Source organism: Narcine bancroftii, chromosome 1, assembly GCF_036971445.1.
Source record: "Narcine bancroftii isolate sNarBan1 chromosome 1, sNarBan1.hap1, whole genome shotgun sequence".
NCBI lineage: Eukaryota > Metazoa > Chordata > Chondrichthyes > Torpediniformes > Narcinidae > Narcine > Narcine bancroftii.
This window is the reverse complement of record NC_091469.1, coordinates 402,574,438-402,639,583: the sequence shown is the minus strand read 5'-3', so window position 1 is coordinate 402,639,583 and position 65,146 is coordinate 402,574,438. Positions and strand designations below refer to the sequence as shown.

At 41.1% G+C, this 65,146-nt stretch overlaps 1 protein-coding gene and 1 long non-coding RNA gene across 4 annotated transcripts in view; one reads left to right on the top strand and one right to left on the bottom strand.

Moving 5' to 3' along the window:
- LOC138751489 (aryl hydrocarbon receptor-like) overlaps positions 1-34,290 on the bottom strand; it is a 238,356-nt gene extending 204,066 nt beyond the window's left edge. Inside the window, exon 1 of one of the 2 annotated variants that reach the window (XM_069913792.1) lies at positions 33,540-34,290. In XM_069913792.1, the coding sequence (XP_069769893.1) occupies positions 33,540-33,595 (56 nt within the window). In that variant the 5' untranslated portion in view covers positions 33,596-34,290. Of the gene's footprint in view, positions 1-30,203; positions 30,289-33,539 lie in introns of those variants that run through there. The other variant, XM_069913793.1, reaches the window with a different exon arrangement.
- Positions 34,291-36,767: 2,477 nt separating this feature from the next.
- On the top strand, positions 36,768-64,862 carry LOC138753188 (uncharacterized). 2 transcript variants are annotated; one of them, XR_011351027.1, is made up of 4 exons: positions 36,768-36,900; positions 37,902-38,037; positions 56,638-56,733; positions 59,224-59,336. It is a non-coding gene; the product is annotated as an uncharacterized lncRNA (long non-coding RNA). The 2 variants fall into 2 exon arrangements; XR_011351028.1 differs by lacking the exons at positions 56,638-56,733; positions 59,224-59,336 and adding an exon at positions 64,600-64,862.
- Positions 64,863-65,146: the final 284 nt, after the last annotated feature.

Here is a 65,146-nt window from a genome sequence, read left to right as displayed (position 1 = left end):
TGTATATAGACACATGTATATAGACACATGTATATAGACACATGTATATAGACACATGTATATAGACACATGTATATAGACACATGTATATAGACACATGTATATAGACACATGTATATAGACACATGTATATAGACACATGTATATAGACACATGTATATAGACACATGTATATAGACACATGTATATAGACACATGTATATAGACACATGTATATAGACACATGTATATAGACACATGTATATAGACACATGTATATAGACACATGTATATAGACACATGTATATAGACACATGTATATAGACACATGTATATAGACACATGTATATAGACACATGTATATAGACACATGTATATAGACACATGTATATAGACACATGTATATAGACACATGTATATAGACACATGTATATAGACACATGTATATAGACACATGTATATAGACACATGTATATAGACACATGTATATAGACACATGTATATAGACACATGTATATAGACACATGTATATAGACACATGTATATAGACACATGTATATAGACACATGTATATAGACACATGTATATAGACACATGTATATAGACACATGTATATAGACACATGTATATAGACACATGTATATAGACACATGTATATAGACACATGTATATAGACACATGTATATAGACACATGTATATAGACACATGTATATAGACACATGTATATAGACACATGTATATAGACACATGTATATAGACACATGTATATAGACACATGTATATAGACACATGTATATAGACACATGTATATAGACACATGTATATAGACACATGTATATAGACACATGTATATAGACACATGTATATAGACACATGTATATAGACACATGTATATAGACACATGTATATAGACACATGTATATAGACACATGTATATAGACACATGTATATAGACACATGTATATAGACACATGTATATAGACACATGTATATAGACACATGTATATAGACACATGTATATAGACACATGTATATAGACACATGTATATAGACACATGTATATAGACACATGTATATAGACACATGTATATAGACACATGTATATAGACACATGTATATAGACACATGTATATAGACACATGTATATAGACACATGTATATAGACACATGTATATAGACACATGTATATAGACACATGTATATAGACACATGTATATAGACACATGTATATAGACACATGTATATAGACACATGTATATAGACACATGTATATAGACACATGTATATAGACACATGTATATAGACACATGTATATAGACACATGTATATAGACACATGTATATAGACACATGTATATAGACACATGTATATAGACACATGTATATAGACACATGTATATAGACACATGTATATAGACACATGTATATAGACACATGTATATAGACACATGTATATAGACACATGTATATAGACACATGTATATAGACACATGTATATAGACACATGTATATAGACACATGTATATAGACACATGTATATAGACACATGTATATAGACACATGTATATAGACACATGTATATAGACACATGTATATAGACACATGTATATAGACACATGTATATAGACACATGTATATAGACACATGTATATAGACACATGTATATAGACACATGTATATAGACACATGTATATAGACACATGTATATAGACACATGTATATAGACACATGTATATAGACACATGTATATAGACACATGTATATAGACACATGTATATAGACACATGTATATAGACACATGTATATAGACACATGTATATAGACACATGTATATAGACACATGTATATAGACACATGTATATAGACACATGTATATAGACACATGTATATAGACACATGTATATAGACACATGTATATAGACACATGTATATAGACACATGTATATAGACACATGTATATAGACACATGTATATAGACACATGTATATAGACACATGTATATAGACACATGTATATAGACACATGTATATAGACACATGTATATAGACACATGTATATAGACACATGTATATAGACACATGTATATAGACACATGTATATAGACACATGTATATAGACACATGTATATAGACACATGTATATAGACACATGTATATAGACACATGTATATAGACACATGTATATAGACACATGTATATAGACACATGTATATAGACACATGTATATAGACACATGTATATAGACACATGTATATAGACACATGTATATAGACACATGTATATAGACACATGTATATAGACACATGTATATAGACACATGTATATAGACACATGTATATAGACACATGTATATAGACACATGTATATAGACACATGTATATAGACACATGTATATAGACACATGTATATAGACACATGTATATAGACACATGTATATAGACACATGTATATAGACACATGTATATAGACACATGTATATAGACACATGTATATAGACACATGTATATAGACACATGTATATAGACACATGTATATAGACACATGTATATAGACACATGTATATAGACACATGTATATAGACACATGTATATAGACACATGTATATAGACACATGTATATAGACACATGTATATAGACACATGTATATAGACACATGTATATAGACACATGTATATAGACACATGTATATAGACACATGTATATAGACACATGTATATAGACACATGTATATAGACACATGTATATAGACACATGTATATAGACACATGTATATAGACACATGTATATAGACACATGTATATAGACACATGTATATAGACACATGTATATAGACACATGTATATAGACACATGTATATAGACACATGTATATAGACACATGTATATAGACACATGTATATAGACACATGTATATAGACACATGTATATAGACACATGTATATAGACACATGTATATAGACACATGTATATAGACACATGTATATAGACACATGTATATAGACACATGTATATAGACACATGTATATAGACACATGTATATAGACACATGTATATAGACACATGTATATAGACACATGTATATAGACACATGTATATAGACACATGTATATAGACACATGTATATAGACACATGTATATAGACACATGTATATAGACACATGTATATAGACACATGTATATAGACACATGTATATAGACACATGTATATAGACACATGTATATAGACACATGTATATAGACACATGTATATAGACACATGTATATAGACACATGTATATAGACACATGTATATATACACATGTATATATACACATGTATATATACACATGTATATATACACATGTATATATACACATGTATATATACACATGTATATATACACATGTATATATACACATGTATATATTCACATGTATATATACACATGTATATATATATAGACACATGTATTCTTTTCTTTGGCTTGGCTTCGCGGACGAAGATTTATGGAGGGGGTAAAAAGTCCACGTCAGCTGCAGGCTCGTTTGTGGCTGACCAGTCCGATGCGGGACAGGCAGACACGATTGCAGCGGTTGCAAGGGAAAATTGGTTGGTTGGGGTTGGGTGTTGGGTTTTTCCTCCTTTGCCTTTTGTCAGTGAGGTGGGCTCTGCGGTCTTCTTCAAAGGAGGCTGCTGCCCGCCAAACTGTGAGGCGCCAAGATGCACGGTTTGAGGCGTTATCAGCCCACTGGCGGTGGTCAATGTGGCAGGAACCAAGAGATTTCTTTAGGCAGTCCTTGTACCTTTTCTTTGGTGCACCTCTGTCACGGTGGCCAGTGGAGAGCTCGCCATATAATACGATCTTGGGAAGGCGATGGTCCTCCATTCTGGAGACGTGACCCAACCAGCGCAGCTGGATCTTCAGCAGCGTGGACTCGATGCTGTCGACCTCTGCCATCTCGAGTACCTCGACGTTAGGGGTGTGAGCGCTCCAATGGATGTTGAGGATGGAGCGGAGACAACGCTGGTGGAAGCGTTCTAGGAGCCGTAGGTGGTGCCGGTAGAGGACCCATGATTTGGAGCCGAACAGGAGTGTGGGTATGACAACGGCTCTGGATACGCTTATCTTTGTGAGGTTTTTCAGTTGGTTGTTTTTCCAGACTCTTTTGTGTAGTCTTCCAAAGGCGCTATTTGCCTTGGCGAGTCTGTTGTCTATCTCATTGTCGATCCTTGCATCTGATGAAATGGTGCAGCCGAGATAGGTAAACTGGTTGACCGTTTTGAGTTTTGTGTGCCCGATGGAGATGTGGGGGGGCTGGTAGTCATGGTGGGGAGCTGGCTGATGGAGGACCTCAGTTTTCTTCAGGCTGACTTCCAGGCCAAACATTTTGGCAGTTTCCGCAAAGCAGGACGTCAAGCGCTGAAGAGCTGGCTCTGAATGGGCAACTAAAGCGGCATCATCTGCAAAGAGTAGTTCACGGACAAGTTTCTCTTGTGTCTTGGTGTGAGCTTGCAGGCGCCTCAGATTGAAGAGACTGCCATCCGTGCGGTACCGGATGTAAACAGCGTCTTCATTGTTGGTCTCAGCACGGACATTGGCGACTTCAGGGGTTTCTACGAGGCTCTAAAGGCTGTGTACGGACCCTCACCCCAAGTCCAAAGCCCGCTGCGCAGCTCAGACGGCAAAGTCCTCCTCAGCGACAAGATCTCCATCCTCAACCGATGGTCAGAACACTTCCAATCTCTTTTTAGTACCAACCGCTCAGTCCAAGATCCCGCCCTGCTCCAGCTCCCTCAACAGCCCCTAAGGCTAGAGCTGGATGAGGTTCCCACCCTGGATGAGACATATAAGGCAATCGAACAACTGAAAAGTGGCAAAGCAGCACGTATGGATGGAATCCCCCCAGAAGTCTGGAAGGATGGCGGCAAAACTCTGCATGCCAAACTGCATGAGTTTTTCAAGCTTTGTTGGGACCAAGGTAAACTGCCTCAGGATCTTCGTGATGCCACCATCATCACCCTGTACAAAAACAAAGGCGAGAAATCAGACTGCTCAAACTACAGGGGAATCACGTTGCTCTCCATTGCAGGCAAAATCTTCGCTAGGATTCTACTAAATAGAATAATATCTAGTGTCGCCGAGAATATTCTCCCAGAATCACAGTGCGGCTTTCGCGCAAACAGAGGAACCACTGACATGGTCTTTGCCCTCAGACAGCTCCAAGAAAAGTGCAGAGAACAAAACAAAGGACTCTACATCACCTTTGTTGACCTCACCAAAGCCTTCGACACCGTGAGCAGGAAAGGGCTTTGGCAAATACTAGAGCGCATCGGATGTCCCCCAAAGTTCCTCAACATGATTATCCAACTGCACGAAAACCAACAAGGTCGGGTCAGATACAGCAATGAGCTCTCTGAACCCTTCTTCATTAACAATGGCGTGAAGCAAGGCTGTGTTCTCGCACCAACCCTCTTTTCAATCTTCTTCAGCATGATGCTGAACCAAGCCATGAAAAACACATGTATATATACACAAGTATATATATATATATATATAGACACATGTATATATACACAAGTATATATATATATATATAGACACATGTATATATACACAAGTATATATATATATATATAGACACATGTATATATACACAAGTATATATATATATATATAGACACATGTATATATACACAAGTATATATATATATATAGACACATGTATATATACACAAGTATATATATATATAGACACATGTATATATACACAAGTATATATATATATAGACACATGTATATATACACAAGTATATATATATATAGACACATGTATATATACACAAGTATATATATATATAGACACATGTATATATACACAAGTATATATATATATATATAGACACATGTATATATACACAAGTATATATATATAGACACATGTATATATACACAAGTATATATATATATAGACACATGTATATATACACAAGTATATATATATATAGACACATGTATATATACACAAGTATATATACACAAGTATATATATATATATATACACACAAGTATATATATATATATATATATATATATATATATATACACACACACACATGTGTATATTGTTAGGTCTGCTTTGTTCATGAATGAGTGAGACAAACACCAGACTGAGTCGAAATCAGGGTTCTTTGTTCTTTATTACCGGATTGTAACACTTGCGACTAACAATGTTAGTCGGAGAATGCATTCTGCCGTTATCAGCAAAATGGTGATTTTTTATACCCTTGGATACATGCTTAGAACATCATCATATCATTATTTGTCCAATGACTAAAACTGTTGCTATCCTTTCCCTGCTAGCTTCCTGCCTCTCAATCCATCAATGTCTCTCTTATCTTGTAAGTACAAGGATGCATTCACATCTTGTTACAGCCCTGTACAGGGTAACTCCTTACACATTCCCATCTCATGATGTTTTACCTTACAATATATATATATATACACACATGTATATATACACATGTATATACATATATATATATACACACATGTATATATACACATGTATATACATATATATATATACACACACATGTATATATACACATGTATATATATATATATATATATATATATACACATTCATATACACACATATATATATTTTTTCTTTGGCTTGGCTTCACGGACGAAGATTTATGGAGGGGTATGTCCACATCTGCTGCAGGCTCGTTGGTGACTGACAAGTCTGATGCGGGACAGGCAGGCACGGTTGCAGCAGATGCAAGGGAAAATTGGTTGGTTAGGGTTGGGTGTTGGGTTTTCCCTCCTTTGTCTTTTGACAGTGAGGTGGGCTCTGCGGTCTTCTTCAAAGGAGGTTGCTGCCCGCCGAACTATGAGGCGCCAAGATGCACGGTTGAAGGCGATATCAGCCCACTGGCGGTGGTCAATGTGGCAGGCACCAAGAGATTTCTTTAAGCAGTTCTTGTGCCTTGTGTGGGGGGGGGCGCGCGGGGGGGGCGGCGCGCGGGGGGCGTGTGTGTGTGTGTGTGTGTGTGTGTGTGTGTGTGTGTGTGTGTGTGTGTGTGTGTGTGTGTGTGTGTGTGTGTGTGTGTGTGTGTGTGTGTGTGTGTGTGTGTGTGTGTGTGTGTGTGTGTGTGTGTGTGTGTGTGTGTGTGTGTATATAAAGAAATTATACTGGGGAATAATAAAATTTTGGGAAAGGAAACAAGTTTTCTTTATTTGCCATCATGGAAGCAACAGATCAAGAGAGATTGAAGCACTGAAATAAATTAGTCTTTGTTAAAAATAAATATTGGAGAAACTAAGGGACATAAGATCAACAAGCCCCCATGATCCAATAAATGGAATACAAAGATATCAAAAGATAATAACTATAGACATAGCATGTGTATTATCTTCCAAATTTGATTATAACACTTAATTCTCCACAGATTAGAAAGATTCAAAAGAAAAAGAGAGATACCAAAATAGGCAACTACACACAAATTACTAGCATGGAACCATAGTGCATTATGAAGGATACAGGGCACTTATGCCAATTGGATTGAATGTGGATTTATGATTGGGAAATCAGATTTGACAAATTTGTTAGAAAAAGTGGGAAGTCAATGGATATAAAAGTTTTAAAAAAAATACTGGAGAAACTCAGCAGGTCAAACAGTGTGCTTTATATAGCAAAGATAAAAATACAAAAATACTTGATGAAGGGCTCAAGCCCAAAATGTCAGTTCTGTATTTTTATCTTTGCTATATAAAGGGCACTGATTGACCTGCTGAGTTTCTCCAGCTTTGTGTTTTTACTTCAACCACAGTGTCTGCAGACTTTCATGTTTTACTTTAAGTCAGTAGATGTGGTGCATTTTGAATTCTGAAGGTCTTTGTCAGGAAGCCACATGAGGCTATTAAACAAAGTTATAGAGCACCAAATTGGAGGCAATGCACAAACAAGAATTGCAGACTGGGTAATAGACAGATGACGAATGAACAGGCCATTTTCAAGTTGGGAAGCTGTGACTTTAGGCTATTGAGGTTTGTCCTGGACTCCAAAAGCCCACAAGGTATTTCAATGATTTTGGCGAGGGATGCAATATTAGATAACTAAGTTTCCTGGAGAAATAAAGCTGGGTAGACATTTATGTTGTAAGAATAAAGCAGAAAGGTTCAGCAAACCATCTTGACAAATGGAACATAATTTGCAAATAACAACCAAAAAAGCATAATTTCAGCAAAATGGACAGAGACTGAAAAGTATTGGTGTTCAGAATTCTCCTTCAATTATTTTGGGCTCTGGTGCAATAGAACCAGGAACATGGTACTGAGACAGATTGTTTTTTTGGGAGATAAATTGGGGCAGGTTTTTTTTTTAAGAGTAGGTCACATACAAACACTTTAAAACAGATCTTATTTAAAATACTGAAGCTCTGCTCATGCTAGACAGGCTGGCTCCAAGAGCCTTTGCAAAAGCTTTGGAGAGTGCCCAAGAGACTTCACAAAAGGATTGTTGTTTACAAAAAGAACTCAGAGCCTCAGACTGTCTGGAATGGAACTTGCTGTTCTAAGAGCATCTTGTGGTTTATCAAGCAGAGAGAGAAAAAGATAATTCAGTTCTGCAGTGCTACAGTCAGCAGCAACAGTTTGGACAGGAACAGTACAAGCTGGACAGCTTGTGGAAACCCCATTTGGAAGATGGGTTGTGAGTGCTTAGTTCACTTGAAACAAGTGAAACAAAAAAGAATTCTGTGGTGACCTGAAAGAAAACCCTGATGGGGCAAGTTTCTTTGGCAAGATACTGAAGTGGCTGGTCACAAGGAATCAGTTGTGGGTGTCCAGTGAACAACAAATCTCTCTCTGAAAACCGACAAGAACCTTCCTGAGCGGTAACCATTTACCTTTCAAGCACCAAAGCCTGGTGGAATTCACAAATATTAAATGCTGTGCACAGTATAAAAATCGCCTGAAACCAGTGAACTTGGAGGAATGAGAAATGAGATTAAATTGTGAATCAAAGAACTTTTCTGAACTTACACACACATAACATACAAGTGTACTTTGAATTAGAAGAGGGTTAAGTTAGGTTAAGTAAGACAATAGTGATAAGTTAAAGTTTGATCCTGTTTTCATGTTTAAAGATAATTAAAAGCAGCTTTTGTTTAAGTAACCATTTATATTGGTGAATATCTATTGCTGCTGGGTTTTGGAGCCCTCTGGACTTTTAACAGTATGTAGATCAGGTCGCCCCAGCTGAGAAATAATATACAAATATTGCAACACAAGTCCACTATATTTATTCCTGGTTTAAGAGGAAAAAAAGAGGAAGAGCAGTCCTCCGAGGAGAGATTAAACAGTCTAGAATTTAGAGCAATGACAGACAAACTCACTACCATCTCCAATCTAAAGATTTAACAGGGTAGATGGAGAGATTATGCTAGGACGCCCTAAACAGAACGACCCCACTGTCGCGAGGAGTGGATGTTTCTGGTTTTAGGGACTTGAGCCAGCAATAAATTATTCTAGTCACGGGTGTGAGATGGCTCGCAAGAGTTCCCTGGAGACCAAGGGCATCATAAATACTACAAATAGTTCTTTAATTGGAAATAAAAGGGTTCATTCTTTGGATTTTGGAAACACTGGTGTTTGCCGTTTCTCTTTGGGTCCAATGAGGTGGAAGCTTGTATTCCATACAACATGTACACTGCACGAATATTCAGCACATTTGCAACAGATTATGTTTCTCTTCCCAGTGTCCAAATCTAATCGTAACCCAAGAGTCACAGACTCCAATTAACATTTTGGGTCATTCAGAACAGAGATATAGCGTTTAAGAAGCTTCTAGAGAGACACATGGATATGTATCATATGCAAACAGCAGAGATTTAGTTTAATTTGGGATCACATTTGGCACAGGCCCTGCTTGCTGTACTGCTCTATATTCTATACAAGGAAATCCCTTGTACATCTTTATAGCATGGTTAGTATAGCAGTTAGAGCAATGCCGTTACAGTGCTAGGGACTGGTGTTTGAATCCAGCACTGTATGGGGTTTATATGTTCTCATATCTGTGTGGGTTTCTTCTGGGTGCTCCAGTTTCCTCTTGCCATTCAAAACATTCTAGGAGCTGTAGGTCAATTGGGTGTAATTGGGCAGCACGGGCTTGTGGGCCGAAAGGGCCCGTTACCCTGCTATTTGTCTCAATTTAATATTTAAATCTATGCACAAGAGGGCTGTGGAGACACAGTGGTTCAATACACTCAAGCTAGAGACCAACAGATTTTTGGATGTGAATGGAATTCAGAGATTAGAGGTTTCCACAGGAAAATAGTGCAGAGATAAAAAAAAATATAGCCATAATCTTAATGGCAGAGCAACTTTCATTAACCAAGAAACCAAATATTTTTTAATATCTTGTTCTTGTGCTCCAAATTGGATAAATGGATTACAAACATTATTCCATTTGCCAAAAGAAAATTGACAACCATTGTAAAACAAACAGGCATCTATAATCACCTCTGCAAAAAAGCCACTACCAATTAGAAAAAAACTAGAATAGAAACTAAATTATCCAACAGAAGTCAACACAGTGTATTATTGTCCTACTGTATGGTGCCAAGCAAATTTGACTATCAGTATACAACTCTGAAATTTGTTCACTTCCCTATATGTTCACACACAGGCAACTTATTAAATAAGCTACATAAATACCTTCATTATTGCTAAATTTGATTGTGGCAGAGAACATAAACAGATACATTTAAATGAGTTAAATATGATACAAGAGAGGATCGATTTAAACAATACTGCAAAGTCTGGGATTGTAACACGTTGCCCTACAAATCAACCCAACATCAAGCTTAATCAAATTAAGTCAATGAGAGATTGCCTCTTACAATCACAGATTTCTTTTAAATAAAAAGCTACTTTAAAGTGTTCTTCATACATATTTGTACAAAGATCACAGTTTAGATTTATTGTTAAGAGCATATACATGACATCATCGAGATTTATCCTGCAGGCTAGGCAGAATTTCTACTACTCAGTAGTGCAGTAGAGAAAGATACATACACAAAGGAGAGAAATGTAAACAAGAAATGAAAACAGACTGTGCAACACAAGATAAATATTCAGTAACAAATAATTTGCAAAGTAAGAGTCCCTTAATGAGTCTCTGATCTAGTCTGTTGTTGAAGAGTCTTGACAGTTGAGGGGGTACGAGCCTTGTGGCACCTATATCTCTTTCCGGATGGCAGCAATGAGAACAGAACAGGTCCTGAATGGTGTGGACCCTTGACGATTGCTGCTGCTCTCTGACGGCAGCATTCCACTTAGATCTTCTCAATGGCGGGAAGGATTTGCCTGGATATAATGGGCTGTATCCATGACCTTTTGGAAGGATTTCCGCTCAGAGGTATTGGTACCCCTGGACCTGGCCACGATGAGACATTTAAAATTTTTTCCAGCTTTTTTTCCAAATTTGTTTGAATACTGTGATGTTATTTCTTAAATTATATGTTATTTTTTCCAATGGAATACATTTATTCATTTCTATGTACCATTGCTGTACTCTCAGGCTCTCTTCTGATTTCCAGGTTGACAGTATACATTTTTTTGCTACAGCTAAGGCTATCACAATAAATCTTTTTTGTGCTTCATCCGAATCAAGACCTAGTTCTTTACTTCTTATATGACTTAGAAGAAAGATCTCTGGATTTTTTGGTATGTTGCTTTTCATGATTTTATTTAATAACTGATTTAGATCTTCCCAAAACTTTCCCACTTTCTCACATGCCCAAATTGCATGTACTGTTGTTCCCGTTTCCTTCTTACAGCGAAAACATCTATCTGATACTGTTGGGTCCCATTTATTTAACTTTTGGGGCATGGTGTTTAGCCTGTGTAACGAATTATATTGAATTGTGCGTAACCTCGTGTTTATTGTATTTCTCATAGTTCTGGAGCATAGGTTTTCCCATTTTTCATTCTTTATCTTTAGGTTTAGATCTTTTTCCCACTTTTCTTTGGGTTTACAGCTTATTTCATTATTCTCTTTCTCTTGCAGTTTGATGTACATGTTTGATATAAATTTTAATTATCATTGTGTCTGTAATCATATATTCAAAGCTGCTTCCTTCTGGTAACTTCAGTCTGCTTCACAATTTGTCCTTTAAGTAGGTTTTCAGTTGGTGGCATGGAAACATTGTACCGTGAGTTATTCCATATTTGCACTTCATTTGTTCAAAAGATAATAAATTATTTCCAAAAAAACAATTTTCTATTCTTTTGATCCCTTTTCTCTCCCATTCTCTAAAGGAAAGGTTATCTATTGTCAAAGAGATTAGTTGATTTTGCGTCAATAATAGTTCTGGTAGCTGGTAATTTGTTTTTTCCTTTCTACATGAATCTTCTTCCAAATGTTGATCAGATAGTGCAGTACTGGTGAACTCCTATGTTGCACCAGTTTTTCATCCCACTTATATAGTATATGTTCAAGTACCTTCTCCCCTATTTTATCTAGCTCTAATCTGGTCCAATCTGGTTTTTCCCTTGTTTGATAAAAATCTGATGGGTATTTTAATTGTGCTGCTCTATAACAATTCTTAAAGTTTGGTAGCTGTAAGCCCCCTTGTTTGTACCATTCTGTTAATTTATCTAGAGCTATCCTCTGTTTCCCCCACTTTCCATAAGAATTTCCTTATTATATTCTTTAGCTCATTGAAAAATTTCTCTATTAAGGGAATTGGCAATGATTGAAATAGGTATTATATCCTTGGGAAGATATTAATTTTAATGCAATTTACCCTTCCTATCAGTGTTAGTGGTAAATCTTTCCAATGTTCTAAGTCATCTTGTAATTTCTTCATTAATGGCTGTTAATTTAATTTGTATAGATGGCCTAGATTATTATCTTGTTGTATACCTAAGTATCGAATTGCTTGTGTTTCCCATCTAAATGGTGATTCCTTCTTAAAAACTTTGTGAAATCATTGCATCGCTTCGCTTTTATTAACATTGATCTTGTACCCCGATACATAAAAAATTGAAGGAATATGGAGAAGTAATTCTTTTATTGATAATTCTGGTTCTGTTAAGTATACTATGATGTCATCTGCAAAGACTGATTTTATATACCTTCCCTTTTATTTTTGTCCCATTTATTTTATTTTCTGTTCTTATCAGTTCTGCCAATGGTTCTATAGCTAACACGAACAGTGAGGGAGATAGTGGACATCACTACTTAGTTGACCTGCTTAACTTAAATTGGTTTGATATATATCCATTTACTGTCACCTTTGCCAATGGTCCCTTATATAATGCTTTAATCCAATTAATATATTTCTCTGGTAGGTTGAACTCTGTAGTACTTGGAATAAATAGCTCCATTCTACTCTGTCAAAGGCTTTCTTTGCATCTAAAGCGATCGCCACTGTTGGCGTCTTATTTCCTTGTACTGCATGGATTAAGTTAATGAACTTACAGATATTGTCCGTTCGTCTTTTCTTAAGAAATCCTGTTTGATCTAGTTTTACTATTTTTGGTACACAGTTGGCCAATCTGTTTGCTTATAGTTTAGCTATCATCTTATAATCTGAGTTAAGTAGAGATATTAGTCTATATGATGCTGGTGTCAGTGGATCTTTCCCCATCTTTGGTATTACTGTTCTACATGAATCTGGCATGTTTTGTGTTTCTTCAATCTGGTTCATTACTTCCAGGAGAGGAGGAATTAATGTCTTTAAATGTTTTATAGAATTCTATTGGGAGTCCGTCCTCTCCTGGCATTTTATTCTTCTGTAGTTTTTTTTAAATATATCCTGTATTTCCTCTATTTCAAATGATTTTATCAATTTGTTTTGCTCATCTTCTTGCAATTTTGGTAGTTCACTTTTAGCTAGAAACTCATCTATTTTGTCTTCTTTCCCTTCGTTCTCAGTTCGATATAATTGCTCGTAGAATTCCTTAAAGTTTTCATTGATCTCTGTTGGGCTATATGTAATTTGTTTGTCCTTTTTCCTTGATGCCAATACCGTTCTTTTAGTTTGTTCTGTTTTAAGCTGCCAAGTTAGTATTTTGTGCATTTTTTCTCCTAGCTCATAATACTTATGCTTTGTCTTCATTATGTTCTTCTCCACCTTATACGTTTGTAGTGTTTTGTATTTTATTTTTGTCTGCCAATTCTCTTTCTGTTGTATCTTCCCTTGTTGCTAGTTCTTTTTCTGTACTTGCTATTTCCCTTTCCAGCTGTTCCATTTCCCGATTGTAGTCCTTCTTCATCTTAGTTACATAACTTATTATCTGCCCTCTGATGAAAGCTTTCATCGCATCCCATAGTAATAAATTTATCTTTCACTGATTCCGTATTTATTTCAAACTACATTTTAATTTGGTGCTCAATTAATTCTCTAAAATCCTGTCTTTTAAGTAGCATGGAGTTTAATCTCCATCTATACGTTCTTGGTGGGATGTCCTCCAGCTCTATTGCTAATAACGGGTGAGTGATCCGATAACAATCTAGCTTTATATTCCGTTTTCCTAACTCTCCCTTGGATGTGGGCTGACAACAGGAACAGGTCAATCCTCAAGTAAGTTTTATGTCTACTCGAATAATATGAGTATTCCTTCTCCTTTAGGTGTTATCCCCTCCAGATATCCAAAAGTTGCATTTCCTGCATCGATTTAACCATAAATTTGGCTACTTTGTTCTTTCTGCTAGTCTTTTTTCCAGTTTTATCCATCTTTGAGTCCAAGGTTAAAGTCCCCTCCTATCAGTATATTCCCCTGCGTAGCTACAATCTTCAAAAAGATATCATGCATAAATTTTTGATCCTCTTCATTAGGTGCATATACATTGAGCAAATTCCAAAATTCTGAACATATCTGACACTTTATCATTACATACTTCGCTGCTCGGTCTATTATTTCCTCCTCTATTTTGATTGGTACATTTTTATTGATTAATATAGCTACTCCTCTGGCTTTTAAATTATATGATGCTGCCGTTACGTGCCCTACCCAGTCTCTCCTTAATTTCTTGTGTTCCACTTCAGCTGTTAAATTTACTGAAAAAAGAAAAAATTGATATAGCATTCTGCAGGAAACACATTTATAAGGATTCTTGAGTACAGCTATGACATGCTGAATATAGAATCAAATAAGCAGTGTCTAATAGTTTGTTAAAACACTCACATTTCTAACCACAACTAAACATAATGGCATTTACATTTTAAATGTGGGATGAGCTTAACACAAATTTTTAAAGCCAAAACAACATCAATGGAACAGTTTCACTTCACCAATGGGACGTAAAAGGCAAAGTAGTCCAAAATGGGTTCCTTCACTTGGGAAAGGCCAAACATTATGAGCATTAACAGAATTCCAACAAGTTTTTTTTTCTCTGAAAGGTTGGACAATAACCATTAGAACCTGGAACAAGTAAAGTCATATTCTATTGTCAAGATACTAAATAAAAGCATTTAAAAATTTTTTCAATAAATTTTAAAAAAATCAATCATTATTTAGAAAAGGAGCTATTCTATGGAAACTGGTGACAAATCCAGAATTCCTTGTTCACTTGGCTTTCTTGATGTGACAGAGGATATAGAAATGTTTCTTGGGAGATAACTTGGGAAAGGTCACATGCAAACACTAAAACAGATCTTATTTGAAATATTGGAGACATAGTGGCTTCTCACACCTTTTTGCAAGAGCTTTGAAGAGTGCTCAAAAGGCATCGCTAATAGATTTTTGTTTATCAAAGGCAACAGACGAAAGACCAGACTGGAACCACTGCTGTCTGAAAGGAGTGTCTGCTGTTGTAAGAGGGTCATGTGTAAGCAGAGAGTGTCAAACAAGCTTTCTCTGAGCGAGAGAGCGAGAATTGGCTGTCTAATGTTTCACTTGAAATAAGCGAAACAGAAAGGAACTCTGTGGTGACCTGAAAGAAAGAGGTTATTATCCGGAAAACACTGATGGGGCAAGTTTCTTTGGAAAGACACTGAAATGGATGGTTATAAGGAATCAGTTGTGGATGTCCTGGAACAACAAATCTCTCTCTGAAAACCTTCCTGAGCGGCAACCATTTATCTTTCAAGTACCCAAACCTGGTGAACTTTATAAATGTTAAATTCTGTGCACAGTATAAGAATTCCCTGCAACCAGTGAACTTGGAGGAATGAGAAGTGAGACTGGACTGTGAACCAAAGAACTTTTCTGGACTTACACAGACGTTACATACACGTGCCCACCTTACTGACGAAAGACAAAGGAGGAAAAACCCAACACCCAACCCCAACCAACCAATTTTCCCTTGCAACCGTGTCTGCCTGTCCCGCATCGGACTTGTCAGCCACAAACGAGCCTGCAGCTGACGTGGACATTACCCTGCATAAATCTTCGTCCGCGAAGCCAAGCCAGAGAGAGAGAGAGAGAGAGAGAGAGGAGAAAAAGAGAGAGAGAGAGAGAGATACACATGCACTTAGAATTAGAATGGGGTTGTTAGGTTAATAATAGATAAAGTTTGATTCGGTTTTCATGTTTAAAGATAATTAAAAGCAACCTTTGTTTAAGAAGCCATTTGTCTTGGTGAATATCTACTGCTGCTGGGTTTATGGGTCCTCTGGGCTCACAACTTTAAAAAAAACATTGTTATCAAGTTAGTGATGACTGGAGTGTGGCAAATTGAGAATTTTATGCAGCTTGATAAAGCAGTGTACAGAATTATTGTGTTCAAACTCAGCTAGCTAGATAAAACATAGCTCAGAAAGTTATTGCAAATTGCTCTGGACTGAAGTGTCAGGATTACCCGCATTTAATTATTCCCCATATATACAATCAAAGATTTGTACTATTACCATATAATTCAGTGTCTTGAGGATGGAATGCTTATTAAGTAAACTTACAAAGTTTCAAATATAGTTTATATGAATACATATCTACAGCTCAAAACTGTCCACAACTTGATACTCATTAAGTAAGCGGTTGCTTTTGAAACCTGGCAAAAACAAACCTGATTTGCAAAAATTATTACTCCTGTATTGAAAGAGATCCTGTTTATGACTACCTCAAAGTGAAAATTTGGGGCTGTAGAAGGGTAAATTTATGTCCAGCTCATTCTAAAACAAGTTTGTGATAGATCAGGTCAATGCAAAGAATCTCAGTTCTATTGAAAACAGAAGACCTACAAATGATGTAATTTTCAGCAGACAAAAGCCCCTTTCACACTTGCAAGTGGTCTCAGGAATTAACAGCAATCAGCCTTTAAAGTGTCTAGTATGAAAGCAAAATCTTCTCAACGCCAGCATTAAATTACATCATCTCACGCCAGGGATTGACGGTCTAGACTCCTAGTAGCCTCTGGCATCTGCCGACACTGGCATTGCAATCAGCAAATGTAGAATGGGCAATTGCATTGTGGTATTGAAATGACCCATTTTTGTGCAAGTCCAGGAACGTGAAGGAAGATTAAAATGATGGTATAAACTTTTCCGAAGGAGAAGGAGAGCAGACATTTTTTTTTATATAAACAGCGTGGGAAAGTTGGTAGTGCTATAGCACACAATTTATAAAGACCGTGGGGAAAAAGTGATGGCAGATCCCCACTTCCCAGAATGTCATGCGGCTGAGAAACATCTCCATAAATGCAGCCCTTTCTCTGTTGCATGGAATTCTGGGAGGGGAGGTTCACCATCACTTTTCCCAACAGTATTTATACATTGTACATGATAGTGCTACACACTTCCATGCTTTATAAATTGTACACTGTAACATTAATATTTTTCCCCACACTATATAAATTGTGCAATAAAGCACTAACAACTTTCCCACCCTGCGTAAAAATTGTCCACTATTGCTATTTATTGCTACCACTTTCCCACGGTCATTTATATAGGTAGGCACAACAATAGGGGATGAAGGGATCATACTATGCTATACATAAAGTTTAATTATGTTATAATTAGGCATATTAATTTTGTTCAAATACAAGATCATAACACATTGATCAGGATTTAGGGCAGGTCCACCAGTAGAAGGTAGAACAGTCCTAACCCCTGGAATGGCTTCTTGCAAGTGTGGGCATGTTCATTATCCCAATTAGGAGTGGTCAAGTGTGAAAAGCCAAAGCCCCATTCCTATCCCAGGGCACTGAACGGCCAAATTTAATGGGACGCAAGTATGAAAGGGGGCATATTCAGTCAATAGCCCCTTTCACACTTGTGTCCCACTAAATTGGCCGTTAATTCCTGGGATCACTTGCAAGTGTGAAAGGAGCTAATATTTCAGGTCTGGACTCTTTATCAACATGGACTGACCATTTATGCTCATAAATGCTGTCTGACCTGCGAGTTCCTCCAGCAGTCCTTTGTCATCTGAATTCTTTTTCTTTTTCAATGTTTTTATTATTATTATAATTTATAAACACATACAGTTCAAAGAGATATAAAAATACATAGTAAGTAATGAATTAATAGAGATATTAAACAATATTACAGAATAAAAATATATCAAAAAAAAATTTAGATCAGTTTAGGGTGTGAACTATCTCTAAAAATATATAATTAATAACAATATATGAAAAAAGAGAAAAAAAAACCCAAAAAAGAAAAAACAAATCTGAATTAAAAAAAACTTTAAAAAAACCTACAGATATAGCTAAACCACACCGATCACTCCGATCTCATCTTACAGCCTAATTATCATACATAATCATAGAAAGAAATCAGAGCCAGATCAACTCACCACAAATGAAAATATTGAATAAATGGTCGCCAGGTTAACTCAAACTAAGAAGGGGATTCATAGACAGAGTTTCTAATTTTCTCTAAATTTAAACATAGTATAGTTTGGGTAAACAATTGGAAAACAGTGGGAGGATTAACCTCTTTCCAATTCAATAGTATAGATCTTCTAGCCATTAGTGTAAAAAAAGCAATCATACGATCCGGAGGAAGAGATAAATAAGTCAAATCTATCATAGGTCATCCAAAAATTGCAGTAATGGGATGTGGTTGTAAATCAATATTCAAAACAGTAGATATAATGGAAAAAATATCCTTCCAATAATTCTGTAAAGAGGGACAGGACCAAAACATATGTGTAAGGGAAGCTATTTCCAATTGACATTTATCACATATAGGATCGATATGAGAATAAAAGCGATGGAGTTTATCTTTAGACAAATGAGCTCTATGAACAACTTTAAACTGTATTAGTGAATGTTTTGCACATAAAGAAGAAGAGTTTACCAGTCGCAGAATTTTATTCCAATTTTCATTGGAAATATGAATTTTGAGTTCTCTTTCCCAATCATTTTTAAACTGAACTTAAATAAAAGTGAATTATTCCCTTTTAATGGATGGGTTCCTATTTATGATATTTTGCCTTTTAAAATAGCTAGAGACCATTTTATATATTTAGGGATTAAGATTACTAAAAAACATAAAGATTTGTTTAGGACTAATTTTTTCCCTCTATTGGACCTGATCGGCAGTTTACTTACCAATTGGTCACCATTATCCCTATCCATGATAGGCTGAATTAATGCTATTAAGATGATGATCTTACCTAAATTTTTATATATATTCCAAGCTATACCTATTTTTGTTCCTAAATCTTTTTTTGATAAGGTCGATTCTAAATTGTCCTCGTATATCTGGCAAAACAAGAATCCTAGATTGGGGAAAAAATATTTACAGAAATCTAAACTAGAGGGAGGGTTGGCATTACCCAACTTTAGAATTTATTACTGGGCAATTAATATTAGTTACTTAAGGTATTGGTTGAATTATTCAGAATTATCTCTAAATCCCCATTGGGTAAATTTAGAAATTAAACCGATACAAAATTTTTCAATTAGCTCTATTTTGGGAGCTGTTCTCCCTTTTACTCTTACTAAATTATATAAACAAACTGATAATCCAATGGCTAAACATACACTACGTATATGGTTTCAATTCCGGAGATTTTTTGGCCTAAGTCATTTTATCTTGGAAACTCCTATTGTACTAAATTTCCTTTTTCATCCCTCTCTAATTGATCAAGCTTATTTACTCTGGAAAGTTTAAGGTATAACATGCTTTTCGGATTTATTCTTGGATAACTCTTTCATGTCATTTGAACAATTATCCATGAAATATGATTTACCTCGATCTCATTTCTTTCGATATTTGCAGATTAGGAGTTTCTTAGTTTCGACTTTACCCTCTTTTCCCAATCGGGAGACTACGACTGTTTTAGAGGATATACTATATTCAAAATTCCCTCCAAAAGGTGTGATATCTAAATTATATAATATAATTACAAAAATAAATTCTGGGACTTTTGAAAAGTTTAAAAATGATTGTCATCTGAATTCTATTGCCTAGCAACATCATTGAGATGAAAATTCAGAAACTTATTTAAGTGCAGTGAGTTTCCAGAGCTTCTTATGAATGTATTCATTTTGCTAGTTAAAAGACGCGAGGCCTTTGCAACGTGACTTAGTAACAGTGGCAGAAGGTGGAAAAGAGTGATTTGACTAACTTAAAAATGCTGACAAAAACATCACATTGATCATTAAAGAAACATTAAAGGCAGGCTTCGCTCTACCGAGGCCAGGGCCACCGCCTCCCCCTTGCTTTTTACATTTTACACCCCAGTAACACAGCAGTAAGAAAGGGTGTGACTCGGTCAACCCCGTCAGAATCCAACCGGGTCCCTGACCTACCTCAGAGGTAGTTAGAGAACCCAATTAAACTTACCTAGGCCATGTCCACAGGTGATTTGCGACCAGGTATGGTCCGACCTAAGAGGGGAGGCAGGCCCCTCCAGCCCGGGTAAGAAACCTGCATAGGAGAAGGCCACTCCGATATAAAACCTACGACCCAAGGACCTCGCTGCCACGTCCCAGCTTGCTTGGCCACAGAACACGAACCATAGGTGTAAAGGGTGGGGCCAGTACTGCGCACACTGCACTCCACCTAAAAGCTCCTTTGCGCAGGCCTGAGGACATGTCCACGTCCTACCCCTCCACGTCCTCCCCCTCAAAAGATGCTCACAAACTCAAGCTAGCATGCTGGAACATTAGAACCACGCTAGGCAAAGCTGACAGCCACCGACCTGAACGTCGGTCTGCCCTCATCACACATGAACTCCTCAGACTTGACATCGACATAGCCGCTCTCAGTGAAGTCCGCCTTGCAGATGTAGGCAGCCTCCAAGAACGCTGCGCGGGCTACACACTCTACTGGTCTGGCAAGCCTATGGATGAACGACACCTATCTGGTGTAGGCTTCATGCTCAAGAACTCCATTGCCTCCAAACTCAAAAACCTCCCGACAGGCCACTCTGACCGGATCATGTCCATGCGACTGCCCCGTCAAAACAAGCGTCGTATCACCCTCATCAGTGTCTATGCTCCAACCCTCCAGGCGGAAGCAGCAGAAAAGGACAAGTTCTACACTGATCTGCGCAACCTCATTCAACACACCCCTACAGCCGACAAGGTTGTCATCCTTGGCGACTTCAACGCTTGCGTCAGCGAAGACTAAGAAACCTGGCCAGGAATCCTGGGCAAGCATGGTGTCGGCAAGTGCAACGACAAAGGGCGCCTCCTGTTGGAGCTCTGGGCAGAACAGCGGCTTGTCATTACAAACACCCTTTATCAGCAGAGGGACAGCCTGAAAACTACCTGGATGCATCCCCGATCCAAACACTGGCACCTCCTGGACTACATCCTGGTGCGAAAAAGAGACAAATGAGATGTGCTCCACACCAGGGTCATGCCCAGCGCAGAATGCCACAATGACCCCCGGCTGGTTCGCTGCAAGCTCAACCTTCACTTCAAGCCAAAGTCCAGGAACAGTAAAGCCCCCAGAAAGAGGTTCAATGTTGGAAACTTGCAGGCAAACCTCAAAGCAAAGCTTAAGGATGCAATCCGCCTCACAGACTCATCCCCTGAAACCCTCTGGGATCAGCTGAAGACTGCCATACTGCAATCCACTGAAGAGGTACTGGGCTTCTCCTCCAGGAAAAACAAGGACTGGTTCGACGAAAACAACCAGGAAACCCAGGAGTTGCTGGCAAAGAAGCGAGCTGCCCACCAGGCTCACCTTGCAAAGCTGTCCTGGCCAGAGAAGAAACGAGCCTTCCGTCGCGCATGCAGCCATCTTCAGCGCAAACTCCGGGAGATCCAAAATGAGTGGTGGACTAGCCTCGCCAAACGAACCCAACTCAGCGCGGACATTGGCGACTTCAGGGGTTTTTACGAGGCTCTAAAGGCTGTGTACGGCCCCTCACCCCAAGTCCAAAGCCCGCTGCGCAGCTCAGATGGCAAAGACCTCCTCAGCGACAAGATCTCCATCCTCAACTGATGGTCAGAACACTTCCAATCTCTTTTCAGTGCCAACCGCTCAGTCCAAGAATCCGCCTTCCTCCAGCTCCCTCAACAGCCCTGAAGGCTAGAGCTGGATGAGGTCCTCACCCGGGAAGAGACATACAAGGCAATTGAACAACTGAAAAGTGGCAAAGCAGCAGGTATGGATGGAATCCACCCCAGATGTTTGGAAGGCTGGCGGCAAAACTCTGTATGCCAAACTGCATGAGTTTTTCAAGCTCTTTCAAGGAATGCTGCCTCAGGACCTTCATGAGGCCATCATCATCACCCTGTACAAAAACAAAGGCAAGAAATCAGACTGCTCAAACTACAGGGGAATCATGCTGCTCTCCATTACAGGCAAAATCTTCGCTAGGATTCTCCTAAATAGAATAATACCTAGTGTTGCCGAAAATGTTCTCCCAGAATCACAGTGCGGCTTTCACGCAAACAGAGGAACTACTGACATGGTCTTTGCCCTCAGACAGCTCCAAGAAAAGTACAGAGAACAAAACAAAGGACTCTACATCACCTTTGTTGACCTCACCAAAGCCTTCGACACCGTGAGCAGGAAAGGGCTTTGGCAAATACTAGAGCGCCTCGGATGCCCCACAAAGTTCCTCAACATGGTTATCCAACTGCACGAAAACCAACAAGGTCGGGTCAGATACAGCAATGAGCTCTCTGAACCCTTCTCCATTAACAATGGCATGAAGCAAGGCTGCGTTCTCGCACCAGCCCTCTTTTCAATCTTTTTCAGCATGATGCAGAAACAAGCCATGAAAGACCTGAACATTGAAGACGCTGTTTACATCCGGTACCGCACGGATGGCAGTCTCTTCAATCTGAGGCGCCTGCAAGCTCACACCAAGACACAAGAGCAACTTGTCCGTGAACTACTCTTTGCAGACAATGCCGCTTTAGTTGCACATTCAGAGCCAGCTCTTCAGCGCTTGACGTCCTGTTTTGCGGAAACTGCCAAAATGTTTGGCCTGGAGTCAGCCTGAAGAAAACTGAGGTCCTCCATCAGCCAGCACCCCCCCCCCCATCGGGCACACAAAACTCAAAACGGTCAACCAGTTTACCTATCTCGGCTGCACCATTTCATCGGATGCAAGGATCGACAACGAGATAGACAAGACTCGCCAAGGCAAATAGCGCCTTTGGAAGACTACACAAAAGAGTCTGGAAAAACAACCAACTGAAAAACCTCACAAAGATTAGCGTATACAGAGCCGTTGTCATACCCACACTCCTGTTCGGCTCCAAATCACGGGTCCTCTACCGGCATCACCTACGGCTCCTAGAACGCTTCCACCAGCATTGTCTCCGCTCCATCCTCAACATTCAATGGAGCGACTTCATCTCCAACATCGAAGTACTCGAGATGGCAGAGGCCGACAGCATCGAATCCACGCTGCTGAAGATCCAACTGCGCTGGGTAGGTCACGTCTCCAGAATGGAGGACCATCGCCTTCCCAAGATCGTATTATATGGTGAGCTCTCCACTGGCCACCGAGACAGAGGTGCACCAAAGAGGAGGTACAAGGATTGCCTAAAGAAATCTCTTGGTGCCTACCACATTGACCACTGCCAGTGGGCTGATATCACCTCAAACTGTGCATCTTGGCGCCTCACAGTTCGACGGACAGCAACCTCCTTTGAAGAAGACAGCAGAGCCCACCTCACTGACAAAAGACAAAGGAGGAAAAACCCAACACCCAACCCCAACCAACCAATTTTCCCTTGCAACCACTGCAACCATGTCTGCCTGTCCCGCATCGGACTTATCAGCCACAAACGAGCCTGCAGCTGACATGGACATTTACCCCTCCATAAATCTTCATCCGCGAAGCCAAGCCAAAGAAAAGGCTAGGCCTTTCATGTTCTTGATCCTCTGCTACAAATTTATTAAATCAGAGGTGATCTGCACCTCCCCTCTTATTTAACCATCTTTCTGCAGTAGATTGATGCTCTTACCGAACAAACATCTCAGTGGAGTGCTAACACTGGATTCCCTCAGCAAGGGAAGCAGCATTTCTCCGTGGCTACTACATCAAATTTTAATAACTCTATACAAGAGAATCTCCTTGGAAATGTCACAATTCCACAAAGCTAAGAGTCCACTCAAACTTCTTCATCAATATTTATCAGGGCAAACTTCAATCAACTTCTCACTCATGTCCTGCTCAGCTTCCTTTTAAATGCTTCTACACTATTTGCCTCAGCACACTCTGGTATTGAGGTCCACTTTCTTATTGGATTTCTTGATGACTGTTTTGCATTGACAAGCTCAATTATGCCATTTTCTACAAATGCAGATATTCTGACTCCATCCATTGTCTTGAAGCCTCTCATAATTCTTGAAGACATTTAAAAGGTCACTCCCTTTTCTCAAGAGAAAAGCCCAGTCTGTCCACCTTTTCATGATGCAATTTTTCAAATATCATCCTTGCTGTTCATTTCTACATCTTCACCTCTATATCTATATTATGTAGCAGGGGTTGTGGGCAGATATGAATACAGAAAAAAAGGCATCTCATTACAATTGCAGATGGATTTAGTGAAACCAAACTCTGGCATTCTCAATGATTTTCATCCTCCTATCCTGGTTCCATGAATGGAAGATTTGCCACACAAAGAGAGACTGAATAGATTTGACTTGTGTTTGCTACTGTTCAGCAGCATGAAACAATAGAATTATCTGTTTGAAATATATTTCTGAAAAGCTTAACTGGCTACATATGGGGAAAATGCATCCTTTGGCTAAAAAAAAATCTAGGTCAAAATTACAGAGTAAGGGATAGACTTTTGGGATTGGGGTAAAGATAAATTCCTTCACACAGAGGATGGTGCGCATTTTGGAATTTTATTTCCCAAAGCACATGGAAGCTCAATTAAAACAAATAGATTGATTTTTGGATATTAAAGGAATAAAGATAGTACAAGGCATTGAGACAAGATGATCAGCTATGACCTTTAAAAGCCTTACAGCATATACTCAACCTCTAATTTGTTTGCAGATCTTCAAGAGTGGTCTAGCAAAGTTTAATAGTGTTTCAGTACAACATCCCTATTTTTGAATTCCACCTTTCTAGAAGTAAACCCTATTGCTTATTTTAGTTTCTTTATGGATTCCTAACCTATCATACAACTGCAAATGACCTGTGCATTTGTGCTCCAAGATATTCTTTGTTCCTCTATGTCATTTTTGACTTGCAAATTCCTCCTGTAATCACTGATCAGTTTCTTCTTCGTATTAAGGATAAATTACTTTGCATACATCTAAAAATCAAATTTCAAAACATTTTTAATTACTATCCTATCTCTAACTTCAGCTTTTTTGGTCCTGTCTATCAATTATAGACTTATTCTGCAAATTTAATAATGCCCTTTCACCTCTTTTTGCTATCTTCCTCAAGAAATTATTTATTAATGTTTCCTCATTTGGCCTGTTTCTAAATGTTATCCAAAAATGCTTGAATGACGACCCCGGGACATTTTGCCATTTTAAAATTATTATACAAATTGCACCCTACACATGCAAGTTGTGGTTGGTAAAGCCATCACCTGCTGCCTTGTGCTCTTTATCCTCCCTCACCCCACCCCACCTTCTTTTGGCCATTTGGTTGATTTCTGGCACAGCTGAATAGGTGCTCAGGCCAGAAACATCAATGGCCTATTGCTTTCCATGATCTGCCAAGTTTTTCCACCACTTATGTGTATTGTGTTGATTTTAATCATTCCCTTTTTGTCAACATTTCACTCTTTAAAACTTGTTTTTGAAATAATATTCTCATAATATTACTATTATTTTTGAAACACAATATGATCACGACCAAGTAACTTTACATGGATATTGGTTTAAGTATAAATATTGATTTGGATACCTTATGACCACCTGAAAAAAAAAGTTTATTTTTATTTCTGTTCCAAAAACTTGGTCAAGTGTACAACTGAAATTGCATTTTCATTTCATCTTCCTCAACCTTGACAGTTTAATTATCACCATCTTTTCTCTTCCGGTTTCTCTGCACAACTGCAATTCAATTGGTAGTTCCCACAGTACATTTCTTATTCATTTTCATTTCCTCCCTCCACCCAACCACACAACTATAGGTTCCTCAAAGATTTGCAGGTGCTCATTGTTACCCTCATCAGTAGGGAAACATCATCCATCATCACCTCAACCATCTCCAAGCAGGCAGGATGTACTCTCCACAAATCAATTTTTTCTTCAAACAAACATCATAGAACATTACAGGTGCTTAGCCAAAAAAAATCTAAACTCTCCCTACCTCAAAACTCTAAATTTTTCTTTCATCCATGTGCTGTCTCAAAGTCACTTCAATGGTCCTATTGTTCCAGCCTCCACCATCACCTGCCAATGTATTCCAGGCACCTACCACCTTCAGTGTAAAAAAACCAAACTTACCCTTGATGGCTCCTCTAAACTTTCTATCTCTGGTTTTTGCTACTCCCAGCTGAGACAAAAGGTGCTGGTTTCCATGCTTCTCACAACCTTGTAAACCTATATTAAGTGACCTCTCATCTTTCTTCATTCCAAAGAGAAAAACCTAGCTCGGCTAACCTTGCCTCATAAGACATTGCCTCCATAGCTTGCACATCCTTCCAATAATGAGATGACCAGAACAAAACACAATATTCCAAGTGTGGTCTCAGCAGAGATTTATAGAGCTGCAACATTACCTCGTGACTTTAGAACTCAATCTCCTGACTAATAAAGCCCAGCATACATAGGCCTTCTTAATTATCCTGTCAATGTAGGCGGCAACCTCAAGTCAAGTCACTTTTATTTATTATTCATATCATGCTCGCATAGTAAAGATGAGATAGTGTTTCTCCAGGACCATACAGCATATTTACAAAAATACAAGATAGAAGTTAAAACATTTAATATTTCAGAGGTATACAGTAAAAGTCCAATGTACCCTATTCAAGTGTTCTGAAAATTCAGGATCCTGATGGCTTTTCGGTGGGGGGGAAGAGAGAAAAAAATATTGCCCAATCCAGACACAAGGACCCGAGTGCCACGGTACTTCCTACCAGATGGCAGAAGGGAGGACAGTTTACAGGAGGGGTGTGTGGAGTCCTTCACAATGTTTATTGCCTTTTGCCTGCATCGAGTGTTGTAGATGTCTTTCATGGTAGGAAGAGAGCCAGACCCCAATGATCTTTTCCGCTGACTTCACTATCCTCTGCAGGGTCTTGTGGTCCAGCTTCCAAACCAGGCAGTTGCTCAGGATGCTCTCAATACATCGTCTGTAGAATGTAGTGAGGATAGAAGCTGGGAGATGAACTTACCTCAGCCTTCTCAGGAAGTAGAGATGCTGCTGGGCTTTCTTGGCTATGGAGCTGGTGTTAAGGGTCCAGGTGAGATTCTCCGCCAGGTGCACTTCCAGGAACTTTATACTCTTGATGACCTCAATGGTGGAGCCGTCAATGGTTAGGGGAGTGTGGTTCCTCTGGACCGTCCTGAAGTCGAGAACTGTCTCTTTTGTTTTATTAACGTTCAGATACAGGTTGTTGGCTCTGAACCAGTCCTTTAGCAACTGCACTTCATCCTTGTATGTTGACTTCTCATTCTTACTAATAAAGCCCACCATGGTTGTGTCGTCAGTGAACTTGATGTGGTTCGAGCTGTGTTTAGCTGCTCAGTCGTGGATCAGCAAAGTGAACAGCAGTGGACTTAGCACTCAGCCCTGGTGTGGGGGGGGGGGGGGGGGGGGGAGGGGGTGATGGTCTTGGAAGTGCCTTGAGAGATCCAAGAATTTTGATCTCCAAAGTCCCTCGTTCTTCCCCATTGTTAAGTATCCTCCATTAACCATGTACTCTACCTTCAAGTTTAACCTTTCAGAGAACACTACACCTTTTCTAGTCTATGCCGAACCATATTTTTTGCCAGGTCCCACTGACCTGCACCCAGTCCACAGCCCTCAATACCTCTCCCATCCATGTACCTGTCCAAATTCTCCTTAAATGTTAAAATTGAGCTGACAGTCATCACTTCAGCTGACAGCTCATTCCACACTGCCACCACTCTGTGTGAAGAAATTTCCCCTCACATTCCCCTTAAACGTATCCCCTTTCACTTTAACACACATCCTGTTTTGTATCTCACCTACCCTCAGTGGAAAAAAAGCCTATCTACATTTATTCTCTCTACCCTCTCATAATTTTAAATACCTCTATCAAATTTCCCTTCATTCTTCTATGCTCCAGGGAATAAAGTTCTAACCTATTTAACCTTTCCCTGTAACTCAGTTCCTGAGGTCCAGGCAACATCTCAGTAAATCTTCTCTGCATTCTTTCTATCTTATTGATATCTTTCCTGAAGTTAGGTTACCAAAACCGCACACAATTCTCCAAATTTGACTCCACCAATATCTTATAAAACTTTACCATAATATTCCAATTCCTATGCTCATTATTTTATAAAGGCCAATTTGCCAAAAGCTCTCTTTACAAACCTATCCACATGTGATGCCACTTTCACGGAACTATGTATCTGTATTCCGAGGTGCCTCTGTTCCACCGCACTCATTAGTGCCCGACCATGTCCTTCCCTGCCAATCTCCACTTAATTTACTCAAACTTCATTACTTCTCCCTACACAAACCAGCCTTATGCCCTTGAATCTCCCTAGCCCCTTAACTTCAGCATTGATGTCAGAATTTTCAGCTGCTCTCAACCAACTTCCTGAATTGTCACTCCTTTCCAATGCTCTCTTTTCAACTTCAAAAATATTCCTTCAATCCATTCTCTTGACCAGCCCCTTGCAACATGAGCCCTTTCACACTTGCAAGTGGTCCCAGGAATTAACAGCCTATCAGCCCAAAAAGGGTTAGTGTGAAAAGAAAATGTTCTCAACACCAGCGTGAGATGACATCACCTCACACCAGGGATAGACTGCCTTGACCCCTAGTACAATCCCTGGCATCTGCAGACACTGGTATTGCATTCAGGAAAGTGTGGAACGGGCGATTGCATTCTGGGCTAGAAATGACCCAAGCTTTTGCGTGAGTGCAGGAATGTGAAGGAAGATTAAAATTAAGGTATAAACATTGCCGTGAGAACGTCGCAGCTGAAGTGGGGGGGGGGGGGGGAAGAGAGAGAGAGAGAATAGCAATAGCGAGCAATTTTTAAACAGCATGGGAAAGTTGGTTGCACTATAGCGCATAATTTATAAAGACCATGGGAAAAAGCAATGGCTGACCTGACTTCCCAGAATGCCGAGTGGCAGAGAAACCCCTCCAGGAGTCCTCTGTGCCTGCAGCCATGCATACAGCCCTTTCTCTGCTGCACAGAATACTGAAAGGGCAGGTTTGTCATCTCTTTCCCTTCCCCCCCCCCCACCCCCCATCATGGCATTTAAATTGTGCACGATAGCCCTACCAACTTTCCCATGCTGTTTAAAAATTGTCTGATATTGTTATTTATTGCTAGCACCTTCCTACAATCTCTTGTATAGGTTGGCACAACAACAGGGGATGAAGGGATCATACGGTGGTGTACATGAAGCTTAATTATGTTATAATTAGGCATGATTAACTTTGATCAAATATAAGATCATAATACATTGATCAGGATTTAGGGAAGATCTACCATGGCTCAAACTGAAGGTAGAACAATCCTAACCCCGGGGTTGGCTCATTGCAAATGTGAACACATGCAGTGTCCCAGTTAAGAGTGGTCAAGTGTGAACAGCAAAAATGCCATTCGTACCCCAGGACATTGACGGCCAATTTTGTGGGACACAAGTGTAAAAGGGATAAGAATACCATCCAGAACTCCTGGAGAGCAAACCATGCAATCATAAAGGGACAATGTGAATTGATACCATGTGATATCTCAAATGATACCTCATTTAACAGTTTCATGTTCTTGAAGTTTTCACCAGGAGCATCATCTGACCTCCCCTTAGAGAATGCTAATATATTCCTGTGCCAAAGAAAAATGATGGAACAATTAAATCTGTCTGATAACTTTTCCAAAACCTTAGCACCCAGATTAAAAATGTTTTAATGCAAACAAAATAGAACCATTTCAGCCCTCCCTCCAGCCTACAAATATTATTCTTTCTTTACAATATCCGTTAGAGAATTTAAAGATATGGAACAGAAACAGGCCCTTCCAGCCTCTGAGTCTATACCTCCCATGTGACCAATTAACTTACCAACTCCATAAGTCTTTGGAACATGGGAGGAAACTAAAGCATGGAGAAAACCTATGAGGATTATTACTGTGGATGGCTAAACTTCACAATCAATAAGTTGCTGATTGGCTCAATTTAATTCAATAACTTGGAGAGTGAGAACCAGCTGCCAAAGTGAGATCCATGTGATCAGTACCTCCTTTTTAAATAGTAATTTTATTACCTCAAGACACTAGACCATCCATGTTTTCTCCTTAATCTCACCCAAATCCCCACAAAATGTACTTACTCAATTATATTCTGCATGCAAAAATAGTACAATTGCTAACAGTCAAGCAAGGCAATTATTAAATGAAACCAATCGAATATCTTCAGGTATCTTCATCGTATTTCTCAGAATGCAAGCCTATCATATTGCTTTTTACACAAATCCAATCTTCTTCATCTTGAAGAATAATACAAATGAAGGTCTCAAAAAAATGTTTTCTCATTTTGATTTTGCAGGATCCTATTGAGGAAAAAGGCAATCTAAATACCAGAAGGTACCATTTTGCAATTTATGTATTGGTTTTAGCTTTTGCTAAGCTAGATGCAACTAGCCCCACACAACTCTGTAATGCAAAAAACATTTTTGTAAGAAATGAGTCATTGCAGTAGAATCCAGAACATTTTGAATTTTGCAGAACTGAGAAAAAGAAATGTTCAAGACTCAGGAAATACTAAAACCACCCTTTATCTACTCCAGCCAATCTAGTGAGACACCACATTAAAGATGAGTCTATGGTTTGATTTTATAAACATATACTACCTTGATGAAAAAATGCATGCACATGTGGCTGCATTTCTTTAAAAAAACTTTTATGAGAGAAATCTGTATTGTTGTTCACTGGATTGCTTCCAACATCATTATTAGCAACAATAGTAGATTCATATGTTCAATTGGGAGCCTTATAATGGTTTTTCAGTACAGCTGCCAAATTCTGCCCTTCACCATAGGTGGCATTGTTCCAATAAATCAAACTGTACTGACTTAGCAGATATAAAGCATATGGTGTCTTTTTTTCTGCACCCGTAAAGTTCTGATTGAAGGGCCAGTATTGAACTACATAAAATCTATAGTTGTAACTTGCATTTACATGGTACCTTTGAATTACACCTTTAAAACATCTTCAACATGCTTCTCTCTCATAGCAAATATAGAAAGGTGGTTTTCCATGATGGTAGAGTCTAGGACAAGAAGGCACAACTTCAGAATTTAAGGGAGGCACGAAGAACAGAGGATCATCTTGAGCTAGAGGATGGTAAATCTGTAAAATTTCTTCCCACAGGCAGTTGTGAAAGCCAGGTCATTGGGTATATTTAAGGCAGAGATTGATAGATTCTTAGCTAGCCAGGGCATCAAAGGTTAAGTGAAGAAGGCCAGGCAGTGGGGCAGAGTGAGAAAATTGATAAGCTCATGATTAACTAGCAGGGCAGACTCAATGGGCACATCACCAAACAATTAACTCGATGGATGACATCTGCAGACTTTCTTGTTTACCTCTATTATGAGAAAGCTATTTTTCCTTTCTTCCCTCCCCCCCACCTCCCGAAGGTGCAGATTCATCTGCATACATTTCCTTCTTTTACCACTCAGTTAAAAACAGCCGAGTTGCAAAATGACAAACCAAAATAAAACAGATTTTGATTTAAAAGCCCAAACACGGATTTACATCATGCAATTCTGGACTAATTCAGCAGTATAAGAAGTTTGTAAGTTCATGCAAAATTAATCAAGTGATAGAAGTTCCAGACTCTACGGTCACAAACACAGTTTATCTTGCATTACTCTGGTTTAACCCCCTGCATGGACAAATCTCTCACTTCCAGAGAGCCAAAATGAAACGCAAGGACTTCAATGGAATAAAAAGGGTGATTTTGTTCTCAGTCAAATCCAGCCTGATGCACACATCGGGGGAAGTACATTATAAAAATGGAAACATTCCCATTTCAGTCTTTTTTTTTCCAAAATGTAGTTCTACTCAATTACATTTCAGATACAAGACTGCTACTAAAGAGAAGTATGGTCATTAATAGTTATCATTCAAATAGGAGGTAGATAAAGTTGCAGAAAATATGGATAATCTATCGAAGCAAAAGGTTAAAATGTCACAAGTAAATGCAAAGTGCTTCCTTCCAGTCCTGTCACTGCCAAACTTCTCCATCTCCACATTGAAAATGTGATGATGGTATCTGAGCCAAAAGGAGATCTTTGTTTTTAATAAAGTGCTGGTTAGACTGGAGAGGAGAGGACTGGAGGGGTATGGACCAGGTGCTGGTCAGTGGGACTCGGAGGGTGGGGATTTGGACTAGTAGGGCCGAATTGGCCTGTTCTGTGCTGTAAGTGGTTATATGGTTTCATCAAGGATCAAAGCACGAAGCTTGTTCCACAACGTCATTAATACGTGTAATGCAAAGCAACGTGGATTCCACAGGCGTTCACCCAGAGCAACAGATCGGAGGTTGGTTTGTTCTTAAATGAGGGAACTCTGGGTCGGGTCTGGTGCAGATTAGTGAAGAAACGCACAACTGATCAATCCCATCACTTAGGACTTTGACATTTGGACAGAATTCAGTCGTTCCAACATGTGTTCACAGGGGACATCATGGCCTGATCCTCGACTGACACTGCAGGTTATGTGTGGGGATTGGAGCTGAAGAGGGCAATGTTTACTTTCTGGTATGGACAATAAAATCCATGTCAGGCTTTGCTCGGGTTACTATTTCAGGAGGGGGTGTGAGTTGACCTGCATGTTTATCGCCAGGATGAGGAACGGCAAAATGCGGAGCCAACTCGTTCGGTCGAAGTTTAAACATTAGAAACTACACTTACTTCTGGTGAAATCAGAAGGCAGGGTGCTTTTTTTTATTCCAGTGGTACAACACCAAGTGCCTCGGGCCAACCTGTGAGCCGGGGCTGAGTGGTCGGGCGAGAAGCCGCGCTGAGCCTTCGTCGAGAGGCGGCGACCCTGGGGCCGCAAGGTTTCGAGCGACACGGGCTTACCTTTTCTGAACCGGCTTTCGCCGCTTACGGCTGGCGTAAATACTGTTGGAGTTCATCCTCGGCGCAGGAGCCTTCGCTCGACCAGCAACGCTGTCCTTCCTTCCTTCCTTCCCCGGTTCCCAAACGATTGCACGGGACCGGAGAGCGCGGCGGTCAAAAAGCGCCCCCCACCCCACGCACACACGGAGTAATCCAGGAAAGGAAAGACGAGGGCAACGCTCTTATCTCCACTTCGACTGCTGTTCGCTCGCACGCACAGCCGGGCTTCTTCCTTATTAGACGGCGACAGGGGAGTGGGCGGGGTTGCAGCGGTGGCTGTGGCCGCTCGATGGAGTGCGAGAGCCGGGGGGGGGGGCAGCTCCGGCACCGCGGGGACGGGGACAACTGCAGCCACCGCGTTCGTCTGGACCGCTGCTGCTCCTCGGGTTGGGGTGGGGAAAGTTGATTGAGTCCCCTGCCTTCCACGCCGTCGGTAGGGCAGGGCGAATCGGAGCGGTCGGGAAGAGGAGAGGCCGGCTCGGCCCAGATCGGAGCAGACGCGATCGCAGCAGCTGCCCGGGCGGCGACAGCTCGCTCGTCCCCCGTCCCCAAGCCACACTGTAAGCGGGGCGAGGCGATGCTATCCAACTCTCAGAAACTGTCCTCAAGGGGCCTGTAGCCTGGCGGCGCTTCTCTTTGCTCCTCTGATCACCGACAGCCCGCCCAGGTGCCTGTTGACAAGGTCCGATGTGGATTGCGAAACAGACGAGCGCAGCCTGTATTGTCCTTCCGAATCTGTCAATGAGAAATAGTGATAGATGCAACCTGTCAGGAACCAATCTGCAAAAATCAATTGATAGAGAAACAAAAGAAAAACTCCAGATCAATAAGAAATCTACAGCTGCTGGGATTTAGCGCAATGCACAAAAGGCAGCAGGTCGCGGGGCGTCCATAGAAAGCAGACCTTTTGCTTTCTATGGATGTTGCGTGACCAGTTTTCCTAGCACTTTTGCGTACTGCAGAAAAACAGGAGATTCTGGGATTTTAAGCAATTGACTGTCTATCCACTAGTGATACCCTTCTCCACCTGTCTCTCCAATACCTTCTCACATCTTAGCTTTGTACTTACCCCCCCCCATGTTATATCACCCCTTCCCATATGAAATACTGCTGCCTGACCCGCTGAGTTCTTCCAGCTTCTCATCGATTGCTCAATGAATTGATAGAGCATCTTTTCACTCTCCCATCTCTTGAACTCCCTTTCCAAATCCTTTGCCTCCCAGATCTTTTGCTTAAATCTCTTTAATCAAGTATGATCTCCCATAGTATTATCAAAGACAGATACAACTTCCTGACAGGAACAAAAAAGGAGCAAAAAAAGTAGGTCAGATGGCCTTTCAAGCCTTCGAGGCCATTCAATCTTGGCACAACCTCAAATGCAGGATATAATTCTTTAAATATGTAGACCAAATCTATACTCAGTTCTCCAGGTGTAACCAAACCATGACTTATAAAATTGCACCAAAACTTCTATACTTTTGTACTCCATATCCCTTGCGAAAAAGATTTTAAAAAATGCACAACATTTTGCCATTTCATTCTATTAAATAAATCTTCCCTCCTTGTCCTCAACCATCCTCATGTTGTCCTCTTACTCTGTTATTGCACAGCTGGGGTGACTCCATTTACTTAGGAGTCTGTATATATGAATTGTGGAGGAATACCTAGCCTCTGTCTGGAACATTGTGAATTGCAGAGGGTCACATATCCTCCCAGAATGAAACTTATTCAGAGGTCACATCACTAGCCAATCAAGGTTGGACTCCAGCCACCCATGGCACTTCACTCTGCCTTGACCCTCTTGGACAGCTCCAACTCTTATGTCAGACTTTAGTTCGGCATTCAGTACTGTGATTCCTCCAAACTGATCACCAAACCGTCAACTTCTGTAATTGTAATTAGACCTTCGACTTTCTGACTCACAGACCCCAATCTATTAAATTAGGCAATCTCTTCCATTCTCACTTTGCATGCCCCTGGGCTGTTTGCTGAGCCCTCTCCCGTATTTCCTTTTCACTTATGACTGCGTTCCTGAATGTGGTTCTAATTCCGCAATCAAGTTTGCAGATGTCACCATGGTGGTTGACCTGGTTAGAGGGGATGTTGAGATGGCCTATAGGGATGAGGTCCAGCACATGGTGTGCCGAAAACAACTTGGCACTTAAAACTTAGAAAACCAAGGAGATTATTGTGGACTTCAGGTGTGCCTATTTACATCCATGGAATTATTCTGAACTTATTATGAACTTCAAAGACAGAAATGATGTCATATACCATACCATGTGACATGAGAGATTTGGCAGAAATATATTATTGAAATAGGAAACAAAGAGTTCAGTTGAAGAAAACCTGCCGTTCTATTTCCTGCGGTGGGGGGGGAGCTACCTATGTCACTCATGAAATAGGGGAACAAGGAATAAGTGGCTTTGAAATAAGTAAGCCCACTTCTAACTGTTTCTTTAAGATAAAGAGGGCAGTTTCAACATTTGGAACACAGATTCAAGAGAAGTAAACAGACTCCAGAACTCTTAGGCAAGTTAACAGGAAGTTTGTGAAACCACTCATTGAAGAAAAATCTCACTGAAGGACAATTCAAGAAAAGAAATGTGAGTTTAAAGAGGCCTGAAGATATGATATTTAAAAGTGCTTTATAATTATTTCTGCAATGAAAATTTTAGAGCAATTCAAGCAAGACCAAAATGATGCTGAAGTTTTTAAAAATGACTTTGGAGTTTGGGACTTTAAAACACACACACATTTGCACATGGTGGGGGCTTAAGTTTAGAGTTTAAGTTTAAGAAATGTCATGTAATTATAGTTTAATAAAAACTATTATTTTGAATTTACCATTGGTGATTTTTTGGTCATTGCTGTTCCTTTGTTACTGCTAACAAGTCTCTAGTCCCTAACAAAATTAAGAGGGTTGAGAATTCATGATACCTCATGTACAATTCATCTTTTAAAAGCATCTATTCCCATCACCATAATGTTCCATACACTTCATTCCCTCTCTTTATCTGCTGAAATATCCCAATATTTAAGATCAAAATACTCATTATGTTTAAATTTCATGTAATATTACACTTGTTTTAATACAAGACAATAAATAAATCTTGAATCTTCCATCAACTTCTGTTTAAGGAAAGAAATGGATCCAATTCAGGTTTCCTATTGTCATAACAGGTCAACTGCCGATGCCATATCACTGGCCTTCCACTCTGTGTTAGATCACCGAGACTACAGGAACACCTATGTCAGGCTGTTGTTCATTGACTACATTTCGGTAATCAACACCACCATACTAGCAGAACTTATGACTCAGGTATAGCATCAATGTTTCATTTCCTTCAGTTCCCCAGCTGCATCTCTTCCTTCTATTAGGGAGCTATATTTTTTAGCCCTCTTCCCTCTCCCCCATCACTTCTCACCTTCTCCCATCCCACCTGTATCCACCTATTACCTCTTACTTGTTAGTCTGCGTTCCTCCCCCTCCCCAATCTCCTCCTTTTCCCCACCCCCCCTCCCCACACACACTTTTTATTAAGTGTACATCTGATTTTCAGCTCTCCTCAGGAAGGATTCAGGCCCAAAATGTTGACTGCCTCCAGATGCTGCGTGACCTGCTGATTTTTTTTCCAGCCCCTTTGTGCACTACATTAAAATAGGTCAAGCTTAACTATAGATGGAAGTTTAGACATTGAGACATACATACAGTACGGTAACAGACCAGTTCGGCCCACAAGTTTGTGCTGTCCAATTTACATCCTATTAACCTACAACTCACAGAATGTCTTAAATGGTGGGAGGAATGTAGAGCCGCTGGGAAAAACCCAGGGAGGATGTACAAACTCCTTTCTGACAGTGTGGGATTCGAACCCCGATCCCAATCTCTGGCACTGTAAAGGCATTGTGCTAACCACTACGCCAGCTGTGCTGCCCAAGGTTATTGCATTATTTAATTACAATGTATGCATCTTCAGTATTTTGCTATTAGGTTCTAAGGTACTTTTAAGTGACCTGTATTAATGGTGGAACAGAAGGTTGACTTGTTAGATAGATGGAAAGGGGGTTGACTCATTTGTCCCAGTTGTTGTACATCTTTTAAGAATCTACAAACCTAAAAAAAACTTTATTCAAGAAGTCAGGCCTCATCTTTAACTTCAATTTAACATTCCAACAGTAAACTCATATCCCTTGACGCCTTTATTATCTAATTTCTGTCTTGATTATACTCCATAACTGAGCTTCCACATCCTTCTTGGAAAGAGATTTCCAAAGATTCACTTCTGTAGGTAGTGATTCTCAGTATTTTCTTACCCACAGGTCACCTTAGAGATTCCATTACTTAACTATAACAAAGTCACAGATCACGAATCTGATGGAGGTTGGGACTGACAAGCCTGAGTCCACTGATGGGTTACCTGTACATTGGACCACAGGTCGAGAACTACTGGTCAAGGTGAAGAAACTTTCTAATTTTAAGATTGAACACTAGTTGGAGACATTCCGGCTAGATAAATAGCTACTGTGTCTATCCCCAAAAGGATATTGTATGTTTCAATAGATCTTCTCTAATTCCAAACTCTGGAGAATATATTATCAATCTTCTAAATATCATCTCACGTGATAAGCTAGAATCAAAATGGTGAACTTTGTTCCACTTCAAGTTTATCTTCCCTTGGTTTGGGAGACTAGATCTAATGCAGATGCAGTCTCACCAGAGCCCTATGTAACTGGAATAAGATGTGTCTATTCTTGTTTTTCATATCCTCTTACAATGCATTGTTTGCCTTCCTAATCATGTACTGGTCTCAGATTTTAACTATTCTGTATATTCAAACAAGGCACCCACATTCCCCAAAATGCCAAAATTTTTCATTGTCTAATCACTTATAAACACTCTGTATTTGTTTTATTTTTCTATCAAAATAGATGACATATTTTCCTACTTTCTATTCCATCTGCCTTGACCTGAACCTAACTATATCCCTCCGATGCCTTTCTTTTTCCTCATCATCCACACAATCACCTAGCTTTGAATCTCCAGTACATTTGAACAAGTAACATTTGGCCCACCTCATCTAAATCACTAATACAGATTGTGAACATACGGAACCAACATTAATCCCTGTAGTAGCACAGCCTCCTAACCCAACAATGCCTTGTTCATTCCCACTCTCTATTTTCTGCCAGTAAACCAATTATCAGTGCATGCCCATATATGACCTAAAATTCCAAGCACTTTTTAAAACATCTTTTGTTCCCACTTATGAAAGGCTTTCTGAAAACCAAACTATAGCATATCTTTTGGCATTTATCTATTTTGCTGATTACAATCTCACAAGATTTTAACTGTCATGTCAATCAGGTATTGAAAAATACATTTTGTATGCTTGCCTCGTCGGCCAAGGTACTGAGAATGAAATATCATACTGCATCATACAAAACATTGATTAAACAGTACTTGTATACATTTCTGGTCATCATACCACAGGAACAGTGATGTAACAATGGAAAGAATTCACCACGATGCTGCCTAGAATGGAGGGCTGTAGTTATAAGGAGAAATTAGATAGGCTGGGTTTATTTTCACCAGAATAGAAAAGGCTGAGATCGGGGTGGTGACTTTGTAGAGATGTCTGGATAAGACAGATAGAATCTATTTTTTCAGAGCAGCGAAATTGGAACTAGAGGACGCATTTCATGTCAGAGTGGAAACATTTCAATATCTGAGTACATTTCATCACACAGAGGATGGTGAAGATCTGGAATGAGCTGCCACAGGAGGCGCTGTGGATGCAGATATTTAGATAGGAATGGCTTAAAGTGATATGAGCCCTCTGGAAAATGGGATTAATGTTGATCGATTTGATAGTCAGCTTGGACATAGTTGGCTGAAAGAGCACATTTCGGAGCACCTTTTTATATTTTTATGATTTCCCACACTTGACATCCTTTACTTAAATCCATGTTGGGTTTGCATAATCCTCTTATTATTTATTAAAGTGTCCTTCTCCTGTTCCAGACTTATGAATTGCATAATTTTCCTGACTAGTGACATCAAGCTAATGAGTGTGTAGTTCCCTGTTTGTTTATAGAACAAGAAAGAGTACAGCACATGAACAGGTCCTATAGTCCACAAAGTCTGCTCTGAACACAATGTTAAATTGAATCTCTTCTCCATGTATATAACATAACATAACATAACAATTACAGCACGGAAACAGGCCATTAGGCCCTTCTAGTCCGCACCGAACCAAACACCCCTTTCTAGTCCCACCTCCCTGCACAATGCCCATAACCCTCCATCTTCTTCTCATCCATATACCTGTCCAACCTTTTCTTAAATAATACAATTGACTCTGCCGCCACTATTTCTCCCGGAAGCTCATTCCACACGGCTACAACTCTCTGAGTAAAGAAGTTCCCCCTCATGTTACCTCTAAACCTCTGCCCCTTAATTCTTAACTCATGTCCTCTTGTTTTAATCTTTCCTCCTCTTAACGGAAATAGTCTATCCACATCCACTCTGTCTATCCCTTTCATAATCTTAAATACTTCTATCAAATCCCCTCTCAACCTTCTACGCTCCAAAGAATAAAGACCTAATCTGTCCAATCTCTCCCTATACTCTAGATGCTTAAACCCAGGTAACATTCTGGTAAACCTTCTCTGCACTCTCTCCACTCTGTTTATATCCTTCCTATAATTAGGCGACCAGAACTGCACACAGAACTCCAAATTAGGCCGCACCAACGTCTTATACAATCTCAACATCACCTCCCAACTCCTATATTCCATGCAATGATTGATAAAGGCCAGCATACTAAAAGCCTTCTTCACCACCCTATTCACGTGAGTTTCTACCTTCAGGGAATGATGTACCGTTACTCCTAAATCTTTCTGCTCTTCTGTATTCATCAATGCTCTCCCATTTACCACGTATGTCCTGTTCTGATTCTTCTTACCAAAATGAAGCACCTCACACTTATCAGCATTAAATTCCATCTGCCATTTTTCAGCCCACTTTTCTAAGCAGCCCAAATCCCTCTGCAATCCTTGAAAACCTTCTTCATTATCCACTATTCCACCTATCTTAGTATCGTCTGCATATTTACTAATCCAATTCACCACCCCATCATCTAGATCATTAATATAAATAACGAACAACAATGGGCCCAATACAGATCCTTGAGGCACACCACTGGTCACCAGCCTCCAACCTGACAGACAATTAACCACTACCACTCTCTGGCCTCTCCCTTTCAGCCAATGTTCAATCCATTTGACTATCTCAAAATTTATACCTAAAGACTGCACCTTCCTAACTAACCTTCCATGTGGTACCTTATCGAAGGCCTTACTGAAGTCCATATAGACAACATCCACTGCGCTACCCTCATCCACATTCCTAGTCACCTCTTCAAAAAATTCAATCAGATTGGTCAAACATGACCTTCCTCCCACAAATCCACGTTGAGTGCTCCTGATCAGACCCTGTCTATCCAGATGTTTATAAGTACTATCTCTAAGAATTTTCTCCATTAATTTACCTACCACAGACGTCAAACTTACAGGCCGATAGTTGCCAGGCTTCCTCCTTGAACCCTTTTTAAATAACGGAACCACATGCGCAATGCGCCAATCCTCCAGCACTATCCCCATATCTAATGACATTTGGAAAATTACCGCCAGAGCCTCTGCTATTTCCTCCTTCACTTCTCTCAATGTCCTGGGGAAGATCCCGTCTGGTCCCGGAGACTTATCCACCTTTATATTCTTCAAAAGCCTTAAAACTACACCTTTTGTAATCTCTATATTCCCCATATTTACCCAATTTGCTTTTTTATCTCACATCTCCCAATATCCTTCTCCTTAGTGAATACCGAAGAAAAGAAACTGTTCAATATCTCAGGCTCCACACACAGTTTTCCGCTCTGATTTTCTAAGGGACCAATTTTGTCTCTAGCTTTCCTCTTACCATTAACATATTTGTAGAACTCTTTTGGATTAGTTTTCACCCTGCTTGCCATAGTTTCCTCGTACCTTCTTTTAGCTTTCCTAATTCCTCTCTTAAGATTCCTCTTACATTCAATGTATCTTTCAAACAACTCCTTAACTCCATGCTTCTTATATCTAATGTACGCCTCCCTTTTTCTTCGAACCAAGTTTCCAATATTCCTTGAAAACCACGGCTCTCTCAAACCTTTTGCCCCTCCTTTTAACCTAACAGGAACATAAAGCTTTTGCACTCTCAAAATCTGATCTTTAAAAGACTTCCATCTCTCTACTACATCCTGCCCATAAAACAAATTGTCCCAATGCACACCCTGCAAGTCCTTTCGCATCTCCTCAAATCTAGCTTTTCCCCAATCAAAAACCTCAACCCTTGGCCCTGACTTCTCTCTTTCCATAATGACATTGAAGCTGATGGCATTATGATCACTGGACCCGAAGTGCTCGCCAACACTAACCTCCGTCACTTGACCCATCCCATTTGCCAACAGTAGATCTAACACTGCTCCTTCTCTGGTCGGCACCTCTACATATTGTTGTAAAAAACTATCTTGCACAAATTTCACAAACTCTAACCCATCCAGTCCTTTCACAGAATGTGTTTCCAAATCTATATGTGGAAAATTAAAATCTCCCATAATTACAACCCTGTGCTTATCACAAATATCTACTATCTCACTACAGATTTGCTCCTCTAGGTCTCGGTCCCCTCCGGGTGGTCTATAATACACCCCTACAAGTGTAACCTCTCCTTTCCTACTCCTCAGTTCCACCCAAATAGCTTCCGTGGATGTGCCCTTTAATCTATCCTTCCTAGGCACCGCTGTAATATTTTCCCTGACAAGCAATGCAACCCCACCTCCTCTTGCCCCTCCATTCTTGGCTTATTCATCTGCCATTGTAATAAACTGTTAGACAAAACCATTATGTTTGCTTCCATAACTATCTCTAGCAGCACGTTCCAGCCACACACCACACTCTTCATTAAAAAAAACTTAACCCACACATCTTTATGTTTTTCCCCTCTCACCTAAATGCATGCCTTCCAGTATTGGACAGTTTTACCCAGGGACTAAGATTGTGACTGACTGCCCTATATATGACTCTCAGTCTCTGATGATTTTACAAACTTCCATCGAGTCTCTCCTCAGCCCAGAGAAAATAGCCCAAGTTTCTTTATAGCCTTTACAAAGCATCTACATCTTACCTGTTACACGGTGACCAGAATTGCATATATTTCTCCAAGTGCATCCTACTCTCACGACCGTACAGCTAAATACTGTTCCAACTCCACCTTCAAATTTGCAAATAATACCAGAGTAATAGGTTGGATGTCAAATAACAAGACAGAACACAGGAAAGAGATCAAAAGTTTGGTGGCATAATCAAGACCCGTTATTGCCAGCATGGACAGAAGCGGAGTCATTATTGTGTCATGGTGATATAAAGAAATTTATTTCAGTAATGTTTTGGTTGTTACAAAAAAAAAACTCAGAAACTAGGGGTTTATAATTCAAGACAAAGATGGGAAGTAGATTTGAATAAGCAAATAAACAAGCGCAACTGGATTGAGTTGTGTAGAGAATGTATGAAAAACACAATAATTTTATTCATTAGTTAGATTTGACATCACAAAAGCTAAATAAATTGAACCAGACTTTCTCGGATTAGTGCTTCAGATATGGAGAGGAAGTTGGTACATTTTTGCATTCTGCTGGGCAGTGTCCTAAGGTTAAACCTTTTTGGTTGGAAATAGGTTATTTATTAGAATGAATAATGGGGGTTAAATTCCCACTGGATCCAATGTTATTTTTATTGGGTGAAATTAGAGGGATTAAATGTAAATTAAAATTTAATATGTATCAAGTGAAGTTTGTTCAAATTGCTTTAGCAATAGCTAGAAAATCTATTGCTATAATTTGGAAGTCTGATATAGATTTGGGAATGGAGAGATGGCATGTGTAAATTTGGAGTTGTATACCACTTGAGAAAATTAATTATAATTTAAGAGATAAATATCATATATTTTGGAAAATATGGTGCTCATATTTACAAAGTGTGGGTATGAATATTTATATAAATCTCAGACATTCCTTTTCTCCTAAAGATCTCTGTATATTAGGAGAAGCCTTATAGTAAGGAGCATTCCTGTTGAAGATCTCTTATCCCATTCTTTTTTGCTTTGTAGAGGGTTAGAGGAGGGAGGGTTGGAGGTTTATAGGGAAGGTCTTTCTCTCTCATTCTTTTTTTTTCTTATCACATGTATTTGAAATGTACTTACATTATTGTAAGTACATTATTGAAATGTACTTACATTATTGACAATGAGATAGACCACAGACTCGCCAAGGCAAATAGCGCCTTTGGAAGACTACACAAAAGAGTCTGGAAAAACAACCAACTGAAAAACCTCACAAAGATAAGCGTATACAGAGCCGTTGTCATACCCACACTCCTGTTCGGCTCCGAATCATGGGTCCTCTACCGGCACCACCTACGGCTCCTAGAACGCTTCCACCAGCGTTGTCTCCGCTCCATCCTCAACATCCATTGGAGCGCTTACATCCCTAACGTCGAAGTACTCGAGATGGCAGAGGTCGACAGCATCGAGTCCACGCTGCTGAAGATCCAGCTGCGCTGGATGGGTCACGTCTCCAGAATGGAGGACCATCGCCTTCCCAAGATCGTGTTATATGGCGAGCTCTCCACTGGCCACCGTGACAGAGGTGCACCAAAGGAAAGGTACAAGGACTGCCTAAAGAAATCTCTTGGTGCCTGCCACATTGACCACCGCCAGTGGGCTGATAACGCCTCAAACCGTGCATCTTGGCGCCTCACAGTTTGGCGGGCAGCAACCTCCTTTGAAGAAGACCGCAGAGCCCACCTCACTGACAAAAGGCAAAGGAGGAAAAACCCAACACCCAACCCCAACCAACCAATTTTCCCCTGCAACCGCTGCAATCGTGTCTGCCTGTCCCACATCGGACTTGTCAGCCACAAACGAGCCTGCAGCTGACGTGGACTTTTTACCCCCTCCATAAATCTTCGTACGCGAAGCCAAGCCAAAGAAAAAAGAAGACATTATTGTAAAATAAGTAAGTCTTTCATAATTTTAAATTTGTAAATAACATTTTTAAAAAATTCTTGTGGCATGATGCCAAAATAGCCTCTCTCTCAAAGTCAATAAGATGAAGGAGATCATTGACTTTAAGAGAAGAGGCAGAATCCACAGCTCTGTGCATATTAATAATGCTAAAGTCGTAAAGGGTAGATAGCTTCAGATTCTTAGGAATAAATATATTCAATGATCCAACCTACAGCAAAGACATTGGCGAGACATCCAAGAAAGCAAACCAATGTTTCTACTTTCATAGAAGACTATGGACATTTAGTCTGTCCCCATCTTGTCCCTTAACAGCTTCTACAGAAGCAATATTGAAAGCATACTTGCTGGATACATCATCGTGTAGTATGGGAGCTGCTCTGCTCAAGATTAGAAGAATTCTCAGAGGATAATGAATGCAACTCAGAACATAACGCATATTTCCCTTTCACTTTTGTTCCTTCCAAGGACTTCACCTACATCGTCTGCTGCCTTCTGCTGCCAAAACAGGCCTTCTTTCCCTTCTCTCTTCCAGATGAAGAAGGGGTCAGGCCAAAAACATCAATGGCTTTTTATTTTCTAAAGATGCTGAGTTTCTTAAACACATTTGTGCATTGCTTTAGGCCCAAATTCTGGTGATTTTCTTGTTTAAAGCCATTTAAAGACAATTTCCTCCTTGCAGCTATCAGGCACCTGAATGAATACAGTGTTCTCATGCTGCCCTTACTTGGTGCTAATTAATCTTCTAAAATTTGTAATTGTGCTGTTTACATGGCTGCATAAATCCTAGGGATAACCTCGCAATCTGCTTGTGATAAATAAACTTTCAACCAAAGTTTTATTCTCCTTTTTTTTTCTGAAAGTGTCATAATTGCTGTTATGCAATAAACATTTTAATAAAGTTTATGTTCATATCAAGCTGGCTTGCTTAATTATAAGAGTCTTCCATCACCCTTTCCACTTCAGTTGATGATTTCTATTGGTATTTTTTCAATTATTTTGGCTTCAGCAATCTGTTTCCAATGTTAACAATTGTGGAAGCACCAGCTGATGTTCACAAAGAATGTGGTGTTAAAATATGGCATATTCCAGGTTATTTCAAAACTCTGAATAGTGTTTACCATCAATGTGTTTCATGTGTTATCTCTGCGACGCCTCATCCTATGACAAGGATCATGAATCTTGGATATTTGCCACTGTGCAAGGATATTTGTTATGGAGTGTGCAAGATGATGCAGCCAGAATGCAATAGAACTAATCTCAATGAAGTGTAATGTCAAACAAGACTGTAACATTACCCCAAAAATGTTCTCAATCTTCCTTTCTGCAAAGCTGCATTTTACCTCCAACAAACTTCCTGCGAAAATGGAGCTGTTCTTCGGAAGTAATGGGAATATGCTAAACCTACAGTGAATAAACTGCAGAACCCAGATTACCCAAACCTCTGTAATTGAGTTACCTTACACAGAAATGTTTGTATACATACATAGTTGGGATCAAACCTCCAAAATATCACCAGTTGAAGCATATAAGAAGATAAGTCTTGCATTTAGTATGTGTAGGATCTAACCTGCCCCTGTTGAACAGATTACCCTTCAACATTCAAAGATCATGACAAAATTATGAGGCAAATTCCATGGAGCCAAAAAAAATTGTATTCCAAGCTCCATCATGGGAGTTTTTGGCCCATAAAGTGGAGAAGGAACATTCTGAATGTTATTAAGAATCTTGAGGTTATGCATTGGGAACATAAAGAGGACCGATCTAAACAATGAAACCAGGTCACCATCTCATAAGCCATCTCCTGTCCATCTGCTGAAGAGCCAGTGGATCCCACATTAGCCTCATCAGTAAGCTCAGAACCCACAAAGTAAGGCATGCTCGATCCCAAAGGACTGCCTAAGAAGAGGTAGCAACATCCTTCACTGAAGTTTTATTTTATATCCTGTTTGTAGAAATATGACCAATGATAAAGATTCCCGCTTAAAAAATACTTGGACATGATAATAGCACAGTGATCTGGGAGCATAATACCTGCTAATTATTACCTTTGGAGAATCCTTCATTTAAAGCAGAAGACATCAGGTAATAAATATTAAGAATATAAAGAGTGAAAATCTTTCAGACAACAGAATATATTCTGAACGTGGTTCAGCAGATACAATAGCTCTATTACGATTGACCTTATAATCAGTGATCTCAAAAAAAGGTTAACTTTCAAAGGTGCCAGATAGCAATGTGGATACAAATATAGAACAAGCCAATGTTGGAATCAGCAGTGGTCTGCTGTTTTTAGATAATACAGTTTTGATGTAAAAAATAGCAGTGAAATTGGAATTTCCTGTGATAGCTCCAGCTAGATGCTCACCAGCACCTGTCTACATATATTGCTTTCGAAAGGTGTAAAATTGTTTGGATTCTTTTGCAAGCCAGCTGGTAAAAGGGTGTTTGCTGGGGATAGTGGGAGGCATGTGGAGGAAAGGAGTGGATGATTGTCAAATGAGGAGAAGTACAAAGGTGAGAGACAAGGGTCCATTCTAAGATATGGAAGTGGATAAGACGGACAAACTAAACTGAAAACTTTTTTTCAACACCTTTCAGTGGTCCTGTAAAAAACTTTAAGGTACAATCAGTGTACTGCTGAAGGACTTTTATGTGTGCAAACTGTTTGTTCCACTTAGTTCCAATGTAGTTATTGGTGATCTGATAGATCAGTCTTTGATGCTGGAGAATGATGAGGACCAGCTAAGAAGATAGGCAAGACAGGAACTGAGAGAAGAGAAAAAAAGATCATTTTGAAGGAGGCCATACTACAGCAGATTTTCTAGAATTTCATACCTTACATTCACTGAAGTCTATTTTCTAGAATTTCATACCTTACATTCACTGAAGTCTATTCTACTAAATAGAATAATACTTAGTGTCGCCGAGAATATTCTCCCAGAATCACAGTGCGGCTTTCGCGCCAACAGGGGAACTACTGACATGGTCTTTGCCCTCAGACAGCTCCAAGAAAAGTGCAGAGAACAAAACAAAGGACTCTACATCACCTTTGTTGACCTCACCAAAGCCTTCAACACCGTGAGCAGGAAAGGGCTTTGGCAAATACTAGAGCGCATCGGATGTCCCCCAAAGTTCCTCAACATGATTATCCAACTGCACGAAAACCAACAAGGTCGGGTCAGATACAGCAATGAGCTCTCTGAACCCTTCTCCATTAACAATGGCGTGAAGCAAGGCTGTGTTCTCGCACCAACCCTCTTTTCAATCTTCTTCAGCATGATGCTGAACCAAGCCATGAAAGACCCCAACAATGAAGACGCTGTTTACATCCGGTACCGCACGGATGGCAGTCTCTTCAATCTGAGGCGCCTGCAAGCTCACACCAAGACACAAGAGAAACTTGTCCGTGAACTACTCTTTGCAGACGATGCCGCTTTAGTTGCCCATTCAGAGCCAGCTCTTCAGCGCTTGACATCCTGCTTTGCGGAAACTGCCAAAATGTTTGGCCTGGAAGTCAGCCTGAAGAAAACTGAGGTCCTCCATCAGCCAGCTCCCCACCATGACTACCAGCCCCCCCACATCTCCATCGGGCACACAAAACTCAAAACGGTCAACCAGTTTACCTATCTCGGCTGCACCATTTCATCAGATGCAAGGATCGACAACGAGATAGACAACAGACTCGCCAAGGCAAATAGCGCCTTTGGAAGACTACACAAAAGAGTCTGGAAAAACAACCAACTGAAAAACCTCACAAAGATAAGCGTATACAGAGCCGTTGTCATACCCACACTCCTGTTCGGCTCCGAATCATGGGTCCTCTACCGGCATCACCTACGGCTCCTAGAACGCTTCCACCAGCGTTGTCTCCGCTCCATCCTCAACATCCATTGGAGCGCTTACATCCCTAACGTCGAAGTACTCGAGATGGCAGAGGTCGACAGCATCGAGTCCACGCTGCTGAAGATCCAGCTGCGCTGGATGGGTCACGTCTCCAGAATGGAGGTCCATCGCCTTCCCAAGATCGTGTTATATGGCGAGCTCTCCACTGGCCACCGTGACAGAGGTGCACCAAAGAAAAGGTACAAGGACTGCCTAAAGAAATCTCTTGGTGCCTGCCACATTGACCACCGCCAGTGGGCTGATTACGCCTCAAACCGTGCATCTTGGCACCTCACAGTTTGGCGGGCAGCAACCTCCTTTGAAGAAGACCGCAGAGCCCACCTCACTGACAAAAGGCAAAGGAGGAAAAACCCAACACCCAACCCCAACCAACCAATTTTCCCCTGCAACCGCTGCAACCGTGTCTGCCTGTCCCGCATCGGACTTGTCAGCCACAAACGAGCCTGCAGCTGACGTGGACTTTCTACCCCCTCCATAAATCTTCGTCCGCGAAGCCAAGCCAAAGAAAGATTCACTGAAGTTAACTGTTTCCTCGATGTCAGCATGTTCTACAAGTAGAGCAACAAACTGGAGCAATGACAGCATTGCTTGTGGGTGCCAAAGTCATCAATAGCCCTCTGGTGGCCTTCTGTTATCACAGGCTGAAACTCATAACAGTGACATTTTGCAGTTTTCTGCAAAGGAAGGCAATTGAGGATATATCTCCAACTAATTAATTGATTTTTTTTTTGTCACATGTACTAAGACACAGTGAAAAGCTTCGTTCTACACACCATCCAGTCAAGTCAACCTCTACATAGTATAGTACATTGTGCAAGAATAAAATCATACTGTTACAAGAAAACAGGAGCAAGCAAATAAGATCACTAAACTACAGGTAGTCCTCAACGTACGACCTCCGTGAGTTACATCCACCTGCATATACGACCGAAATTTTTTAAAAAACTGCACTTATGCTGAGATTCTTCATTAAAGGTTCATTTGTTGAAGTTTTTTTTGAAAAATTACTTTAATACCTCGTTAAGCCATGCAAATCCAACTTATGACCAATCCAAGTTATGCCCAATCCTTTGGTCCCAATTACAGTCGTACGTTGAGGACTACCTGTACTCTACTTTCATCACAGCCTCCTCAAAGGTGCAATATCCTTGTAACAGTGATCATATTAACTTATTTAACATGTATAATGCAGTGAACAAGAATTCACTGACTCTGTGTAGTTCAGATGGCTGGTTTCTCCTTTGGCTCTGCTCCCACCTACCCCATTATAAACCCTGGTTTTCTCGCCTTACCTCAGATTCACCTGAGGATTATTGTATATACCAGTCATTGATTGTAAGCTATTAAAAGCATATTTGTGCTCCTCTTGAGTCTCTGAATGCAATCAGTCATGTTACAATTTTAATAGCTTACTTTTGAAGCAGGTTGGAAGCCCTGCTCCAGGTTGACCCTATGTCTCCAGAAGCCCCAGAGGAATTTGCCAACTGGCTGGAGTGCTTTCAGTCTTACCTGGTGGCCACTTAAAGTTTTCAACTTCAATAGTCTATGGAGATTTTCACTTCTCTCTCTCGAGTCAGCCCCAAGGGGTTCACCATCATCATGAGACTGCCATAGAAGGCTTGAAGGCCCACTATATGAGGCCTCAGAACAATGTGCTGATGAGCCACCGGCTCTCTCAATGTCAGCAAAGCCAAGGTGAGTTGCTAGATGACTATGTCCTTGAACTGTGGGTCTTGACTAAGAAGTGCCACTACGAAGCAGCCATAGCCCAGGCAAGAGAGGAGGAGCAAATCTAGGATAGCCCTTTGGCAGGAGTGAGGTTGAGGTATGTGAGGCAGTGATTGTTGGAGTTGGGGAAGAAGGACTTGGCCAGAGCTGGCGAAAACACTCGAGCAGGCCCAATTAAGATCTGATTACCTCACTAGCGAAATCAACACCTTTTTGGAAGACACGGACTGTGTGGCACCAGCGGCCCCTATAGCCTCAGCACTGACTGCTGCGGCCAGGCGCAACTGGGGATGCTACTTTAAGCACCCCGCACTCAGTGCCCCGCAAAGGATGCCATGTATTTAGGATACAGAAAGAGGGGGTACCTGGTGAAAGTCTGCTTGGCCAAGGGGAACCCAAAGAGGGTGATCACGTGTGTGACCCCCAAATCAACGTATGACATAGCCCAAGTCCTGAAGGGCTGGCCCCGGCCTCTCCATGCTGTTCTCCATTGCCATCTTGTTGTGCCTCGTGGCAAAACCCTCCACCAGAAGTGAAGCATCACAGGAAGCAATGGCAGCCTTCTTGCCGCACCTCATATTTAATGCTGTCTTGTCCACCCTTGGATCAAGATGAAAGGGTCAAGATCAACATGAGGAGCAACATGGTTTCTGGAGCTCTAGCCACGGTTGTTCCTGATCAGACAAGACCTCACCAATTGAACAACTCGACGATGGATGTGAGGGTAAACAGACATTTGATTGATTGCTTGGTAGCTACTGGCTCCACTGAAAACTTTATAAACTCTGCAACTGCTCTGCAGTACAACTTAAAATTGCATCCAACGGACTATCATATTTTCCTAGCATCACATTTGCACTCTGCGACGATCCAGGAGTATTGTATACTACATCTAACTGTGAAAGTGGGGGGGGGGGGGGGGGGGGAAATTTTGTAAGTTCCTATTGTGTGTACTGAAGGATTAGTGTGCTCCTGTGTTGCTGGGCCTGAACTTCCTGTGTCACTTAAAAGCGTGACCATGGAGTACTCTGGCCCACTCCCTCCAATCACTATGAGGAATGGAAGGTCCCAAAAGCCGGACACCAAATGCAGTCTCTCCACCCTAAATATTGATCCCCCCCAACTGTTTCCGAACCTGACTCTCGATTGCAAGCCAATAGCCACAAACAGCAGGTGATACAGTGTAGTAGACCAGGAATTTATTAGAGCTGAGATGCAGCAGCTGCTTAAAGAAAATATAATTGAGCCCAGCAACAGCCCATGGAGAGCCCAGGTGGTAGTCAAGAAAGGGGGAGAAAAGTCCAGGCTAGTAATTGACTATAGCTAAACAATTAATCATTTCACACTCCTAGACGTGTACCCCCTTCCTCGAATTTCGGACATGGTAAATGAAATTGGACAGTATCAGATCTATTCAACCATTGACCTGAAAGCTGCATACCATCAGTTACTGATTCATTCTGAGGACCATCCCTATACAGCATATAAGGCAGATGGATGGCTTTATCAGTTTCAGAGAGTCCCTTTTGGTATCACAAATGGAGTCTCAGTCTTCCAGAGACAGATAGACTAAATGGTTGACAAATATGGATTAAGCCCCACCTTCCCATATCTCAACAACATCACCATTTGTGGACACTCTCTGGAAGACCACGGCACCAACCTTCAGAAGTTTCTCCACATGGCTAAGGCCCTGAACTTCACATACAACTACAGTAAGTGCATGTTCCAGACTAAACATCTGGCTATTCTGGGCTATGTGGAGGAGGATGGTGTCATTGGTCCTGACCCTCATTGCAGCGACCCTGTTAGATCTCCCAAACCCGAAGACCATGAAGGCTTTAAGGAAGTGCCTGGGCTTCTTTTCTCACTATGCCCAATGGGTCCCTCACAACGTGGATAAAGTCTTCCCCCTCAAAGTCCACTTTTTTCCCATTATTGGCTGAAGCCCATGCAGCTTTCATTTACATCAGGAGCTGTATCGCAAAGGCCACCATGCACCCGGTGGATGAGAATGCACTGTTCCAGATGGAGAGCGATGCCTCAGACTTAGCTCTGGCCATGACCTTTAACCAGGCAGGCAGGCCGGTAGCCTTCATTTCCCATACCCTACAAGGCCATGAGATTTGGAACCAATCAATAGAGAAAGAGGCCGAAGACATTGTAGAGGCCATTAGGCACTGGAGGCATTACCAGTCTGGCAGAAAATTTACACTACATACTGACCAGCGATCGGTGGCATTTATGTTTAATAACACAAAAAGGGGTAAAATAAAGAAGAATGTGAGGTGGAGGATTGAACTCTCTACCTATAATTATGACAAAGCATACAGGCCAGGTACTCTCAATGAACCTCCAGATGCCTTGTCAAGAGGAAGCTATGCCTCTGCACACACCAGCCAGTTGTGGTCACTGCACAATGAACTTTGCCACCCAGGCATCACCCACATGGCTCATTTCGACAAGACACGCAACCGGCCCTACTCCATTGATGATATCATGGAAATGACCATGTCTGGCCAGGTTTGCATTGAGTGCAAGCCGTACCACTACCCCCCCGATAAAGTGCATCTGATAAAGGCATCCCACCCTTTCAAACGACTCAGTGTCAATTTCACAGGTCCTCTCCCTTCCCCCAATGGAAACATTCACTTTCTCAATGTTATCGACAAGTATTCACGTTTTCTATTCGCCATCCCCTGCACAGACCACCACAGTCATCAGGCCCTTGCACTCTATTTAACCGTGTTCGGGTATTCCTGCTATATCCATAGCGACCAGGGATCATCATTTATGAGCAAAGAGCTACGCCAGTACATGCTCATAAGAGATATTGCCTCAAGCAGAACGAGTTGCTACAATCCTGGTGAGATAGGACAAGTTGAGAAGGAAACCACAACGGTTTGGAAGGCCGTGAAATTGAGTCTCCGGTGTAAAGGCCTTCCAGACTCCCACTGGCATGAAGTCCTATCCGCTGCGCTGCACTCCATAAGGTTGCTTGTCTGCGCTGTGACCAACGCAACTCCACACAAGCTAATGTTCACTTTCTCGAGGAAATTTATGTCCGGGACCACTCTCCTGGCCTGGCTAATTGTACCGGGACCAGCCCTGCTGAGAAAGCACGTGAGGAGGAGTAAGACTGACCTACAGGTTGAGAAGGTGCACCTGCTGCACGCCAACCCAACATTTGTCTACGTGGCATACCCTGATGGCAGAGAAGACACCATCTCAATCAGAGACTTTTCACCTTAAGGAACTGAGGATCCAATGTCTCAAATAGGCCAGAAACCACCAAGTACGCCACCCAGGGTTCCGGACGATGTGGCTCAGGAAGTGGGTCAATGCACTCTGCGACCAGAGCCGGAGCCCTCAAGACCCAGTAAATCAGCACCTCAGGTGGTCCAGGAAGCTCAAGAAGTCCAAAGTCCTCTAGTACTGAGGTGCTCAACCAGAATAACTAGACCTCCTGATAGTTTCAACTTGTAAACATTTGCAAATTATTATTGTTTTGAATGTATGATCAACAATGAAAAATTTAGTTAATAGAATTGATGTACCATCAATAATCACAAAAGGCTGAAACTATCAGGCTTTTATTAACTAAAGAAACTACCATCAACCTCATTGATTGATTGAAGCAAAGAGAAAGTGGAAACCTGCAAGAGGCTATGGATAGGATCACCTTGGGAGATGTGTCCAGCTGGCAACAGTCAATCATGGCACAACAGTGGTTTACCACACCCTATACACCTCCATTTCCCCATACTGAAGGCCTCAAAGCCCTTTGTTTCTTTCTGGTCAATAGAACCAGCCAGTTCCCCTCTACCACCACCCTCCTCCGGCTGGCAGAACTTGTTCTTACCCTCAATAATTTCTCCTTTGATTCATCCCACTTTCTCCAGTACAAAGGAGAAGTCATGGGTGCCTGCATGGGTCCCAGCTATGCCTGCCTTTTTGTTAACCTCGTGGAGCAATCCATGCTACAAGCCTAAACAGGCAAGGTCCCTCTGCCATTTCCATCACTTATTTCATGATCCCACCACTAGACACATATTCCCCTCTCCTCCCCTCTTTGCCTTCCGCAGGGACTGCTCCATCCATGATTCCCTTGTCTACTCCTCCTTCCCCACAATTGTCCCCTTGAAACCTTCCTCTGTGACCATAGGAGATCCTCCACTTGCACCCACACCTCCTCCATCACCACCATTAGTGGACCAAAAACAGTCCTTGCAAGTGAAGCAACATTTCACTTGCGAATCTACAGGGATCATCTACTGCATCCACTGCTCCCATTGTGGCTACATTGGAGAGACTGAATGCAGACTGGGAGATTGCTATTTTGAGGCTCTTTTTGCCTCAATAGCATGGATTTCCCAGTGGCCACCAATTTCAATTCCCCAACACATATCATTGCTGACATTTCTGTCAATGGTCACATGCATTGCCAGACTGAGTCCTCACGTAAATTAGAGGAAAAGCACCTTATCTTCCATGTGGGCAAGCTCCAACCAGAAGGCATTAATATTGACTCCCTTGGCTTTCATTAACCTCCACCAACCCCCCACCCAAACTTTCCTGCTGCCTTCCTCAGCTTGGTCTCTCCCTTCCCTGTCTCCTTTCACACAAACATGATAATTTTTTACTTTGTCCCTTATCATATCCAATTAACACCTTTTGTTGGTCTGGGTTCCTCCCCCAGCCAGCAGTGTCTGAATACTGAGACTTTCTGAGATTTCCTGTTTCTGGGTGGTTCTGCTTATTCCTTGATGTAAGGCTCATGTCTGAAACGTCGGCAATATATCTGTGCTTTTTACGGACACTGAAAATACTGGCTAAGTTCCTCCAGCATTTCGGTGTGTTTTTACTAAAATCACAGCTTCTGTAGACTTTTGTGTTCCACTGAGGGAGTTATTGTTGAGAAAGAGAATTAAAAGAAAGGATAATCAGCTTGAATGCAGGGATTTTTAATATTCTCCACAACCTCTATTGGTTCCATTCACCTGGAATGACATGAGCAGTTTGTTCAAAAGTTATCAAAGATCCCACCCAATCATTAACTTCCACTCTTCAGCTCCTTGTTATCTACTCTGCCTGGGCACACTGGAATGCCATTGACATGAGGAAAATCAGAAGTGCAGAAGGTAAGGATTACAAATCCATTTGAACAGGAAATGAGTTACTTCCAGGCTAAAGTTCCATTCCTCCAATTTGCTTCCCTTTGCTGTACTCTAGTGACTCGTGGATCCATAAATGGAATAATTAATGCCCTATGTGAATCTCTTTAATGCACAGAGAAAAGCTATTTGTGTGTGTCAATGTGCAACATTCAGGTTTCCTACTCTTAAGTAATCCTATGCATGCCAAACTTATCTCCCGCAGGATCAACACATTGCAAATGCCTTGAAATATCTTGAGTATGACTATGTGTTTGGAAACTGTTTGGTAAGAGAAGTGCACGTGGTAAAATACAGTGCATACTTTCACTCTGAAGGTAGTTCCAGGGAGAGGACAGATGAATTGAAAGGCAATGTAAAATAAAGTAAAATGGAACAGTCTTCTTTGGCTTGGCTTCGCGGACGAAGATTTATGGAGGGGGTAAAAAGTCCACGTCAGCTGCAGGCTCGTTTGTGGCTGACAAGTCCGATGCGGGACAGGCAGACACGATTGCAGCGGTTGCAGGGGAAAATTGGTTGGTTGGGGTTGGGTGTTGGGTTTTTCCTCCTTTGCCTTTTGTCAGTGAGGTGGGCTCTGCGGTCTTCTTCAAAGGAGGTTGCTGAGATGCAAAATTAAATGAATCCCATCTGCTTGCAAATGATCCATAACCCTCCATTTCCTGTCTTGTTCATATGTCTATCTAAATGCCCTTTAAACATTACTATTCAATCTGCTTCCATGATCTCACTCGCAGTGTGTTCCAGACATTTATCACTGTGTAAATAAAAATTTCCTCACACATCTTATTTAAACTTTTCCCAACTCACCTTAAATCTACACCTTTTCCATCTAGTATTTGACATTTCCACCTTGGGGGTAAAAGACTATCTATCCTATCAGCGCATCTCACAATTCTATAAACTTCTATCGGGTCTCCCCTTTATCTCCTATGCTCCAGAGAACATAATCTAAATTTGCCCAACTCCTCCATGAATCTTATACTCTCTAATCCAGAAAACATCCTGTTGAAACTCTTCTGCACCCTCTCCAAAGCTTCACATCCTCGCTGTAATGTTGTGACTAGAATGGCACAAAATATGATCTAACCAAGGGTAAACGGCTGCAATCTTATTTCCTGACTTTTATACTCAGTATGCCAACTGATGAACTCAAGCATCTGAATGCCGCCATTCTCAAAGAGGCCCCCTGGGAGCTGCCAGTGACTGGGGCTGGAATCCAGTGCTATCTGTAAGGAGTTTGTATGTTCTCCCCATATCTGCATGGGTTTCCTCTGGGTGCTCTGGTTTCCTCACACTGTATCAAAATATATCGGGGATGTAGGCCATTTGAGTGTAATTAGCTGGCATGGGCAGGAGGGTCAAAAGAGCCTGTTACTGTGCTTCATGTCTACTTTTAAATGCTATTCGGGGAAGGGGGACACATAAATTTTGTGTGGAGTCCTAAGGGGACCACAGCCAAAAAAAATGCTGAGAAAATTTTATGTATGCCTTTGTCACCACCCTATCATGTACCTAAGCAAAGGCCTGGACCCACTGCAATTTGCCTATCGTCGCAACCGCTCCACAGCGATGCAATTTCACTGGCTCTCCACTCAGCTCTGGATCACCTCAAAAACAGCAACTCATATATATGGCTGCTCTTCATTGGCTACAGCTCAGCCTTCAACACCATAGTATAAATTTTCTCTGGTAATTATGGTTTGTATGAAGGAATTCTTGGATTTACTGCTCTGATTGCATCTTCAGTGCAGTGAATCATGATTGGATACCTGTGTTAGTAGAGGCATCATCACATCATCCAATATTGTTAATAAGCCAGAAGGGTTTCCACTGTGTAATGCCCATCTGGTATGCAAGATACTCATGCAGTGGAGTCAAAGATTACTGAGCAGCTGCTGCAATGTCTTTGTCCAGCAGCTGTCCTCCCTTCCCAATTCATTAGCAAGTCATGAGCCAAGGGGCTGATCAACTAAAATAGTCAGACCACCTGCTGTATCACTGAGCAGGCTGTAGGAATATTTTTCTTGGAACAAATGCATGGAGCAGAAGAGGCAAAGTCTGACTACTCTGGTCTCTATTGAGTAGCTTTGAGTGTGAGATACAGACTTAGAAAGTTCCATCTTCAACTGAGGCACAAAAGCCACCAGATAATGAGACACCATGTGTGGCAATGATGTAGATGGGTGCAGAGCATTATATGTGTCGGAAGTACTTTGATCAGAGCCCATACCCTCCCCTTTACATCATCTCTTTCATGGACTGCCCTAAGAATCCTAGAGGGGTGCTGAATAGGAACAGGTCCATTGGCTCACCATATTTATGCCAATTATCGTGCCTATCTATATTAATTCCACATCCCCATATACCTTACAAGGTAGATGCTATAATTTATACTATATGCTACAAGCTACAATATATGCTATATTCTACAGGCCTACACAAGCAAAGCTCCTCAGTGGCGGCAAGGGAGTATTGTGGTTAGCACAATGCTGTTAAAGCACCAGCAATCAGGACTGAGGTTCAAATCCTATGCTGTCTGTAAGGAGTTTGTATATTCTCCCTGTGTCTGACTGGGTTTTCCTGGGTACAGTGAACAGGAATTCACTGTCTGTGTATCGTTCAGATGGCTGGCTCCTCCCCAACTCCACCTTCACCAACCCCAATATCAACCTTGGTTTTCCTGCCTTACCTCAGATTCACCTGAGGACTATAGTGTCTACCGGCCATTGATTGTAAGCTATTATAAGCATGTTCATACTCATCTCAAGTCTCTGAGTGCAATCAATCGCATTACAATTGTAATATCTTACAATACCTATGGAAACATGTACGTTCTTAATGTCATTGACAAGTACTCACGTTTTCCATTCACCATCCCCTGCCCAGACATGGTCATCAGGGCCTTGCACTCTATTTTTACCTTGTTTGGGTATTCCAGCTATATCCATAGCAACTGGAGCTCATCATTTATGAGTGAAGAGCTATGCCAGTACCTGCTCGTAAGAGGTTTTGCCTCAATCAGGACAACTAGCTACAATTCCCAGGGGAATGGACAAGTTGAAAAGGAAACCACAACAGTATGGAAGTCTGTGAAATTGGTTCTCCGGTCGAAAGGCCTTCCAGACTCATGTTGGCAAGACTTCCTAACCACTGCGCTTCAATCCATAAGGTCGCTCCTCTGCACTATGACCAAGCACCATGCCTCTTGAGCTAATGTTCACTTTCCCGAGGAAATCTACGTATGGGATCACTCTCGCAGCTTGGCTAATGGTACTGGGGTCAGTCCTGATGAGAAAGCATGTGTGAAGGAGAAAGACTGACCCATTAGTCAAGAAGGTGCCCCTGCTGCACGCCAACCTGATGTATGCCTATGTGGCATACCCTGATGGCAGAGAGGATACCGTCTCAATCAAAGACCTAGTACCTTTAGGAACTGAGGATCCAATGTCTCAAACAAGCCAGGAATCTCCAAGTACCCCACCCAGGTTTCCAGATGACACAGCTTGGGAAGTGGGTCTATTCACTCCGTGACCAGAGCCAGAGCCCTCGAGACCCAGTAACTCAGCCCCACAGGGGCTCCAGGAAGCTCAAGAAGTCCAGTCCTCTAGTACTGAGGCGCTCAACCAGAATAACTAAACCCTCTGACAGTCTTAACTTGTAAATATTTGTAAATCATTAGGTTTTTTTTGAATGTATGGTCTCTGTTTTTCACCCGCAGGTTCTCTTCTGAAGGAAGGGGTGAATGCAGTGAACTGGAATTCACTGTCTATGCATTGTTCTGATGGCTGGCTCCTCCCTTGGCTCCACCCTCACCTATAACCATATAACCATATTACCACTTACAGCACAGAACAGGCCAGTTTGGCCCTACTAGTCCATGCCATAACAAATCCCCACCCTCCTAGTCCCACTGACCAGTACCCGGTCCATACCCCTCCAGTCCTCTCCTATCCATGTAACTATCCAGTCTTTCCTTAAATGTAACCAATGATCCCGCCTCGACCACGTCTGTCGGAAGCTCATTCCACATCCCCACCACCCTTTGCGTAAAGAAATTTCCCCTCATGTTCCCCTTATAATTTTCCCCCTTCAATCTTAAACCATGCCCTCTAGTTTGAATCTCCCCCACTCTTAATTGAAAAAACCTATCCACGTTTACTCTGTCTGTCCCTTTTAAAATCTTAAACACCTCTATCAAGTCCCCTCTCAAGCTTCTACGCTCCAGAGAAAAATGCCCCAGTCTTCACAACCTTTCCCTGTAACTCAAACCTTGAAATCCTGTCAACATTCTCGTGAACCTTCTCTGCACTCTCTCTATTTTGTTTATATCTTTCCTATAATTTGGTGACCAAAACTGTACACAGTACTCCAAATTTGGCCTCACCAATGCCTTGTACAATTTTATCATAACCTCCCTACTCTTGAATTCAATACTCTGATTTATGAAGGCTAACATTCCAAATGCCTTCTTCACCACACCATCTACCTGAGTATCAGCCCTAAGGGTACTATTTACCACAACTCCTAAATCCCTTTGTTGCTCTGCACATCTCAATAGCTTACCATTTAATGTGACCTATTTAGATTTGCCTTTCCAAAATGTAACACCTACCCCAATATAAACCCTGGTTTTCCCGCCTTACTTCAGATTCACCTGAGGACTATTGTATATACCAGCCATTGATTGTAAACTATTAAAAGCATGTTTGTTCTCCTCTCATGTTTTTGAATATTATCAGTTGCATTACACTGGGGACTCCAGTTTCCTCCCACCCTTCAAAACCTACTGGGGTTGTAGGTTAATTGGGTGCAATTGGGTGGCATGGGCTTGTGAGTCGAAGTTCTGTATCACCTCTGGGTCCTACTCCAGCTTCATTTCCCCTGTATATATGTATAACTTAGTCTTTATAAAAACTTCAGGCCCAAAACATTGACTGACCATTTCTACCCATGATGACGTCTGACTTGCTGAGTTCCTCCAGCAATTCCTGTCTGCTCAGGAAACATAAATAAACTTAGGGTCTCTTAATTCAAAAGGAGAATGTTAAGACATAACAGAACAGATTTCTTCAACCAAATTGAACATCTGGGAGTGGCTTAGATAACATATTTTCAGTTTGAAATGTTTCAAAATTAGAGATTACACTTAACTCAATAGCCTCTAATAAATCAGATAGGGTATTCAGGAGAGATCACATTACTTAAGGATGTGGAATGTGGAATGTAAGAAGTGGAAGAATGTGGTCATAGGCTTGAATGTAGAGAAGTGGAAGCCCATAGATGGAAAATAAAAACCTGCACAGGATAGTTGATCCAAATTCCAATCAATCTCCATTTTTGGAGTTTTAAGGTAGCAGCTGGAAGAACCAATTTATTTTCCAGAAACTCCAGTCATTATATTAACATATTATTCTTCACTATCTTGACCAATTAGAATGAATGGGCATGGTATTATTGTGTACCCCACAATTTTTTTTCCACTATGTGGAAGCATGAATTGCGATAGTTCTAGAATTGTGTGCACAGTAGAATATTGACTGCAAGCTCTCTGTGATGCATTGTTTGATGTCATGCTGGGAGGTAAAAAAAGGCTTGAATGAAAGTTGGGTCTCCTGCTAAGGCAAAAAAAAAGTTTGTGAGTGAGAACAAGGCAGAATAGTTGGAAACAGCCAAAGAATTGATGCAACAAAGCCCAGCCCCACTGCTTATGGAATTATTGTTGCATAGATTTGATCAGAAAGCAATTTGCATTTATAACAACACCTTTAATAATCTTTTCTCAATGCTCAAAGTGCTTTAATGTAGTTAAATACTTCTTATGTGTAGTAGTCATTGTAATATAAGAAATATAATAATAAGATGATTAATACAATGGCAGTAATGCAATTATTACTCTAAAAACTATTTCTGACCTCATGAATTTATTTCAAAGCACCACTCCTCACACCAACTCACCCTGTAAGTACAGACAATATTTTCTACCTATAAATTTCCTGACATACACATCTGTCCAACCACCACTGAGAGTCAACCTTACTCCAATATCATTGAATATGACTGTGAGCTTCCTCACTCATCTTCAACTAATGCTCTTTTCCATCCTTTGAACACATACCATGATTCTCAAGCTTCTCCTCTCTTCCTTTTTAGTGCAGACTCCAAACATGTAACTTTATGTTACATTCCTGCAGACAAACAGCATGATAAAGGCTATTGACATCAGTGACAGGAAGATGGAAGGCTCACAGCCGCCTGGTGAAGGGATTCACCTCCTCACTTTTATGGAGGGTTAACCTAGAGCACACATGTCAAACTCTGGCCCGCAAGATCATTTCAAAAATGTATTAGAGGTGGCCCGCCCTGCAGCGAGAGCCGATGCTGTTTTTTGGTAATGTCACCCCCACCATCCTCCCCCTTCATTGCACATCCTTCCCCATTGTAACACGAGAAATTGTAACGTGAGAAGTCTGTCGATGTCATGAGCCAGCAAGCCAGTTGGAAGGCTCCCCGCACAACCAGTCACTTCTCCCACCTGTCGAGCGGTGTGGCGGATTGGCGAACGCCTGTGATTTCCTGTCGGCGCGACGGGCATGGCAGGCTGCGCACTGCCCCTGGGCAGCGCGAGCCCCGCGTGACTGGCACCGGATGGCCCTTCCACAGCGCGAGTGCACTTCTCCCGGTCGCCACGGCCTTCAGCGCTTGCACCCGCGCGGACCCCAGGGATGGCTGGTTCGGCCCTGCACATGAAGAGAGAGATGGTGGCTGTCTGCAAAGGCTGATCGGCAGCGCGCTGGGCCTGAGTGGGTGGGTAAGCAGGGGTGGGCAGAGGGTGTAGGTGAGGAGTAATGGGCAGGGGAAGTTATGGTGGTGCGAGGGGCAGTTAGAGGGAGGGATGAGTAGAAGGAGGGGTGGATAGGGAAGAGGTAAAAGGGGAGGGGCATGGCGAGTAGGGGAGGGGTGATTAGAGGGTGAGAGACGGGTAGAGGGAGGAACAGGTTGAGGGGAGAGGCAGTAGAGGGGCGTGTATAGGATGGGGTGGGTAGAGGCAGAGCGAGTGGAGTGAGGGGTGAGTAAAGGTTGGGTAAAGGACTGGTCAGGTAGAGGGATGGTGGGTCGAGGGTGAATAGAGGCCTAGAGCCTGAGGAGTGAGCAGGAAATGCTGAGTCCTGATGCAGGCCAAAATGGACACAGCCTGTGAATGCTGACTACATCTCCACAGGGACCAAATATGTTTCCCTCAGGTCAAGCAAAGGGTGAACTTGAGCTACCTACTCCTGACCTGTAACATTATCCTCCTAAAGTTATATCCTAAAGTTTAACATTACATATGTTGAAAGAAGAGAAAACATGCAGATGTTGTTGAAAATTTTCAATAAATATTTAGTTCGGCCCTCGACTTAGTCCAAGTTTTTAATTTTGGCCCTCCGTGAATTTGAGTTTGACACCCCTGCTCTAGGCTTTTGAGTTATTCACCTAGCACATCACCTAGCCACACAGTCATGAGTGTAGAGAGGGTAGAACATCCTTGAGGTAGCCCTATGTTGATTGTCTGAGGAGGAGATGTTGTTTCTAATCTGCACTGACTGTGGTTTTCTGACAATGAAGGATCCAGCTGCAGAGGCCCAGGTTTTGAAGCTTGCTGACCTGTACTGAGGGGATGATATTGTTGAAAGCTGAGCTGTAATCGATGAAAAGCAGCCTGATGTATGTGTTACTATTTTCTTGGTGATCCAGGGTTGAGTGGAGAGCCAGTGAGATTGCATCTGCTGTGGAACCATTGTGGCAATAGGCGAATTGTAGTGGGTTCATGTCTTTAATTAGGTACAAGTTAATTTTGGCCAAGACCAGCCTCTCAAAGCATTTCAAAACAGTAGATGTGAGAGCAACTAGGTGATAGTCATTGAGGCAGCCCTCTCTGCTCTTCATGGGCACCGGGATGACTTATGCCCTTCTGAAGCTGGTGGGAACCTCCGACTGCAGCAATGTGAGATTGTAAATGTCTATGAATACTCCAGCTAGTTGGATTACATCGATTTTCAGTACCCTGCCAGGTACACCATCAAAGCCTGATGCCTTGCAAGGATTTATCAAATATAACCATACAACAATTTACAGTATGGAAACAGGCCATATCGGCCCTTCTAGTCCACACTGATTTACGTGAAACTCCACTAGTTCCACCTACCCACTCCATTGCCCATAATCCTCCAACCCCCTCACATCCATGTACTCATCTAACCTCCTCTTAAATGACAGAATTGACCCTGCCGCAACTACTTCTTCCAGTAGATCATTCCACTCAGCCACCACTGTCTGAGTGAAGAAGCATCCTCTTATATTAATCCTAAAGTTTGGCCCCCTAACCCTTAACTTATGACCCCTTGTTCCAATCTCCCCTACCCTCAGGGGAAAGAGCCTATTCACATCTACTTTATCTATTCACTTCATAATTTTAAATAACTCTATCCAATCCCCTCTCAACCTTCTACGCTCCAATGAATAAAGTCCCAGTCTACTTTTATTCACGCTACAATTTTATTAGCTTATTCCCTAAACGATGGAAGTGCTACTCAAGCCAGATATGCTACTGATATGCTCAAGGTATGCTCTGTCCCCCGACGCAACTGAAGAGTTCAAATACTGGCTAGAGTGCTTCCAGGCCTACATGAATGGGACCAGAGATGTCTTCCACACTGATGAACTCAGGAGATCCGCACTCGTTTTGAGAGTTGTTAGGTCTGCTTTGTTCATGAATGAGTGAGACAAACACCAGACTGAGTCGAAATCAGGGTTCTTTGTTCTTTATTACCGGATTGTAACACTTGCAACTAACCATGTTAGTCGGAGAATGCATTCTGCCGTTATCAGCAAAATGGTGATTTTTTATACCCTTGGATACATGCTTAGAACATCATCATATCATTACTTGTCCAATGACTAAAACTGTTGCTATCCTTTCCCTGCTAGCTTCCTGCCTCTCAATCCATCAATGTCTCTCTTATCTTGTAAGTACAAGGATGCATTCACATCTTGTTACAGCCCTGTACAGGGTAACTCCTTACACATTCCCATCTCATGATGTTTTACCTTACAGAGTCGGAATGAAAGGGTATGCAATCATCAGGGACAGCACTACATATGATGCTGCCATCAAGGCGTTGAAGGCTTGGTACCTGAAGTCGCAAAACAAGATCCTAGCAAGGCACCGACTCGCTCTACGTTGCCAATGGCTAATTAAATATGAAACCAGAGTTAGATATGAGCAGATGGGGGTGGAGCTGGGAGGTGAGGCCAGCCATCAGCACAACACCCTACCAGTGAATCCCAGTTCACTGCACACTGATGTGATGCAAATATTGTAGAAGTGTGTTTTTTAGTAAATAAAATTGATTGAAACATTGAGATGATAACCATAGCAACACATCGCAGAGGTTATTAATACACTTTAAAAAAATAATTGTGACATTTCATCTTCATTTGAAGTGTATGTAACTGTATTGACAATTCACCTGCTGGATCTATGGACACTTGCCAAGAAGTGCAGGTATGAAGCAGCTATGGGCCGTGTTCGTGAGGAAGACAGATCTGGGACACTTGTCGCGGGGGTCTGCTCGAGGTATTTGAGGCAATAACTGCTCGAG